Below are 72089 nucleotides of genomic sequence, written 5' to 3' on the forward strand. Positions count from 1 at the left end.
AGCATCCACAGTCATTTATGGGTTATATTCTCTTCTAAATGTTTCTTTCTGGTATTATTATTGCTTGCATGTGACATATGTTGTCAGAGTGCTGGTATTTAGCTGTTGATATGCTTGTGTCTTGAACTCTGTCGCAGTCATATTTTTGGATGTGAAATAATGTATTCTTTTCGGCTTTAGTTCTTGGTAGGACCTTGTATAACTCGGTTTTTCTTTTCTTTTTCTTTTCTTGGTGTGGTAGTGGTGTTGGTGCTGGTCCGTGGGATGTGATCAAGGAAAGTAATTATGGAACTGTTATTCTGCCTAGTGCTCTAGTTTCTCAAGATCAATGAGATTGCAACATTTTACCTTTTGATCTGCTCATTTCATTATAATCTGTTTACTTTCCAGTGGTTCTCTGTAAATTTTGTATTCTCATGAATGCAGCCTTTTGGGGAAGGGTTACAGATGAGTATGCTGTTCAGTTGAATTTTCCTTTTCCTGAAACCACTAATTTTAGCATTTGTAATAATGTTGGGTATACTTTCTACTTTCCAGTTGCAAAGATGTGGGCAAAGAGGACTCCTGTGGGGAAGGAGGATGTCGCAAAACTTGTAGATGATAAACATAGGTCTGTGTTCAAATTTATGATATTTTTTTACTGAAGATTTAGATGGAAACATTTATAATGGGATTAGTTCAGGATTTTTTTTTTAATTATACAGTTCTGTGTTTACATTTATGATTCATTCATATTGAAGATCTGGATGAAAACATTTATAACAGGATTAGTTGTTTTCTCTTCCTTTCCTTTTGTGAAAAAGGATTGACCTACTATTTAGATGATTCTGGCTAATTGGATCCAGTATGTCTGATCATTCTATGCTTTGATTTTCTTTATATTCTCTCACTAAAGTTTATTTATTGTCCTCGGGAAGATGCAGGTTTCTGGGGCCACTGAATTGGCTTCAAAGGGACAGGGTGTGTCAGACAGCAGTAATGTTAAAATTAAAGGAGAAGCAAATGATTCCTTCCAAACTGATATTAAAGTTCGTTGTCCTTGTGGAAGCTCATTGGAGACTGACAACATTATCAGGGTAATGATGATGAGCTTATTAATGTTCTTTTCATAATGAGCGTATTGTTGTAAATGATATGGATATGACAACTATGTGTTTGAAATGTTGGGTGACCAATTATCTAACATCAATTCTCTGCCTTATCAAATTGGGATTCACTTTACTTGATTCAAAATAATTACTTATTTTTTGCTTTCTGTTATTGCCATATTGACAGTGCGAGGATCCAAGATGTCATGTATGACAACATTTTGGTTGTGTTATAATTCCAGAGAAGCTTATGGAAGGAAATCCGGCAGTTCCTGATTTCTTTTATTGTGAGATTTGTCGACTGAGCCGAGCTGATCCGTATGTCTCTCCTCTGTTTGTATGTGTGTATGTTTGCATGTGTGCACATCCAAAATGTATGATTTCTTCAAAATTGATGGTCAAATTTTTACTGATTGCAGTTTGGTTATTGCCTGAAGTTCAATGTCATGGTATTGAAATATGCTAATTATTTCTTATATTTCACATGCAAAATGTGTTCACTTTAGTTCGGTTGGGTGAAGGATAATTACTTGGTGTACCTCTTTGATAGTGAGCATTTGCATTGTAAACACAAACTTTTGTGTCTTCCACAATCTATGCAGAGGAAAGGGAAAAAAAAGGGAAGTATGAGAAAACTTGTGAACTTTTTCATAGTGCATGTAAAATCAGTGATGCATAGGCGTGCACCTAGTTGTGCCTGCACATTTCGTCTTAGTGTTGGACAACAAAAGAACCTTAGACAACTTGCAAAATACTGTTATTTGTAGCTGTGATGCGGCATTGATGTTCAAAAGGTTAATACCGAATTATCTTTGATACCGAAGAAACATGCTATTTCTCAAGAACTTGGTGCTTGCTGCACTATATATTTGTTTTTGGCTTAATGTAAAATTAAGTGCCTAAACTATACTCAAATTTAACTTTTGGTGCCTAAAGAATTTTTCATTAAAAATAGGTGCCTACCATTAAAAAAGTGTGACACATGTCACGTTTAGATTTAAAAATAAATAAATAAACATGACGTGTCACTTAACAGGTTTTCTTAACGGTAGCCACCTAAAAGCGTAACGGAGCAAATGTTAGGCACCTAACTTCAACGAAAAATTCTTTAGGCACCAAAAGTGAATTTTGGGTATAGTTGGGCACTTATTTTTTCATTAATCCTTTGTTTTTCTGCTGTAAACATTGCTTCTAGCATTTGAATCGTATATGCTTGTATCTATCGAGGATGCATCAAGATTATCCTTTTTCCTAGGCATACCATTAGTGAGTTATGAAATATTGTTCAATTTGTTTAACCTTAATTTTATGTTACACTCTTTTAACTCATGATGTGATTCTGAATATGCAGTTTTTGGCTTACTATTGCACATCCTTTGTATCCAGTGAAGTTGGCTGTTACGAATGTCCCTACTGATGGGTGAGTGCACTATATGAGAAATGTTAATGCACCCACCCCCTGAACACATACACAAACAAAGTGAACTTTCAGGTTGTTTAGGTATGAGTGTCATTATATTTATTCTTTCTTTGTAATGCTTTGTGACCTTGCTCATATCACTTTGTTTGTTTAGTGATTAATATTCTATATTTTGCAGTACAAATCCAATGCAAAGTGTGGAGAAAACATTTCAAATCACCAGAGCAGACAAGCTGACAAAACAAGAGTATGATGTCCAGGTTGGATAGTGTAAAAAAAGTGTACTGTTTGGGATTTTCTTTTTTGTTATTTATACTGATATTTTTGTTTTTCGTCTTGTCAAATAGGTAGGGTGCTTGCTTCTGAATGACAAAGTCTCTTTCAGGATGCAGTGGCCTCAATATGCAGATTTGCAAGTCAATGGTATGATTGCAACCTTGTTCTCCTTTCTGGCATCAAAATATTTTTTATGCATTTTTCTATTTCAATATTTATCAGTAACTGTATGTTTTAAAACAGGTGTTCCTGTTCGTGCTATTAACAGACCTGGCTCCCAATTGCTGGGGGCTAATGGCCGTGATGATGGTCCAATTGTGAGTTTTGTTCTTCTCTGAAAGAGTGTTTCTTTTTTACTCTGCCGCCCTTCTCCATAATGTATACATAACCATATGCTCATTAGAATTTACCTTTACATTTTTGTGCATGTGATTGGAATGGATGGGGAAGCCGGCATGCAGGTTATTGCATGTGCTTTATAAAACTTGTTAATTCTAGTTAGCTATGCAAGAAACATCCATGGGTTGAATTCTGATTGCTTGTATGTTGTGTATTTTATGATCAGATAACTCCTTGTACTAAAGATGGAACTAATAAGATAACTTTGACTGGGTGTGATGCTCGTGTGTTCTGTTTTGGAGTTAGGCTCGTGAAAAGGCGATCTCTTCAACAGGTATTCAAAAAATTCAAATCTGGATTGTTCATTCACTGAAATTATAGGATTGATTTCTGATAGATATTTGTTGTAATAAATTATGTATGCTTCTTTTTGCAAAACAAAGAGCGCTGCATACAACGTTTTTATCCAATGCTTGCTAGTTCTTTGATTGATTTTGGCAATGCTGATCAGTTTATTAACAACGCAAAATGGAATTCAAATATATTTAGTGCTGTCATAATTGACCATGTTATTTTCATACTACTGAATTCAATATATATTTCATGTTTCTCACCCAAATCACTACAAATTATACATTTGACCACCTAATAGTTATTTTCTTGCATGTTGGGTGAGGTGCCTATGCCAACATTACATCGAAATGGATATGGGATCCAAGTGAAACTAGAAAGCCTTTTTGTTCTTGTTCCTCCCTTTGCCTTCTTCAATTATTTTAAAAATCTTGATACTATATAACGAACAACACTTTATTATCAATGGAGGAAACTGAGAAAAAGAATGAAGAACAAACAACAACACTTTATCATGGCTGTAGTCTTAAAGACTAAGAAAGAGGGTGGAGCTGGCAAAATTTGAGAGATTACAATGGAGGATTGATCTAGAAATAAAGAAGAGATCAGAGGGAAATAAATTAGATCAAAGTTGGGGCTTGTTTTTAAACTTGGCCATGCGAAGGGTTCTCTTCACATTTTCAACAGGGCCAACTTTGTTTCGTCAGCTTGTTTGTTATGCCTGTTGGTTTACTTAATATGGACCCATTTCTATCGAATAGCTGAGAATGAAAGAAGTAATGAAATTCCTACCTGAACTGAGCTGGGAATGAGGTTTGGATGCTTTTATGATAACATTAAATTTTAGCTTGGGATTATTGATTTTGACCTACTAACAGCAATATTAAGCTCCTTTTTTTTCAGTTGCATAGTATTAATTATGTTAGTAGTTAGTACTATAATTTAAACTACGAACCCCTACATGGGTATGCAACTGAAATTTGCTCTTATTATATTGATGGCCTAGATACTCAACATGATTCCCAAGGAGAATGATGGTGAATGTTTGGAAGATGCTCTCTCTCGTGTTCGTCGTTGTGTTGGTGGTGGAAATGCAACAGACAATGGTGATAGCGACAGTGACCTAGAAGTTGTTGCAGAGTTTTTTGGAGTCAACCTACGGTGCCCTGTGAGTTATATAGTTTTATAAAATGCTAGCAATTTCTTGGCTTTGTTTTTTTGCGTATGTGCACGATTTATGCTAGAAATATTACATGTAATTTGATTGGGCATCTTTTTCAAGTTTTTAACTAATTTATTTTGTGAAACATGTCTAGGATGGATGGTTATTGTGCCTTGCAAAATTCGTGGTCTCAGTTCTTGATGTATCACTTGTCAGCATAGTTGCTGTAAAATGTCAAATATCTGAGGCATCTAGCTTTGTTGTGTATGTATTTCGGTGTGTAGTATTAATGTTGGTTGAGGCCATCATGCATTGTAACACCCCAACCCGTATCCGACCCGGATACGAATCTAAGGTGTCACATTGACTTTTTAAAACTTTGACTCATTGAAAACTTGTTGAAATTTAAAACTTTTCTTTATATTAAGTATTGAAATCCTTATATCAAAGTTAATATTGAAATTGCAAACTCATATTGGAAATAAATACTTAATAATTTACATAATTGCAATACTGTATGTTTACAAAACGGATCAGAGCATTACAATTTAAAAATTTGTAATACATGCCAACAAAATCACCAAAATAAAAACAAGAACCTACATTTCAAATTGTTATGATCTGATCTTCTACATGAGTATGTTGTCATCTCCTAGCTTTAATCCTTGTCTTTCTTTGAACCTACGTGTGAAACATTCACATGTTAAGTCGTTGACTTAGTAAGGCAATAATAAGTATAAATGAACATTTAAAAACAATTTCTCATTCATTTCGTAATAAACATTTCATACTAAAGTCGAGATTCATTTTATGAAATAACATCCAAGGTTACTCTTTATTCAATTTATATTATTTTATTATTTTAGCCCAATGCATAATATTGAGAACTAAAAGTATCTAAATACACTGAGGTTGTACAATAATGCAGCCACCACTGCTTATATAATTTGCACCGAAGTCACGTAAAATTTGTCCCGAAGGACCGCGTAGGATTACGTAGAAATGTCCCGAAGGACCACATAGATTTGTCCCGAAGGATCGCATAAAACCCTCGACTCTTGGCATGCTAACTATACCTCTAATTTTCATACATGTACCTTGGGCTTTAACCATATAATTATGTCTTATTTCATTATTTAAAGTACGTCTTATTCTCATAGAGTACATTCTCATCAAGTACTTTCACATAGATCGCATTCGCAGAGCACATAGATCGTTTCACTTATAGCACAATCATATACATATAGAATCAAAACAATATTTTTAAAATACACTTTATCTAAAGCATAATAAAAATAATTGCATAAAATAAATAAACCTTTTTTCGATCGAAAACTTCGAGGTTGGCTTATCGCAAGCTGTCCTCATATTTAATGTTAAACAATTGAGTTGCACTCACCTTTGCCTAAGTCCTAAACCAATCCTTTTAACTTTCGTTAGTCTCTTTGCTATATCACTTCGATCAGTACGCTTTTGATTCAAATCTACACAACAATATGTCCAAAAATCAATACAAGCTTTCGATTAACGAATAATTACTTGGTATTTACATCAACGAAAAGAAACACTTAATTCAATATTTCATACTGAATAGTATCGATACTCTCCTACAGTACCGATACTTCTCTTCTAGGGTACCAATACCCACTTCAGTATCGATACCATTTCAGTATTCTAGAATTCCATTTTCGATTACGATATCAGTACTTTACTTTTGGTATCGATACCTCCACATAAGTATCGATACTCTTTAAATCAGTATCGATACTGATTACCCGATCCATCCATTTTCCACCAATTTACTCTTATAGTATTGGTATTGTTCTTCTAGTACCGATACTCTTACCTAGATTTCATAGATTCCATTTCGAATTTTACTCAAAACTCACCTAAATCTTTTACCGTTAGCTCTATTCAAGTCCTTAAGCTCCATAACACTTATCCCACACAACTTATGTCCATTTATCCTCTTATAACATCTAAATTTCTCCTTATAACACTTTGAACTAAAAATCACACTAATTATTCAATCATGTTTTTAATCATTTCTAATACTTCTAACTTCTTAATTAGACCTTTGCAAGTCAAATTTATCCTTAGAAATTCAAATACTAAACCATATCATCAAATCCCTTAAAAACCCATTTTACTAATCCATTAATATTTCACTAATCTCTTATTTTTATTAAACCTTAAGCTTCCATATCACTTAAGTCTTCAAAACCAAACCAAAAATTTGAAGAACAACCAGCTTGAATTCAACTTACCTTAACAATGGAGTCACGAGATTAAATGGAGAAGAAACCAAGCTTCCAAATATTTCTTTCTTATCTCTATTCCCCACGTCTTAAATCCTATAAATTGAAATTTAATTTAATTTCCTATAAAAAGACCTCTTTGCCCTTCCACTCTTCCATATTTGAAATCAAGTCCTAAACAAAATTTCCAAAATTAGTCCTTGAATTTTTCAACTTATTCCAATTAAACTACTAAATTTTAAATTCTTACATTTTTTTGTCACTGACCCGATGTTTAGGGTATTACAATTCTCCCCCTCAAGAAAATTCGTCCTTGAATTTTCATTGTACAAAGAGATGAGAAAGCTGTCTGTCTCATATCTTCTTCACGTTCCCCATGTTGTCTCTTCTACCTTGTGATTTCTCCAGAGAACCTTAACTAATGGAATCATCTTGTTTCTTAGTTGTTTGGCTTCAAATGCTAAAATTTGCACTGGTTCTTCCTCGTAAGTCAGGTCAGGTTGAATTTCTATTTCTTCAGGTGCTATAATGTGCGAAGGATCTAATCGATATATCCTGAGCATAGACACATGAAAAATATTATGGATCTTTTCCATTTCCGATGGAAATGCTAACTGATATGCCACTGGTCCAACTCTTTTTAAGATTTCATAAGGTCTAATGAACCTAGGACTGAGCTTTCCTTTACGTACAAATCGAAGAATCTTCTTCCAAGGTGATACTTTGAGAAACACTTTGTCACCTACTTGGAACTCAATTTCCTTTCTTTTGAGATCCGCGTAGGACTTTTTAATATCTGATACCACTTTAAGGTTATGCTGAATCACCTGAACTTTTTCTACTTCTTTAATTAGATCAGGACCATGAATATCTCGATCTTTTAATTCATACCAATTAAGTGGCGTTCTGTACTTCCATATAACGCTTCTACGTGGCCATTTTAATGCTTGATTGATAGTTGTCATTATACGCAAATTCTGCAAGGGGAAGATATTTCTCCCACTTACCATGAAACTTGATCATACATGCTCTTAACATATCTTCCAAAGCCTGAATTGTCTGCTCCGATTGACCATCAGACTGTGGATAAGAAACTGTGCTAAAATTCAACCGAGTACCCAAAGCTCCATGTAAAGACTTCCAAAACCTCGAAGTGAACCTTGGATCTTTATCAAATACTATTGAAACTGGTAATCCATGCAATCAAACTATTTCCTTGATGTATAGATCCACATACTTATCCATTGAGTAATATGTTCGAATAGGAATGAAGTGTGTTGTCTCAGTCAATCGGTTCACAATAACCCAAATTGAATCTTTTTTGTTCGATGTCAAAGGTAATCCCGTTTCGAAATGTATTGTATTTCTTTCCCACTTCCACCGAGGAATGTAGATCGGTTGTAAAAGTCCTGAAAGCACCTGATGTTTAGCTTTCACTTGTTGACAAGTTAGGCATTTTGAAACAAACTTTGTAATAGCTATTTTCATGCCTGACCACTAATATCTCCCTTTTAAATCTTGGTACATCTTGTTTCCTCCTGGATGCATAGTTAATGGACTACAATGTGCTTTAAAAGTATATCTCTTTTCAAATCTTCATCATTTGGAACACAAACTCGATCTCTGTAGTATAAGCATCCATTTGACTTTACTTCAAAGTCCTTAATTTCACATTTTTCTACTTGCTCTATCCTTGATAAACACTTATCATCCCTTATTTGTGATTGCTTTATCCGCTCCAATAATAACGGTCTTAGCTTCAATTCGGCCATCAAAGCACCATTTTCTTTAAACGCCAGTCGAGCATTTAACATACATAGAGCTGCAAAAGTCTTTCAGCTAAGAGCATTAACCACCATGTTAGCCTTCCTTAGATAATAATCTATGATTGCATCGTAGTCTTTAAGTAGCTCGATCCATCTCCTTTGTCTCAGGTTTAGCTCTTTTTGAGTTTGCAAATACTTTAAACTTTTGTGATTTGTGTAAATGTAACAACGTTCACCATATAAATAGTGGCGTCAAATTTTCAGTGTAAACACTACCCCTGCTAACTCAAGATCATGCGTTGGATAATTCTTCTCATGGGACTTAAGTTGTCTCGAAGCATAGGCTACTACTTTTCCATCTTGCATTAATACACATCCCAACCCATTATGGGAAGCGTCACTAAAAACCGTGTAGTCCTTGCCCGATTCTAGTTGTACTAACACTGGAGCTTCCTTTAGTACCTTATTTAACAATTCAAAACTTTCTTGACATTTGTCCATCCAAATGAAGGGCACATCTTTCTTCAACAACTTGGTCAAAGGAGAGAAAATCATCGAAAAGTCCTTTACGAACCTTCGATAATATCTAGCCAGACCCAAAAAACATCGCACTTCAGAAATATTTCTTGGGACTTCCCAATCTAGTATAGCTTTAATCTTTCGAGGATCCACTCGAATCCCCTCTGCGAAAACCACATGTCCCAGAAAGGCAACTTCGGATAACCAAAATTCACACTTAGTGTAAAGATTCTTGTCTCGAAGTGTTTGAAGAACCACTCTATGGTGTGCATCATGATCTTCATTTGTCTTTGAATACACTAAGATATCGTCAATTAAGCCGACCATAAATTGATCGAGGTACGATTGAAATACTATATTCATGAGGTCTATAAAAGCTGCAGGTGTATTTGTTAACCCGAACGGCATTATTGCGAATTCATAATGGCCATACCGAGTCCTAAAAGCAGTTTTTGGAACATCTCTTTCTTGAATTTTCAACTGGTCATAACCAGAACACAAATCAATCTTGGAAAACTTCGAAGCTCTCTTGAGTTGGTCAAACATATCGTCGATTCTTGGGAGATGATACTTGTTCTTTATGGTCACCTTATTAAACTGTCGATAATCAATGCAGAGACGCATCGAACTATCTTTATTCTTTACAAATAATACTGGTGCACCACAAGGTGACACATTAGGTCTGATGAATCCTTTATACGATAGCTCTTGTAGTTGAGCCTTTAACTCACTCAGTTCCTTTAGGGTCATTCTGTAAGGAGCCATCAAAATTGGTGCCGTTCTAGGCATTACCTTAATTTGAAACTCAACCTCTCGATTGGGAGATAATCTCGACAACTCAGCTGGGAATTCTCTGACTGTTGGAATGTCCTCCAATCCTCATTCCTTGACTCGAGTATCAATCACATTAGCAATGAAAGTTTGACATCCTTGTAACATTAACTTCTTAGCCGACATAACCGATATCACATTAGCTAAAGGATTGAGTCTCGCGCTATCCACACTTCTGATCCATCATAACTTTTCAACACTACTCGCTTCAATCGATAATCAACATTGGCATGGTAACGATACAACCAATCCATTTCCAAAATGATCTCAAACTCGTCGAATGGTAATTCCATTAGATTAGCAGGGAATTCAATTCCCTGAAGCCTTATACGACACCCTCGACAGATCTGCTTTACCCGAGCAATATGCCCTAATGGATTAGTCACAATCAGCTCACTACTAATAGATTCTAACTGAATTTTCAAATATTTCACCAGTTTTCTACTAACATAAGAATATGTTGATCCCTGATCAATCAAAACCAAAACAGATTTATCAAACAACTGAAAAGTACCTGCAATGATCTCAGGATCATCACGATCTTCATTAGTCCTAATATTGCAGACCCGAGCAGTGGAGCGCACTTCAGGTTGAGTGGACGACTCAGATTGATTCCTTCCTCGGCCTCGACCTTGGTCTCTACCTCTCTGAGGTATAGCAGCAGATCTCTCTGACCGTTTTGGCTCTCTGGTCATTAATGGATAATCCCGGATAAAATATCTAGTGTCCCTGCATTTGAAACTTGCTCCGGAGACCATCCGATATATACGACTATGATTTTTGTCACAATGCTGACATTGATTTGACTTTCCCACTCTCGATTCAACTGATTGAGTTTGCTTAACTTTCACAGGATTTGATCTTCTACCCGAGGATGCAGCTGACTCCGATCTAGACTGAGGTTGAAAACCCAAACCTTTGCTTCTCTTTGATTATGATGCACTCAACGAAGCACCATCTTTCTTGTTCCAATGGGTCTTTTGCTCCCTAAATATTTCATTCTAAGTTCGCTTCAAGGCTTTAGCTCTGTTTGCCACTTCTTGGAATATGGAAAGATTCAATGCTAATAATAGCTCCTTCAATCTGGGGCGTAAACCTTCTACGAACCAGTCACAGGAATCTTTTTCCGTGGGAACTAACTCCGCTGCAAATCTGCTCAATTTGTTGAACTCACACTTGTACTCATACACAATGTGATTTCCTTGTTTCAAACTTATAAATTCATGTTTTGGTTACCTGATGAATTGGTCCCCAATATACTTGTTCTTGAACTCTTCAAGAAAGAACGAACATGTCACCTGGTCCCTAGTAGCTCTCATTATCACGTTAGTCCATCATATCCGTGCTGGTCCTCTTAAAAATGAGATTACTTCATCCAACTTCTCCATTTCATAACAATGGAGACCTTCTAGCCTTATCTTCACATCGTTTAACCAAAGGTACGTAGAAACAGAACTTTCCTCAGCTTCTCCTCTAAATTTCGGTGCTCCTCGGCTCTTAAGCTCTTTCGCCACATTCATCTTAGGTGCTGAGGGAGTAGACAGTTAGAAACGTGTCGATATCTTGTCCAACGTCCTGAAAAATATCCTTTGATCTTGCACAGGCACTCCTGATGTGCTTGCTCGTCAACATGCCTAACTTAGGCAGGTGAATTACTACTTCCCTCATGTCTATCTCTTGCTTCACTCCGGGAGCCCTCTTCGTCAGACATTAGCTAAAGGATTGAGTCTCTCGCTATCCACACTTTTGATCCATCAGAACTTTTCAACACTACTCGCTTCAATCGACAATCAACATTGGCATGGTAACGATACAACCAATCCATTCCCAAAATGATCTCAAACTCGTTAAAGGGTAAATCCATTTGATTAGCAGGGAATTCAATTCCCTGAAACCTTGTAGGACACCCTCGACATATTTGCTTTAGCCAAGCACTATGCCCTAATGGATTAGTCACAATCACCTCACTACTAATAGATTCTAACTGAATTTTCAAATCTTTCACCAGTTTGCTACTAACATAAGAATATGTTGATCCCTGATCAATCAAAACCAAAACAGATTTATCAAACAACTGAAAAGTACCTGCGATGATCTCAGGATCATCACGATCTTCATTAGTCCTAATGTTGTAGACCCGAGCAGTGGAGCACACTTCAGGTTGAGTGGACGACTCAACCTGATTCCTTCATCGGCCTCGGCCTCGACCTATCTGAGGTATAATAGCAGATCTCTCTGACCGTGCCGGCTCTTCGGTCATTAATGGACAATCCCTGATAAAATGTCTAGTGTCTCTGCATCTGAAACATGCTCCGGAGACCATCCGACATATACCACTATGATTTTTGTCACAATGCTGACATCGATTTGACTTTCCCGCTCTCGATTCAACTGATTAAGTTTGCTTAACTTTCACAGGATTTGATCCTATACCCGAGGATGCAACTGACTCCGATCTAGACTGAGGTTGAAAACCTGAACCTTTGTTTCTCTTTGATTGTGATGTACTCGACGAAGCACCAGCTCTTTTGTTCCAATGGGTCTTTTACTCCCCAAATCTTTCATTCTAAGCTCGCTTCAAGGCTTTAGCTCTGTTTACCATTTCTTGGAATGTGGAAAGATTCAATACTAATAATAGCTCATTCAATCTGGGGCATAAACCATCTACGAACCAGTCACAAGAATCTTTTTCCGTGGGAACTAACTCTGCTGCAAATCTGCTCAATTTGTTAAACTCGCGCTTGTACTCATACACAGTGCAATTCCCTTGTTTCAAACTCATAAATTCTTGTTTTAGTTGTCTGATGAATTGGTCCCCAATATACCTGTTCTTGAACTCTTCAAGAAAGAACGACCATGTCATTTGTCCCTAGTAGCTCTCATTTTCACGTTAGTCCATCATATCCGTGCTTGTCCTCGTAACAATGAGATTACTCTCCAACTTCTCCATTTCAGAACAATAAAGACCTTCTAGCATTATCTTCACATTGTTTAACCAAAGGTCCGTAGAAACAAGACCTTCCTCAGCTTCTCCTCTAAATTTCGGTGCTCCTAAGCCCCTTTGCCACATTCATCTTAGGAGCTGAGGGAGTAGACGATTGGAAACGCGTCAGAATCTCGGCCAAAATGTCCAGAAAAATATCCCTTGATCTTGCACAGGCACTCCCTGATATGCCTGCTCTTCACTATGCCTAACTTAGGCAGGTGAATTACTACTTCCCTCATGTCTCTCCTGCTGCACTCTGGGATCCCTCTTCGTCAGACATCTATTAAGATAAAATCACTATTCTATCAGTAAGGACATCATACTAATTAACTTATCAGATCAGAGATTTTTAACTTTTAGTTGGCATGTACAATTTTTAAATAAAAAACTGCTTCATTTTGAACTTAAAATCAGTTAAATCTTAGTTCGGATACTAATAAATGTAACACCTCAACCTGTATCCGACCCAGATACGTATCCGAGTTGTCACATTGACTTTTTAAAACTTTGACTCATTGAAAGCTTGTTGAAATTTAAAACTTTTCTTTATATTAAAGTAGTGGAACCCTTATATCAAAGTTAATATTGAAATTGCAAACTCATATTAGAAATAAATACTTAATAATTTACATAATTGCAACATCGTATTTTTCAAAACAGATCAGAGCATTATAATTTAAAAATTTGTAATACATGCCAACAAAATCAGCAAAATAAAAACAAGAACCTACATTTCAAATTGTTATGATCTGATTTTCTACCTGAGTATGTTGTTCTCTCCTAGCTTTAATCATTGTCTTTCTTTGAACCTACGTGTGAAACATTCACACGTTAAGTAGTTACTTAGTGAGGCAATAATGAGTATAAATGAAAACATTTTAAAACAATTTCTCATTCATTCCATATAAAACGTTTCATGCTGATGTCAAGATACATTTTATGAAATAACATCTAAGGTTACTCTTTATTCAATTTATATTATTTTATTATTTTATCCCAATGCATAATACTGAGAACTAAATGTATCCGAGTACATTGAGGTTGTATACTAATGCAATCACCACTGCTCATATGATTTGAACCGAAGTGTAACGTAGAATTTGTCCTGAAGGACCGCATATAATTTGTCCCGAAGGACCACATAGAAATGTCTCCAAGGACCACATAGATTTGTCCTGAAGGATCATATAAAACCCTCGACTCTTGGCATGCCAACTATACCTCTAATTCTCATACATATACATTGGGCTTTAACCATATAATTATGTCTTATTTCATTATTCAAATTGTGTCTTATTCTCATAGAGTACATTCTCATCAGGTACTTTCACATAGCACATAGATCGTTTTCACTTATAGCACAATCATATACATATAGAATCAAAACAATATTTTTAAGATACACTTTATCTAAAGCATAATAAAAATAATTGCATAAAATAAATAAACCGTTTTTGATCAAAAACTTCGAGGTTGGCTTATCGCAAGCTGTACTCATATCTAATGTAAAACAATTGAGTTGCACTCACCTTTGCTTCACGTAAGTCCTAAACCAATCCTTTTAACTTTCGTTCAGTCTCTTTGCTAGATCACTTCGATCAATACGCTTTTGATCTAAATCTACACATCAATATGTCCAAAAATCAATACAAGCTTTCCATTAATTATTAATCACTTAGTACTTACATCAACGAAAAGAAACAATTTAATATTTCAGGATGAATAGTACCAATACTCCTCCTATAGTACCGATACTTCTCTTCTAGGGTACCGATACCCACTTCAGTATCGATACCATTTAAGCTTTATGGAATTTCATTTTCGATTACGGTATCAGTACTTTACTTTTGGTATCGATACTCTTTAAATCAATTTTTTTATAAGAGTTGAAGGCCTCGTTAAAATCCCCCTTCAGGATTAATGGAGCTCCTTAATCTTAATCAGCGGAAGGAGGAAAAAAAGTACCTTGAATTTTTTTTTGATAGAATAGGGAGACCTCATTAAAAAACCCTTCATACTCAACGAAATATGAAAGTTTCGTCGAGCATTGGAAGGAGGAAAAGAGTGTCTCATAAATTTTATTGAACCTTTAAAAATTACAACTTAGATTACATCAGAAATATACAACCACGAAAACCAAACACAACAAAACCCCCTAACTACAGCATATGACCTACACACAACCCCTCTCAACCAATGCCTTCTTTTGCCAACTTATCCGCCTCCCAATTTTCCCCTCTAAGAATATGCCTGAACGTCACATCTTTATCCCTAATAAACTCTAAAATTCCATTCAACAACAAATATAGTTGATTCGGACAACCCCTAAATTCTTAATCCAATTAACCACAACAAGATTATCACACTCAACAATAAGTCTTCCCTTACCATCCCATTGGGAATCAAAGAAAAGATTCAAACCCTTAATAATGGCCAATATTTCAACAACTGTAGGAGACCCTTTACCAACAGCCTCAGAGAATGAAGCCAACGTAGAACCCCTTGAATCTTTAATAATCCCTCCTATACCACATTTCATCCAATCATCCATGACATCACCATCCACATTTAATTTGTAGAAACCTCCAGGAGGCGGAACCTACCGAACCCGATTGACCACTCTATTCCCCTGACTTCTATATCTATCCGCAACCTAAGGATCCCTCATAAGACAATCGAATAACCCCGAAAACTCTTTGTATTTTACAGTGTACCATGCCACCAGTCTATATATAGCTAGGAAAAATAGATTGATTTGATCCACCGACCCACCTTTAAACACTATTCTGTTCCTGTACTTCCAAATAGACCACAAAACAACCCCATGAATAACTTTCCAAATATCAGAGTTCAAAACCAATCCCCACCAAACTTGCAGGAAAGAATCAGGGCCAAAATGTAAACATGATTGAACATTCCAAATTCTTAAGAATCTACACCACAACACCCAGGAAACATTACATGTAAAAAATAGATGTGATATTGTTTCAAGAAGCAACCCACAAAACGGGCACAACAAATCAACTAAACCTAGGACCTTTCTCTTCACTAACTCGCATTTCACAGCCAATTTTTTGTTTAAAACCTGCCATAGGAAAGATTCTACCCTCGGAGGAACCAAGCCACTCCACACCATCAAACTCCAAACTTGTTCAACCCCTACTAACTCGAACCTACTCTTCAAACATGACCTTACCGAATATACCCATCTCCATAACCTTTCCATAATAAACAATCCATACGACTATTATCAACATTAACAGAATCCAATAGCGTCATAAAATCAATCCATATATCCACTTTCCAATCTGCCAAATTCCTCCTCCATTTTATATCCCAACTCCACTTTTCAGAGCAAAAGGAACCAAAATCTGATATTTCCCCCCCTTTATTCACTGATAACACATACAATCTAGGAAACCTAACCTTAAGCGACACCCTATCAATCTAAACATCATGCCAAAATGAAAAAGATTTCCCATCTCCTATATTCAAAACCAATTTATTTCGAGCTGCCTCACCAAACACATCCATAACCATCCAACTTTGGGCAACATTCTTCCATAACCAAGAAGCTTGGGTTGGAACCACCTTCAACAACAAATCATTACAGTCCAATTTATATTTACAGCAGATCAACTGTTTTCATCTAGAATCCTTTTCAGCAGAAAATTTCCAAATCCATTTGCTTAATAGAGCTCTATTAACAAGCTGTAGATTCGGGATCCCCAGCCCACCTCAATTCTTAGGCAAACACACCAAAGACCACTTCACCCAATGTAACTTTTTCCTCTCACTCGACCCTCCCCACAAAATCTAGCCATAATAGAATTTAAAATTCTCAAAACCGAGGCAGGAATTTTAAAGATGGACAAAAAATAAATATGCAGAGAGCTCAACACCAACTTAACAAGCATGGTTCTGCTAGCCAACGAAAGCGACGAAGCTTTCCACCTGGATAATTTAGATTTGAATCTCCTCACCACTGGTTCCCACAATGATGTTGAATTTCTCTTAGCACCTAGAGGAATACCCAGATAATTGGATGGGAAAGAACCTACTGAACAACCAATAGAATCATTCCATTCCTTTAACACCCCCTCATCCACATTAATCCCAAAAATCTTACTTTTCACCAAATTTATCTCGATATTCAATAATAATTCAAAAATCAACAATACCCTTATAACATTCTTCAATTGATCGATCGAAGCTCCATAAAATATCAAAAAATCATCAGCAAATTGTAAATGGGAAAGATTAAAAGCTTGCCCATGATTTCCTATGGTAAAACCAGTAAACAATCCCAAGTTAACCGCTTTTGACAACATACGGCTAAGAAGGTATCCCACCAAGTTAAAAAGCAGGGGTCATAAGGAACACCCTTGACGAAGACCTTTGGATATTTTAAATTCCTCCGTGGGTGAGCCATTTACAAGAACAGAAACCGAAGTCGTTGAGATACACATCCGAATCCATGAAATTCACTTTTCACCACACCTTATTAGCTCCATTACCTTTATAAGCACAAAGTAGTCAACCGAATCATATGCTTTCCTAAAACCAACTTTGAATGCAACATTGGCTAACCCATTTTTCCTCCAATAATCAATACCCTCATTAGCCATGAAAGAACAATCCAGAATTTGTCTTCCCGGGATAAACGCGAACTGTGAGGACCCTATTAAATACTCCATGCACCCTTTAAGTCTTCTAGCTAACGTCTTCGATAATATTTTATAAAGACCCCCAACGAGACTAATGGGACAAAAATCATCAATGCTTTCAAGACCCACTTTCTTAAACGAATGATTAATTCCTCTCTCCCATTGTTCTCTAGCGAAACATCTCTACAAAATCTCATTACCTCCTTAATTCAAGTCTAATTTTTTTTAAAGAACCCAAAATTCATCCCATCAGGCCCTAAGGCTTTATTCGGATCCGCCTCAGACACAATGCCCCATATTTCCTCCACTGTAAATTCTACTTCCAGCCTCTGAGCCATATCTGGACAAATCTTAACATAGTCCATATTAATCTCCACTGCCTCTAATGTTTTCCTTGAATTATAAGCCTCTAATGTCTTCAGGATTGGAACATTCCGCCCCATTAATCTTTAAGGAAAGAATAGAATTTACACTACCCCTGTTTGCTGCACATTGATGGAAGAAACGAGAATTATGATCCCCTTCCAAAAACTATTTACACCACAATTTCTGATGTCATATTCGTTCATCTTTTTGGTAATGCTTCCATAATTCCTTCTTTTCTATAACAATCCGATCGAAATCCACCGATTTTGCACTCTTCTGCCTCGCCAAATCCATCTCATGTATTGAATTTTCCAATTCTGTTATTCCTTTTGAGAGTCCAAAATGCCGACTTCCAGACCATTCTTTAACAGCAGCCTTAATCTGTTTCAGTAACAAAAAAATTCCTCTGCGCCTCTTTCTCCTCTTCAACTCCCCAAGTTTAACTTTTATCATCTCCTGGAAGCTAATGTCCTCCTATAAATAATTAAATAGCTTAAAAGACCGAGGACCCCAATCAAACGAAACATTATCCAACAAAATAGGATTATGGTCAGAAATAGAACGTGGCAGTAATATTTGAGATATTCTCGGAAACAAATTTAAGAACACCGAATACACCAGAAACCTATCCAACCTCACCACTGATTGTTCCTCTCTATTATTTCCCCAAGTAAACGTACCCCCACTCATAGGAAGATCAATCAAACCCGACATTTGTATAAAATCCGAAAAACCTTCATTGAATGAAAATTTTGATTCATACCTAGTTTCTCTTCAGGAATCAAATAAGAGTTGAAATCACCTCCTACACAAATAGGTCCAACAGATGTTCAACAAACAACAACAACTCAGTAAAAAACCTTCCTTTTTTGCTTCAATTGTAGGACCATATACATCAACAAACCAGTATTTAACACCTGACTCACTAAATTTTCCTAAAACCGCAACAAATCTCCTATTCACAACCTGATCCACAACATCAATTTTCTCTTCATTCCACAGAATAAATAAACCCCCTGCAGTCCCCACTGAAGGAGCAACCACACTACCTTTTAAGAAACTCCCTCCCACTCTCCTCAACAACGATTGATTCAACAATTGCAATTTAGTTTCCTACAGGAATACCACTAACGGCTTCTTTTCGCCTTTCTCCTAATCGCCCTCACCATCTCCTTCCTCCCTAATCCTCACACATTACATGACAAACAAGGAAATTTTAACATTAATACAATACCACCCCTTTCGGATGAAGCAAAGTCTACCGACCTTCCTTCTCCCCACTCCTTTTACTCATTTTAGCTAATTTTTCAACCACTGCTTTCCCCCTGAAAGATATACCTAAAAGATTTCCCACTTCTCATATAACATTAATTTTTTCATCCTATTCTACAACTATAAAAGACCTATCCCTTACATCAGATTGGCATTTGTCTTTAACTCCCCTGGTTCTCCTATAAACTCTCTCATATCTCCTATCTTTACTGCTGTTCCTTACAATATCTCTATCTGAACCATTGCACTTAGAACTTGAAGTTGCCTTCAATAATTTTCCTCCCAAATGCTCATGTGCAGAAACTAATGCTGCATATTTTTTCCCTGCTCCACTCCCTTTATCTGTCGAATAACAAGTAATACCAACTTTTTCTAATTCCTTAACTCCATTAACTCCCACCTTATCCAAACTATCCAACACACTTCTAAAATCCTCACTACCAGCCATATACTCCCCAAAGCCCATACTCTGTAAATTAACAATAGGGCCTATAAGGAATTATTTTCCTTATAGGAGAGGTGGGCTCACTAGTTTTATAGGAGTGGGCTTGACCATTACCCCCAAAATTCAAATTATCCCTCAGACCAATCCCCTCTACAGTCCCCTCTACAGTCCCCTCTACAGTCCTTAAAAATTTCATTAATAACTAAAAAAGATACATAACGATTATAACACCTAGAATGACCCCTTACAAAATAACTTGAAACCCAAAAATAATAGCCCTAACATCAACACAGAACTCAACCTATTCCAGCCTTAGCTAAGGCATCCGCCTCTAAGTTAGTTGTAACACCCTCAAAATCTTTAATCCATCAACGATGTCTTTTACAATAAAAGCATACACATCTGGACATAATTCAACATTCTTAATCTAATCCATTGTCACCTTACTATCACTTTCAATTATCAATCGACCCTTGACAAACCATCGAAAAGAGAAAAAGAAAAATAAACCCTTTTGAATAGCTTTAAGCTCCATCAAGGTTGGAGGACCCGGACCAGAAGGCTCCTGGAAAGAACCTAAGATTGAGCCAATATCAACTCTTAAAATGCCACCTAAACCACTTCTCTTCCAGTCACTGCTAGAAGCAACATCTATATTCATTTTAATGAAGCCATTAGGAGGAGGAGACCAAGTAATCTTAGAGACAATCAATTTATTGAAAGAAGAACATGAATCCCCTAGGGAAGGATCACTGATAAGAGAATCCTTAGGAATATAAATCTCATTATCCTTGGCTAGGAACCAAGAAGCAAGCCTAAATCTTGCTAAGAAAAATAATTCGGTCTGGTCTAACTTCTCCCCTTCGAACACAATGGCATTCCTGACTTTCCAAATGGTCCAGAGAACAACCCCTAGAATAAATGACCAGATAGCATAATTGATCTTCAATTCTTCCCAGACTAGGAGAAATCTCTTAGCATTTGCATGAAAAACATAATTGAGCCTCCAAAACTTCATAAATTTATTCTATAATGTCCATGCAATTGAACAAGTAAAAAATAAATGTAAGGAAGACTCCTCCAACTTGCAAAGTGGGCATAAAACATCTTCAATGCCCAGAACCCCTCTTTTAATCAGTTCTGACTTTACTACCAGCTTCTGAAGAACAACTTGCCACGCGAAAGACTCCACTCATGGAGGCAGCAGACCCCTCCAAATGATGTTCTTCCAAAAATAAACCTCCTCCGAACCCGATGAACACATCTTAATACAAGAACTAACAGAATACACACTATCCCCATTACCTTTCCATATCAGATCATCATTGAATTCTTTAGATAGGTTGAAATTCGAAATGATTGACATCATATTAGACCATTGTTCAAATTCTTAATCATTCTAATTTATTTTCATCTAAACATTCCAAAACCAACCCATAGATTGGTACTCACCAAAATCAATTAATTTGCCAATCTTGTTTGAGGAAATGGAAAACAGTCTAGGAAAAATAACCAAAAGTGGATAATCCATTGCCCAAAGATCTTGCCAAAACCGAATGATCTCTCCATTATTGATTTGAAAACTACACATGCTTTGAAACTTAGAATCAAAAGAGTCTTCTTTGATATGGTTATTCACCACCATTTCCAAATACAAGAAGCTTGAGCTGGAACCTTGTTGTCAGACAATAATAAGGATGAATCAATATTGTATTTGCTGTAAATCATCTTCCTCCAAACAGAGTTTCTATCATTAGCAAACCTCCAAGACCATTTTCCTAAAAGAGCACTGTTAATATTGTTAAGATTCAACACACCCAAGCCTCCCTCATTCTTTGGTTTACACACAGTGGTCCAATTATCTCAATGTATCTTGTTTTTACCAATACCCCCTCCCCATACGAAGTTAGACATAATTGAATTAAGGATTTTATTAACCGAGGCTGGAATCTTAAACAACGACAAATAATAATTTGGAAGCGAGCATATGACTGACTTAACCAATACCAATCTCCCTGCTAATGAAAGAGTAGAAGTGTTGAAAACATTTTTGTGTTTCGATATAACAAATTAAGTTTAAATGAATTTTAAGATTTTACAAATGATTTTATAAGTATATTCGACACAATTATTTGAATATCAAATCAATTACTCCAAGTCTTTTCAAGATCAAATTCAAACCTTACTAAATGTGTAAAATTGTGTTTTATACTTCATATATTTTTGAAACAATTTTCACAAAGTATTTTGAACCAAAATCAAGCCTAAAATCAATTTTTCAGAGTAATGCACCGATGCACCAATCCATGCATCGATGCACCATGAAATAAATTGAACATCGAATGTTTTTGATGCATCGATGCACCAGCCATGCATCGATGCACTTTGACTATTTTGAAACATCGAATGCACTTGATGCATTGATGCACTCTTAGTGCACCAAGGGTCCAACGGTCAAAATATTTGAATTTTACACTGATGCACCATGGGTATGCATCGATGCACTGACTCTCCCAACTGAATTTATTAATTGTTTCAACACTTAAACAACTATATTGACTCCACTAAGCATCCCCAACGTTCAGAATCATTTGAAGGTGTATTTAAACAAGCTTAGAAGTCATTGATCAACAACAAGAAACAACAATCAACAAGAATCAAGAGAGAATCAAAGAGAAAGCATCAAACCTCAAGTTTGAGCATTTCAAGCCTATTTTTCATTCAATATTCATTTTGCTTTCAAGAACACTACTTGTACTCAATTGTATTCATTTTTGAGTGTTCTTTTCTTTGTTCTAGAATTGTGCAAACAATCTACCTTGTAAGGATTTCCTTGTAAGTTTGTAAATTTGTAATCTTCTCTTTGAGAAAGAGTGTTATCAAGAATTGGGGTATATTATTGAGAGAGTTGTAAGGTTATCTCTTTGGCCTCAAAAGAAAGAACAAATTAGTGAATTTGTTGGAAAATCCTTAGTGTGGATAGCTAAGGTAGTGGACGTAGACTTTGATTGAGAAAGTCGAACCACTCTAAATCGATGTGCAATTACTTTCAATTTTCTGCAAAAGCTTCCACCAAAATTTTAATTGCCAATTCACCCCCTCTTAGCCGATTCCGTCGATTGATTAACTCAACAATTGTTATCAGAGCCTCACTCATTTGAAGGTTTAATTTCCTCTTGAGTCGATTCGGGAAGAGTTACATCGATTGTCAAGTCATCAATGGCCTCTATTTCAAATGTCGACTCCGGTCTCGATTCGAAGCCCGTCAACACGCCTCTTTTCTTCAATGGAGCTAACTATGCCTATTGGAAGAATAGGATGATGTATTTCATTTAAGCAAGTGACATGGGAGCATGAAATGTTGTAGAAGACGGATATATCAAGCCTCTCACTCATCCAAGATTGTGGAGTGAATGAGAGACAAGAATGTTCCAGCTTAACTCCAAAGCAATCCATATCATATTTTGTACTCTTGGACCAGATGAATATGGATGAGTTTCATCTTGTACAATCGCCAAAGAAATATGGGATAAACTACAAGTCACTCATGAAGGCACCGACGAGGTAAAAGAATCTAAAATTAGTCTTCTAACACATAGCTATAACAATTTCAAGATGAAACCAAATGAAGATATCAAAGCTATGACGGATAGATTCTCAACGATTTTCAATGGTCTCCAATCATATGGAGAGATCATTCCAAACGAAAAGCTTGTGAGGAAGTTAGTTTACTCGCTTCCAAAATCATGGCAATCCAAGAAGACTGTAATCATCGAGGCTAAGAACCTAAAGTCTTTAACTCTTGAAGAGCTAATCATTCCCTTCTTACTCATGAAATGATGCTTGAAGATGAGGTAGACCTCGATAAGATTGACGAGACACCAAAGGAGAAAGAGGAGAAGAAAAACATTGGAGTTGCTCTCAAATCCACAAAAGATGAGAGTGATTCGGATGAAGATGACGAGAAAATGGCATTGTTTTCCAAACGGTTCAGAAAAATGATGAGACCTTACCGAGGAAAAAAATTCAAACGAAATGAAGGCCTAAAAAATGAACCAAAAGAGAAGGACCCTATCATTTGTTATGAATGCAAAAAGTAGGGCATGCCAAATATGATTGCCCACAATTGAAAAGAAAGAGTCAATCAAAAAATAAGCACAAGGCTCATGTGGCTACATGGAGCGATGAAGAGGGTTCCGATGAAGAGGAACAAGAAGTAGCAAACTTGTGCTTGATGGCATCCGAGAAAGATTCTAAAGTAACCTCTAACTCATCTGAATTTGATGATTTATCTTATGATGAGCTATTAGAGGAATATAATGGGTTGGCTTCGGATTATGAGAAATTATTTTTAAAATATAAAAATGATGTTTCAAAATTGAAAATTGAAAATAAACTCATATCCAAAACTAACAACGATCTTGAAAGTAAAATCAAAGATTTGCAAATCAAACTAGAAGAGTTTGAAAATAAAATTTTGGATTTGCAAAATTTACTTTCAAAGGTAAATGACGATTATCAAAAGAAAATTGATGATCTTAAAACTTCTTTTGATAAAGATGAGACAAAACATTTTGAAAATGGAGAAAATTCAAAATCCAACTTTGTTAGAAAAAGTTTTAAAAACTACAATCATAGAGGTCCCCGAAGAACCTCTAATGGAAAAATCGTTAGAAGTATATGGGTTCCTAAAGGACTCATTGCTACTAAAGATAAAGATATCCTACACAAATGGATACCTAAGGGGACTAGGATTTTGGAAACTAATGAATATGGACCCAAAAGAATTTGGGTACCAAAAATTAGAAATTAATCTATTTTGTAGGAAAAGGAGCATTGGTACAATGCAAAGGAAACAAATTCAAACTCATGGTACCTTGATAGTGGATGCTCAAGACACATGACCGATGACAAAAACTGGTTCATAGAGCTTAACGCCAAAAATGGAGGAGAAGTGACTTTTGGTGATAATTCAAAAGGTCACATCGAAGGTATAGGTACTATATGTAATACATCTTCCATACAAATTAAAAATGTTTTATATGTGAATGGATTAAAGCATAATCTCTTAAGTATTAGTCAATTATGTGATAAAGGATTCAATGTCATGTTTGAAACTAATGGTTGTAAAGTTATTGACATTGCATCTAATCGAATTATGTTTGAAACATATACATGTTTGAAACTAATGGTTGTAAAGTATGAGTGTTTTGCAACGGCTAATTCAAGGAAATTTAGTTCGAGGGTTGCCTAAGCTTAAATTTGATAATGATAAAATCGGTGATGCTTGTGCTAAAGGAAAACAAAAGAGAATTTCTTTTAAATCCATTAATGATGTATCAACTAGTAGAGTATTACAATTGATCCATATAGATCTTTTTGGGCCAACTAGGACTACTAGCTTGGGTGGAAAACAATATGCATTTGTCTTGGTAGATGACTATTCTAGATATACTTGGGTTCTATTCTTAATTACTAAAGATGAAGCATTAGAAACATTCATCACATTTTTAAAAATAATCCAAAACGAAAAAGGTTACTCTATAACTAGTGTTAGGAGTGATCATGGAACTGAATTTAAAAATCTTGGATTTACTGATTTTTTTAATTCTAATGGTATTAGCCATAATTTTTCAGCACCTAGAACCCCTTAACAAAATGGAGTTGTTGAGAGGAAAAATTGAACTTTAGAAGAAATGGCTAGAACCATGCTTTGTGAAAACAATTTGCCAAAATATTTTTGGGCGGAAGCCACAAATACCGCTTGTTATGTTGTAAATCGAGTAATGATTATGCCAATCTTAAAGAAAATTCCATATGAAATTTTCAAAAATAAAAAAGCCTAACATTAGTTATTTTTATCCTTCTGGATGTAAATGTTTTGTTTTAAACAACGGTAAAGACAATCATGACAACTTTGATGCTAAAAGTGATGAAGGAATTTTTCTGGGTTATTCCTTAAATTCTAAAGCTTATCGAGTATTTAATAAAATAACTTTAGTTGTAGAAGAGTCTATACATGTTTTCGATGATAATCCCCTTTTGAGGAAGGATTCTTGTTTGAATGATGATGTAGGTATTATAAATATAAATGACGTTGGAGAACCATCATCAAAGGAAGAAATGAAAGATGAGGAAACTCAAGATCCTCTCGAGAATCCAACCATTGAAGAAAGGGAAGTATATTACCCAAGAGAGTAGAACTATGTCAAGGATGGTGAGATTATAGGTGATCCATCAAAAGGGGTAACAACTCGATCTTCTCTTAGAAATATTTGTAATTATGTTGGATTTATCTCATGCCTAGAGCCTAAGAATATTAAAGAAGCATTAAAAGATGAACATTGAATTATGGCTATTCAAGAAGAGTTAAATCAATTTGAGAGAAGTAAAGTATGGACATTAGTTGAAAGGCCTAGTAATAAATCTACTGTAGGTATACTAGATGGGTGTTTAGGAATAAGCTTGATGAAAGTGGTAATATAGTGAGAAACAAGGCTAGACTTGTTGCTCAAGGCTATACTCAAGAAGAGGGCATAAATTATGATGAAACATACGCTCCCATAGCTAGGATGGAAGCAATTAGAATGTTATTAGCATTTGCATGTTTTCATGAATTTAAATTATATCAAATGGATGTTAAAAGTACATTTTTAAATGGTTTTATAAAGGAAGAAGTGTATGTAGAACAACCTCCAGGTTTTGAAGATTTAAAATTTCCAAATCATGTTCTTAAATTGACAAAAGCACTTTATGGTTTAAAACAAGCTCCTAGAGCTTGGTATGAAAGATTGTCAAACTTTTTAATTGAAAAAGGTTTTTCAAAAGGGAAGGTTGACAGTACATTGTTTTTAAAGAATAAAGGTAAAAATTTATTAGTAGTTCAAATTTATGTTGATGATATAATATTTGGTTCTACTAATGATGTTATTTGCCAAGAATTTTTTAAGCTAATGGAAAGTGAATTCGAGATGAGCATGATGGGGGAGCTCTCATTTTTCATGGGACTCCAAATCAAGCAAAGAAAAGATGACATCTTCATCAATCAAGCTAAGTACGTCAAAGATATGCTCAAGAAGTTTGGACTGGAAAATGAGAAGCCACATAACACTCCAATGAGCTCATCGACAAAGCTTGACATAGATGAAGGAGGTAAATGAGTGGATGTTAAATTATATAGGTCAATGATTGGTTCTTTGCTTTATCTAACTGCAAGTAGACCGGCCATTATGTTTAATGTTTACTTATGTGCTAGATTTCAATCATGCCCTAAGGAATCACATTTACTAGCCGTTAAGAGGATCTTTAGATACCTTAAGGACACTCCTATTTAGGACTTTGGTATCCTAGAGACTCTAGCTTTAGCTTGCATGCCTTCTCTGATGCGGATTATGGAGGATGCAAATTAGATAGGAAAAGCACCTCCGGTACTTGCCAATTCCTTGGAAATATGTTGATTTCTTGGTTTTCAAAGAAACAAAATTGTGTCGCATTATCTACCACTGAAGCGGAATATATTTCAGTCGGTAGTTGTTGTGCACAAGTTTTATGGATGAAACAATAACTTTTTGATTATGGAATTGAAGTATGTATCATTCCTATCAAGTGTGACAATACTAGTGCTATTTGTCTCACTAAAAATCCCATCCAACACTATAGAACTAAGCATATTGAAATTAGACATCACTTCATTAAAGACCATGTCGCTAAGGAAGATGTTGTTCTAGAATTTGTTGATACTTTGCACCAATTAGCGGATATCTTTACAAAACCTTTAGACAAAGAAATATTTTGGACACTTAGAAGAGAATTAGGTTTAATTGACCTATCTTCACTTAATGTTTAAAATAATTTTAGCACTTTTTAAGTATAAATAAAAAATGCTTATAATAATAATTTTTGATTGCATTCTTTGCTATTAGTTAGGGGGAGTTTATGTTGCTTGATGAAAATTAATTTTATGTTCAAAAGTAGTTTAAAGGATTAATTTGATTGATTGAACATGATTAATTTTCAATATATGAGTTACCAATACCACTAGAGCCAATTAATTTAGCATTTTGAGTGTTTAAAACAGATTTTTGACATTTTTGTGCTTCATGCATCGATACACCTAACAGTGCATCGATGCATCCTTGAATGTGCATCGATACACCATGAAGGTGCACCGATGCACGCCTTGAATGTGCATCGATGCACAGGGTCATGCATTGATGCATCCGTCGGGTTTTGGGGTTTATAAGGCTTATTTTCTCATTTATTTTCAAACCCTAAAACTAAACTCTCTTAGCCGTACGCCTCCTCTCCCTCTCCTACTCTCAAAATTGCTCTAAATCCTTCGGTTTTGATCAGAAATCTTTCATATTTAATCTCTATATCCTGCTACTATCATTAAATCATGCAATACAACATCTCATTCCTCTCAAATCCGAAATTTTCAAGGTATTTTTCTAAAAACCTCTATTTTATCATATTCTAATCTTAGGACTAGTTTTAATTAGTTAGAGGATGAACATTATACCGGGCATTGAGTATTTGATGATTTCAAACTAGATTTTACAACCAATTTCATCAAAAACTTACAAATTTTCATTTTTTTTGAAATTAAAAAAATGTGTATTTCGAAATTCTGAATTTAATTTTTAAATTTGATGTTTTTGATTTAATTATGTTGTTTTCATATACATATTATGATTTTTCAAAAATTATTTTCAAAACCTTGCCCATTAGGATTTAATTTAGAGAACCTTGAATTATTGAGGACTCAATTGAGTTTTGGGATTAATTAAATTGCATACATGTGTTTCAATATGCATGTTATATTATTATTTTTAATTCCTAAACTATGTCTAATCCCAAACGCCCTAGAACTTCATCGAGTAGTTCTCGTTCAAACCAACCTCCTAATCCCGTTCCTCCTCCACCTTCATCTCTATTAGGATCTTGTTTTAACATGCTTGAGAGTCGTAGAGACGAATTGTACTCTAGGTACATAAATTCTTTTCAAACTTATAGAATCCGGGAAGAGCGTATTCCTTCTCTTCAAGCTATGATAGATATTGACTTTGAGTACCTTCTGATTCTTAAAGCTTGGAAGTTTGATAAAATGTTTCAGCTCAAACCTATCGTTTATCAACAGTTAGTCCGCATTTTCTATTCCAATGCGGTATGTATTCAAAACGAAACTCATTGTGGGACTATAGCCATTAGATCCTATCTTTTAGGCCAATATATTAATATTGACCCCGAGACTATAGCTTTCCATTTTGGGTTAGATGATGATGGGTCATATAATGAGACTGAAAATGTGGAATATCCCTATGTTCCAAATTCTAGTGTTAGTACTCTACGATCTCATCATGATCGTTTTCTTCATTTGATGATCTCTTGGTGGTTTAAACCATCCGGAGGTAGGTACTTCACTCTTCGTGATAGGGATTTATGGTGGATGCACTGTATTAAAAATAAGAGAAAAATAAATCTGCCCCACATTATTTTTAGTCAACTAGTGGACATCATAAACATTGTTCCTTCAAAACATGTCGAAACATTGATTTTTGGATGTCTTCTGAGTAACCTCTTTATCAAACTCGGTCTAGACTCTCTCTCGACAATTCTATTCCACTCCAAAACCAAATCAATCTTACTTCCTTGAAGAAAGCGGATTGGAAACAAGACGAGGAAATCAATCTTTGGGTATTTTGACCCAGTAAACAAACCCCGGGAGCTAGCTCTTCACGAGCTGCTCCTAGCTCTTCTCGTGCTCCTCCTCCTCCGGCACCGACTGCTGACGATGATCTTGAGTTTCAACAACTTATGCAAGATATCGACGATCACGTTCCAGACGATGAGCCTGCACCGGAACCGGCACGACAAGAAGATCAAATGCCACCATATTTTCGATCCTTCTTGGAGTCGTTTGATCTAAGTTTTTCCTCCATGGTGTCTCAGATTACTGAGTTTCAGCGGGAGATGTGTGAACGTATGGATGTGCTCACTCTTTAAGTTCGAGCTCATTATCCTCCTTGTCCCGACCCTCCGATGGAGTGAATTTGTTTCCTTATGTTTTCTTGGATTTTCAAACTTGGATTGATTTTGATGTTTTTGGATGTTTAAATTTGATGGTTGTTGGATGTTTTGAACTTATTTGTTGTTTTATGGATTTTTGAACATAATATTTATATATATTTGGTTTGAATTTTCATTATGAGCTTAATTTTATTTTTGCATCATTTACATACTAGTTTCATTATGACCATTTATACCATTTCACATTTGTTTATGAATATTGGTTTTGAAACTAATGGCTAATCTCTCTTTTGATTGTGATCTTAGCAGCTTAAGCTATATATATATTTAATCAATTGGCTATGTTATTTCAAAACCTTGTTTAAATTGATTTTTAAGTCTTTTTGATTTAACAAAAAGGGAGAGAAATGTTAAGTGTTAAAATGTTTTAAAAGGGAGAAGTGTTATAGTAAGGGGGAGTAATTTTTTAAAATTGATTTCAAATTTTTAAAAAATCTTAAAATAACACAAATGTTTTGTTATATCAAAAAAAGGGGAGATTGTTGAAAATATTGTTGTGTTTCGATATAACAAATTAAGTTTAAATGAATTTTAAGATTTTACAAATGATTTTATAAGTATATTCAACACAATTATTTGAATATCAAATCAATTACTCCAAGTCTTTTCAAGATCAAATTCAAACCTTACTAAATGTGTAAAATTGTGTTTTATACTTCATATATTTTTGAAACAATTTCCACAAAGTATTTTGAACCAAAGCCTAAAATCAATTTTTCAGAGTGATGCACCGATGCACCAATCCATGCATCGATGCACCATGAATTAAATTGAACATCGAATGCATTTGATGCATCGATGCACTCTGGCTATTTTGAAACATCAAATGCACTTGATGCATAGATGCACTCTTAGTGCACCGATGCACTAAGTGTCCAACGGTCAAAATATTTGAATTTTACACTGATGCACCATGGGTATGCATCGATGCACTGATGCTCCCAACTGAATTTATTAATTGTTTTCACACTTAAATGGCTATATTGACTCCACTAAGCATCCCCAACGTTCATAATCATTTGAAGGTGTATTTAAACAAGCTTAGAAGCCATTGATCAACAACAAGAAACAACAATCAACAAGAATCAAGAGAGAATCAAAGAGAAAGCATCAAACCTCAAGTTTGAGCATTTCAAACCTATTTTTCATTCAATATTCATTATGCTTTCAAGAACACTACTTGTACTCAATTATATTCATTTTTTAGTGTTCTTTTCTTTGTTCTAGAATTGTGCAAACAATCTACCTTGTGAGGATTTTCTTGTAAGTTTGGAAATTTGTAATCTTCTCTTTGAGAAAGAGTGTTCTCAAGAATTGGGGTATATTCTTGAGAGAGTTGTAAGGTTATCTCTTTGGCCTCAAAAGAAAGAACAAATTAGTGAATTTGTTGGAAAGTCCTTAGTGTTGATAGCTAAGGTAGTGGACGTAGACTTTGATTGAAAAAGTCGAACCACTCTAAATTACTGTGCAATTACTTTCAATTTTCTGCAAAAGCTTCCACCAAAATTTTAATTGCCAATTCACCCCCCTCTTGGCCGATCCCGTCGATCGATTAACTTAACAAGAAGCCTTCCAACCAGCAAGTTTCTTGTAGAAATTTTGAACCTCCGGATCCCAAAGAGTTTATGAATTCCTATTACCACTAAGAGGAAGTCCTAGGTAATCTGAAGGAAAGCACCCAACTGAACAACCAATAGTCCTTGCCCACTCCTCAACTTCCTCTTGAGTCGAATTAATTCCAAACAATATGCTTTTCTTTATATTCAGCTGAAGTCTAGAAATAACTTCAAATACTCTAAGAACCCTCTTGACATTTAATAACTGCATTAGGGATTCAAATTATGGTCGCGGCCGCGTTGTAATTATCGCGGTCGCGGACGTAACGGATGCTATCGCGGTCACTGCGAGTATCGCGGACGTGAATTTTTTTAAATTCACACAACTTATTATAAAATATAGGAATTATAATTAAAATTATAGAAAATCACTTCTAATGATTTTTAGAGTATTTTGTAATACTTATAGACATTTATTAATACATAAACACAATTTTTACCATTATTAATTATTTTTGTATTTATTTATAAATTTTTAAGAATATTATATTAACTCATAACAAATAAAAAAATAGAAAATATTGAGTTCAACATAGAGTAAGGCTGTAGAAAGTTAATTTTATGGGATAAATTCATAAGGTCATAACAATAACCCAAATACTCTATTCTATTTAATTTTATATGGTTCTTTTGGGTCCAAACTTCAAACCCAAAATTCTTAAAAATTAAAAGTAAAATAATAATAATAAGGTGAAGAAATAAAACATAAAACAAATATCCTCCTTCTACCGTGAAAATAGAAGGGTGGAGGGAGAACACAAAAACAACAAAGATTTTTTTTTCTTTAAATGCATCCATTTTCTTTTCTTTTTTACATTTCTTAAAGTTTTCTTGTTATTTCTACCAAAAATATCCAATAAACTATAAAAATGGATAGATTTGTGAAGATTTTCTTTCAAAAATTTTCCATACCTATGTTAGTTGCTGCATGTACAAGAAGCAAGAAGGAAGAACTTAAAACAATAAGGTATTTTACTTGCTTGAAATTGTGAGATTCTCTTCAAAGTGAAGATTTTTTTTCTTCTGATTTTTCTTTGATTTTGACCTTGGGGCAGTGAACTTTGAGAGGATTTTTGAAGCTGCAAGCAAGAAATTTTAGATTTTAATTTGGGTTAGCTTTTTGTTTTTGTATTTTGTACCGATTCTGAAATTGTGATTACTTTTTTTCTATTTTGATGCAAAGTAAACTGATTTTTACAGGTTTTACAGAGAATATATTATTTCATTTTTACTTTTGCTAGTTTTTATATATGAATTGCTATTTTTTTTGAAGTAACTGTGTTGTTGGTGATGTTTGGTGTTGTAACGGGGATTAACGGGAAAAACAGTCTATTATAGCCGCAATCGATCGTTACCCGTCAAATTACGACCGTTATCGACCGTTATGGGTGTGATTTCGTTTCACACCGTGATTTCGGTTGATATCAGTAACGGGGGCCGTCGATACCGCTATATAACGACCGTTATACCATTACATGGCCATTTTTTGAATCCCTGATCTGCATCTTCGAAGCACCACAGAAAATAATGAGATCGTAAGCAAATTGCAAATTAGATAAGTTAAAAGATCCCTCCTCCCTATCTATTACCAATCCAGAAAACAACCCCTCAGAAACGACCTTGATAAGTAATAAATTAAGAACTTCCCCTACTAAATTGAACAATAGTGGAGACAGAGAAAAACCCTGACAGAGATCCTTTGCCATTGGGAATTCCTCAGAAGGAACCCCATTGACCAATACTGACACGGAGGCTGCTGTTACACATTTCCTTATCTAACCACTCCATTTGGATCCAAAGCCCATCTTCTCTATCACTTTAAACAAAATAGGCCAATCTACTGTATCATAGTATCATAGGCCTTCTTGAAGTCCACCTTAAAATCACAACCCTTGAGTCATTTTTTCCTCCAAAAGTCAATTCCCTCATTAGCAATAAGAGAACAGTCCAGGATTTGTCGACCAAGGATAAAAGAAAATTGTGTCGAACTGACGATGTCTCTGATGCAACTTCTTAACCTCCTCAAAAGGCACTTAGATATGATCTTATATAACCCTCCTACTAAACTTATAGGTCTATAATCATCTAGACCACCAATGTTGGAACCCTTCGGAATGAGAGTAATGAAAGTGTGATTAATATCATGTTCCCAATTAGTATTGATACTGATTATCCGATCCATCCATTTTCTAGAAATTTACCCTTAGTATCGGTACTGTTCTTCTAGTATCGATACTCTTACCTAGATTTCATAGATTCCATTTCGAATTTTACTCAAAACTCACCTAAATCTTTTACCCTTAGCTCTATTCAAGTCCTTAAACTCCATAACACTTATCCCACACAGCTTATGTCCATTTATCCTCTTATACATCTAATTTTTTTCTTAGAACACTTAGAACTAAAAATCACACTAATTATTCAAACATGTTCTTAATCATTTCTAATACTTCCAATTTCTTAATTAGACCTTTGACAAGCCAAATTTATCCTTAGAAATTCAAATATTAAACCATATCATCAAATCCCTTAAAAACCCATTTTACTAATCCATTAATATTTCACTAATCTCTTAGTTTTATTAAACCTTAAGCTTCCATATCACTTAAGTCTTTAAAACCAAACCAAAAACTTGAAGAACAACCAGCTTGAATTCAACTTACCTTAACAATAGAGTCATGGGAAGAGAAGGAGAAGAAACCAAGCTTCTGAATATTTCTTTCTTATCTCTATTTCCCACGTCTTAAATCCTGTAAATTGAAATTTAAATTCATTTCCTATAAAAAGACCTCTTTTTTCCTTCCATTCTTTCATCTTTGAAATCAAGTCCTAAGCAAAATTTCCAAAATTAGACCTTGAACTTTTCAACTTATTCCAATTAAACCACTAAATTTTAAATTCTTACATTTTTATCACTGACCCGATGTTTGGGTATTACATGCATGGTCACTAAGATGTACTTAATTATAAAAAATGGTACTACTTGCTATATCAATGTGCTTATACATGGTCATTAATGAGTTAAAGCTAGACTGAATTCAAATTGTGACATCTCTAGTTTAACCTGTTGAACTGGTTGTTCAATTAAAAAAATTAACATTAAATGTATGCTTTTGATATTAAATAAATATCAAGTTATAGGTTGATAAAATTTTGAATTTGGCTTAATTTGTAATCCCAATCTCGTCTCTTATAAAAAGTAGTAGTAGTAACAATAAAAATAAAATTTTTTTTTACTGGTTTTGTCAATTTATTTTTAATTTTTTCTTTTTGCAAGTGGATATGGTTAACTACTTTGTTCATATATGTACCAACCTAGTTGCCCTGGTTATTGGTTGAACTTGTCCAATCGATTTGTTAAATATTTTTATGAACACTGCTTTCGCTCATTCATTGTGTTCTTTTGCTTTAAATGTCATCTATATGTGGAATATGTAATTCATTCTAAATCATTTTAAGAAGTGATGATTCTCCGGCCTCTCCTGCCCTACTAATGTTCAGTGCCAATGGATTTGAATGGACTACTTTACTGTGTTCTCCTTGTGCAGCTACTCTAGTTGTTTGTGATATTCATTTTTATGTGCTTATCTTGTGACAAATGAGTGGCTTTAGAATGAAGGTGGCTGGAAGGTTTAAGCCCTGTGTTCACATGGGTTGTTTTGATCTTGAAGTTTTTGTGGAGCTTAACCAACGTTCTAGGAAGGCAAGCAACAATATTAGCATGTTTGTTATCATTTGTAATTCTTTCAGGCTTTTGACAGCATTTGTATGATTGCAGTGGCAGTGCCCAATTTGCCTGAAGAACTACTCAATGGAGAATGTTATAATTGATCCTTATTTTAATCGCATCACATCCAAGGTGTGTACCCTCCTGTTCTATATTTATCTTCATGATGTTAGTGTGTGGGATAATGAATATGATCAAACTGTCCTCCAGATGAGAAATTGTGGAGAAGATATTGCAGAGATTGAGGTCAAGCCTGATGGTTCTTGGCGTGCAAAGGCTAAAAGTGAAAATGAGCGTAGAAAGCTTGGTGATCTTGCACGGTGGCATTCTCCTGATGGTACCCTATATGAATCTGGCAGTTTGGAGGATAAGCCAAAAGCTAAAACTTTGAAACAGATCAAACTTGAAGGTAGTACGGAAGGGCATACAGGTTTGAAACTTGGAACCCAGAAGAATCGCAATGGGTACTGGCATGTTAGCAAGCCTGAAGATGTAAACACCTCATCTGCTAGTAGATTACATGAAAGGCTTGAACATCTTTACTAGAATCTTATCCCAACAAGTAGCAGTGCTACAGGAAGTGGTAAGGATGGTGAGGATCCCAGTGTAAATCAGGATGCTGGTGGAACTTATGATTTTACAAGCAATAGAATTGAACTTGATTGAACATTGATTTAGGATATGAATTTGCTAACCGAGATCAATATGCACAAGCAGAAAATGCAGATGTTATTGTTCTTAGTGATTCAAATAATGATAATGAAATATTAATATCTCCTCCTAATATCTGTAAGGATAATCAAAATGACTCTGTGGGACTTAGTTTTCCAGTTGCCCCTCCCGAAATTTCTCAACCATAATCAGAAGATCCATCTCTCGGGCCTGCTGGTAATTTGGGGCTTTTTGCTCCCAATGATGAGTTCGATATGCCTCTTTGGTCATTACCTCTGGGAAATCAAGATGGCTCAGGGTTTCAACTATTTAGCACAGATACAGATGTCTCAGATACGTTAGTTGATCTGTAATGTAATTCTCTCAATTGCTCTTCTACAATGAATGGTTATACATTGGCTCCTCGGACAGCAATAGGATCTGCAACCCTAGACCCTGGTTCTTCCATTGGTCAGGCAGATACAAATGTACATGATGGCTTGGTTGACAATACCTTCTTTGGTGGAGAAGATCCCTCGCTTCAGATATTTCTTCCAACCTGTCTTTCGGGTGCATCAGCACAGTCTGATTTGAGAGATGAAGCTGATGAATCAAATGGTATTCGTACTGACGACTGGATCTCACTTAGGCTTGGAGGCAGTGCAACTGGCAGCCATAGGGACTCAGCAGCGACCAATGGATTGAATTCAAGGCAGCAAATACATTCCAAAGAGCGTGCCATAGACTCTGGTTAGTTTCCTTGCTCTTTTATCGTTGCCAACAAAATAGATCATCGGTCTCATAGTTCACTGCATTAGTATTTCCTACCTCCTCTCTTTTCCTTTCTTATCAAGTTTCAAGCATTTCCTTTGCAGCTTATCTGTTGCTTGGTATGAATGACAGTAGACATGGGAAGTCAAGTAGGCAAATAATAAAGCCCTTTCTCATTTCCTCGGCAAAAAAGGTCGGTTCGACCGAGATTATGTTATGATTTAGGATAGAAGAATTTTCTAGGGATTTAAGAAATAGAAGAAATAGGTACAGAAAATGTGCTCATTCATTCATTAGATAATCCTTAAGGGGGTGTTTGGTTCAAGGATTGTGGGATTCCCATGGGATGGGAATCTCACATTCCCATGTTTGGTTGGTCAGGAATCTCATTTCCGGTAATGTTTTATTACCAATAGTAGATTTTTTGGGGTATATTACCGGAAATGTCATTACCTCCATTCCCTTAGGTATTGTAACATTACCGGCATTTTGGACTAAAATGCCCTTAAATTTTTATTATTTTTCAAATATATCCTTCTTCTGTCATTGAATAATAAAAATTCTACGAATGTTAAATTACAAATTTATCCTTAAATTATTTTAGATTTACAAAAAAAAGTCTATAATTAAAATTTTATATGAAGTTCAAGGGTTAAAACAAAATTTTACCCTTTCATTAAACCTTTTTTATATTTTTAATTTTGTAAAAAAAATTATAAAAATAATATGAATTTAATTTTTTAAAGAAAATATATAAACATTTTACAATTTGTAATATTATACAAATATATAATAAGGACAATTTGGTCAAATATACATTCCAATAATATTTTATTCCTTTAACCAAACACGGTAATCTTACATTCTTGCTAAACCAACCAAACACAAAATACAACATTCCCAGTAATCCTATTCCCTGATAATCTTTTATTCCCACTGGTAATCTTACATTCCGTGAACCAAACGCACCCTAAAAGATTCAATATAGTTTTATATATTAACAGGTACCCTACAACTGGCAACACAACCAAATAACAAAATAACTAACTCCCTGATGACTCACCCATCTCAGCCCTTCCAACCCTCTGATTAATATTAGATTTGTAATACCCCAAATCCCACATGTGCCTATAATATTAATTAATTTGGGTTTATATCCAGTGAAGCCCAACTACACCTTTTACCTAAATAGACCCTGGCCCATTTCTCCTCACCACGCGACCCCCCTTTCATCTCTACTTCAGCCCCAATCTCTTCAGGTAACTTCTCAATCCCTAATCTCTTTTCAATCCCTAATTTATTTCCATCCTCCCCCAATTATTGCTGCTTCACTCCCAATTATCTTCTTCGATATTTCCCCGAATCAATTTCTTTAAACCCTAACTCACCTTCCATCATGACAATACCCCCCATCAGACGATCCTTGTCCCCAAGGATCAAAATCAGGAAATTGGTTCTGAAGAACCGAAGCATCTTCCTAAGTTGCGTCGTTTAATCCCATATTTGTCCACTGAACCAGCACCTGAGGAATAGATTGATTCTGTCATTTCACTATTCTTCTCTTCAAAACAGACGCTGGATAGATTTTTAATTGACCATACGAAGCGACTTCTGGAGGATTTATTGAGATAAGTCCCTGCTTCCCCAATCTTTTCTTCAATAAACTAATGTGAAACACCAGATGTAGTTTAGAATCTGGTGGTAATTCCAATTGATAGGCAACCTGACAGACCCTTTTTTGTATTTTATAGGGACCAAAGTATCGAGCAACAAGTTTTAGATTTCTCCTTAATGCGAGGGATGTTTGGCGATATGGCTGAAGCTTCAGGTAAACTTCATCCCCTACCTGAAATTCTCTGGCTATTCTATGTTGATCTGAAATCTGCTTCATTCTATTACTGGCTTTGAGTAACTGCTCCTTTAGCAATGAATTTAATTGCTCTCTCTGTTGCATGACATCCTGTACTGCATCCACTCCAGAATCTGCTGACCATGTTATATTAGGGGCTTGATAACCATATAAGGCTTCAAATGGTGTCATTCGAAGGGCAGTGTGGTAATTAGTATTGTACCACCACTCTGCTTGAGCTAACCATTTTGACCAAGTCATTGGCTCAAAAAACCACATGCACCTCAAATATTGTTCAAGATATTGATTGAGCCTCTCAGTTTGGCCATCTGTCTCAGGGTGATAGGCAATACTGAATAATGTAGTAGTCCCCAACTGCTTCATTAATTCCTGCCAAAATAAACTAGTAAAAGATTTGTCTTTGTCACAAATAGCTACCTTAGGAGGACCATGTAATTTATAGACTTGATCAAGGTACACCCTAGCAACTTCCACCACTGTATAAGGATGAGCTAATGGCATAAAATGACCATACTTGGTGAATTTATCAATCACTACCAAAATGCAATTGAACTTTGGTGAGGGTGGTAAACCCTTAATGAAGTCCATTATAATCACTTCCCAAGCTTTATTAGGAATAGGAATAGGCTGTAACAATCCTGGCTTAAGAATATGCTCTATTTTGGTCCTCTGACAAACTTCACACTGTTGAATATGGTCTTGAATTAAAGTCTTCATTCTTGGCCAAAAAAATAAGACTTAATTCTTTGATAAGTAGCCTGAATAACTGAATCCCCTCCTTGTGATGAATCATGTAGAGCCACAATAATATTCTGGTCTCAACTCCCCTTTGCTACCCACATAAATCTTGTTCTTGAAATACAACACCCCTTTTACTAACTTCCAATCTTGTATGTTGTCTGGTTGAATAACTAGAATAGGAATTTTTTTCTTGAGATATAACATCATCTTCATAACTCTTTTCAATATCATTTATCAAAGTAGGAGTTATAATTGTGACTCCCATCTGTAAAAATTCACCAGAATCTGTCTGCTGTCTAGAGAGTGCATCTGCTACCTTATTAGACTTACCCTTCATGTACTGAATGGTATAATCCAACCCAAGCAACTTTGTAAGTCCTTTCTTCTGTATAGTTGTAGTTAACTTCTGTTCTAGAAGATGTTTTAAAGGTTCATGGTCTGTCTTGATTACAAAAGAGCCACTCTCCAAATAATGTCTCCAATGTGAAACTGCCATCAAAATAGCCAAATATTCCTTCTCATAAATAGAAAGATATGTATGCTTAGGACCCAAAGCCCTACTCAAATAAGCTATAGGTTTGCCTGCTTGAGATAGAACAACCCTAATTCCTTTAGAAATAGCATCAGTTTCTAAAAAAAATTTCTGATCAAAATTTGGTAAAGCCAACACTGGAGCTTCACACATAACTCTTTTTAATTTTTCAAAAGCCATTTTAGCCTCTGGGGACCAATGAAACCCTTCATTCTTCAACATATTAGTCAAGGGTTTACTCAATTCTCCATACCCGTTAATAAATTTTCTGTAATACCCTGTTAAACCTAAAAATCCTCTCAAAGCTTTCAAATTTGTAGGTAAAGGAAACAGTTGCATAGCCTTTATTTTAGTAGGGTCAGTTGATACTCCTTTAGCAGAAATTAAGTGCCCCAAATACTCCACCTGCTGCTGTCCAAAAAACATTTACTCTTTTTTGCATATAATCTATTCTTCAGCAGAATTTCCAACACCACTCTTATATGCTTCTTATGCTCTGCCATACTAGGACTGTAAATTAGAATATCATAAAAAAATACAAGAACAAATTTCCTTAAATATGCTCCAAACAGATCATTCATCAAAGCTTGAAAAGTAGCTGGAGCATTAGTAAGGCCAAAAGGCATAACTTTAAATTCATAATGCCCTTGATGAGTCCTAAAAGCAGTTTTATGAATATCCTCTTCTTTAATTCTAATTTGCCAATAACCAGATCTCAAATCAATCTTTGAAAAGCAATTAGCCCCATGTAACTCATCCAATAAATCTTCCACTATAGCAATAGGAAATTTATTCTTAAGTGTAGCAGAGTTAAGTTGCCTATAGTCCACACAAAACCTCCAAGTACCATCCTTCTTTCTAATAAGTAAACAGGGAGAAGCAAAAGGACTTTTAATTGTATGATAGAAGAGGATAACATTTGAGCAATTTGCTTTTCAACTTCAGTTTTATGATGATGAGCAAACCTATAGGGTCTTAAATTAACTGGTGGTGTCCCCTGTTTAAGAATAATGGCATGGTCATGTTTTCTTCTAGAAGGCATTCCTTGTGACTCCTCAAATACTTCTTGAAATTCCTATAATAAGTCTTGTAAAAATAGAGGAATCATACTATCCTCAGCTTCAGCACTCAACAAATAAATTTCCCCACTCACTTCAGAATCTTTTTTAACTAATTTCTGAAACTTATCACCTGTAATAAGTCTTAGTACTGGTAACTTCTGAGTACCTTTTATCACCACAGTCTCCCCCTCCTTCTCAAAACTAATGGTCTTTGCCTTAAAGTCCATTAGTATAGGGCTAAATTCTTCCATCCAGTCCACCCCCAATACCATATCACTGCCTCCCAAAGATAATACTCGGAAATCATGCTGAAATTCATAACCTTGCATCTTCCAACTCATCATATTACTTTTTGCAGTACTAAAAAGTTTTTCACCATTAACTACTGTTATAGCTAAGGGTTGAGTCTGAACCACTTTCACCCCTTCTTTGGCCCATTTAGGTGTCACAAAACTGTGGGTGCTACCACTATCAATCAACACATTAATAGGTTTACCTCTGAGAAAACCTTGAATCCTCAAGGTAGTATGCCCCACATTTCCTGTAATGGCATTAATAGAAATTTCCAATGCTTCTTTTGCTATTTCATCCCCCTCCTTTTGTTCACCTTCTATCATTTCCTGTTCAGCAGAGTCCTCTTCTTTTCCAATGCAGTTCAACTGCCTGACTTTACATTGATGTCCTGGAACAAATGTTTCTCCACATTTAAAACACAAGTTATTGGCTCTTCTGTATTCCAATAAACTCTGTTTGGTATTAGTAGTAGGAGGAGTTGTCTTAGGCAAAAATCCCTTATTCCCACTGCTCTGTTATATATTTGAGGGATTATAAGAAAAAAATTTGTTAGCAGATTTGTACTTCTTCCCTTCAATTTCATTAGCCAATTCATAAAGTTTTGCTTGCCTGTAAGCTTCAGATAAATTCTTGGGCTCTAACACCTTTACCTTATGCTTTAATTCCTCCTTGAGACCACTAATGAAACTGGAAACAAAATAAGCCTCCCTCAGATGCATGTTTTGTTGTAATAAATAGGGTCTTAGCTCTTCAAATTTTTCTTGATATTCCTCTACACTCCCCTTCTGCATCAACTTATTGAATTCTTCAATAATATCAGAATAATTTCTCACAGAATCTGTGACACAAATCAGCCTCAAATTTATGCCATGTCACTCTATACTTCTGCATAATGTAACCATCAAACCAGGTCTTAGCCATCCCCACTAAATACATAGCAGCTATTTCCAGTTTCTGCTCCTCTGATATTCCAAACAAATTAAATTTTTTTTGACATTTCCTAATCCAACCCCTAGGATTGTTACCATCAAACATTGGCAGCTCCAATTTTGGTCTAGGTAGTACAGAACTTGTGTTCCCAAAAGAATTCTTAAAATAGTTTCTATTGTGCACATGTTCATCTCCTCCCCCCTTAATCTCACTAGAACTATCCGATTTTCTTCTTGTAACCTTGGATTAACAGTTTGATGATCAGTAAATGCCACAGGTTTAGAGGCTAATATCCCTGGTTCATTAGGTTGAAAAGTATACTTTTCATGCTCACTAAGAACCGTAATCAAACATGGATGTTTACCTCCATTTTTGTCCTCCCACTCTACTTTCTGCTCAACCCACCAAGCTGGTAAGGTTTCTTCCTTCACTTCTACTTCTTGTTCCGGTGCCTCAATGGCTCCCTTCTTTTGCATCTTTCTTGTCTTTCCCAGCATGAAAAATGGATTTTTGGATCACAAAACTTAGCTTTGATTACCAATTGTTATGATTTAGGATAGAAGAATTTTCTAGGGATTTAAGAAATAGAAGAAATAGGTACAGAAAATGTGCTCATTCATTCATTAGAATAATCCTCAAAAGATTCGGTACAATTTTATATATTAACAGGTACCCTACAGCTGGCAGCACAGCCAAATAACAAAATAACTAACTCCCTGATGACTCACCCATCTCAGCCCTTCCAACCCTCTGATTACTATTAAATTCATAATACCCCAAATCCCACATGTGCCTATAATATTAATTAATTTGGGTTTATATCCAGTGGAGCCCAACTACACCCTTTACCCAAATAGACCCTGGCTCGTTTCTCCTCACCACGTGACCCCCCTTTCATCTCTACTTCAGCCCCAATCTCTTCAGGTAACTTCTCAATCCCTAATCTCTTCTCAATCCCTAATTCCTTTCCATCCTCCCCCAATTGATGTTGCTTCACTCCCAATTTTCTTCTTCGATATTTCTCCAAATTGATTTCTTCAAACCCTAACTCACCTTCTATCGTGACAGATTATTTCTATAGACTCAGACACCGATTAATTGTATTTGCTTAAATTTATGGATAAATATGGTGCTCACGCATGCTGGTTTAAAATTAAAATTTTTGGAAAGAAGGCACTGCCAGTGGAGCTGTGTTAACAACAGTACCGAGGTCAGGGCCGAGCTTTGAGGCCTTCATACCTGTGAATGTTGAAAGCTCAGCTTATAATTCTAGTTGTAGGCAAGCAGGTTTTTTACCCTAGAGTTAAAACACACATGAGGAGGTGGTTTTGGTTTTGATTGAGAAGTTGTACAGTTGAATTGGAATTGGGAAATAGGCAGTTGGGGGAGAACAACCCACTCTTAAGTGAACACAAAAGAATCCGACCCATGTGCCCTTTTTTTGTTGGATTTGTAAATTCATAGATCTCCTCCCCCTTTTTTAATTAATTTTATCATTAATTTTATTTCTCTTACTGCTCCAGCATTAGCATCACAAGTGCCAGCAAAGAGAAAAGTAAAACCTAAAATTTTTTATTCGAGTTGGGGATCTGCTATTTCAAAACCTAAAAAGTAAAACTTGACTCAACTCGTCTTTAACCCGAATTTTTGAAGGAAAAAAAAAGACTTGGGTCGAAATATGTTGAGAATTATGATGAGTTTGGATTATTTTCAATTAGCTTAGTATCCTAATTTTTACGGTTGCTACTATTCACATGATCATAAAATAATGTTTATATATCAAAACAGTGTTCACATGCGACTCGTGTATGAAAAACAAACAAGCAACTCTCCTGCTTTTGGAAGACTTGTTTTTCCACTTTATCATTCCATATACTTCAATTGGTTAAAATGTTTTATGCATTATGTTTAAGATACGTATTAATTTGATTTACTTACGGTAGTGATGTATCAAATCATACATATTTACGAATTATTAGGCTATTAGCTAGTATATACATTACGTTTATCATATAATATATTATTTTATGATTCTTTGATTTAATTTAATTTGAATTTTGAGTTTGTAAATATTTTGCAATGCTGTTTTACATTTAATTTTTTAATTTGAAAATGTTAATTAATCATTTTTATCTTTTGAACAGTTTTTTTATGAAATAAAGAATTTTTTTTTATGTAAAATAAAGATAAAAGATAATAAAACTAATAAAATTGATTCGTCATAGCAATGGACTCTCGTATGATGAAAATACAATATAAAAACGAGATTTAATAATAATAATAATAATGATGATGATGATAATTATAACATTCATGAGATTGACCTTTGATTTTATTATAACAGTGCAAAAAATGCAATAACTGTGGCTTTGATCACAAAACAACTAACTTTTTTTTCCACGGTGAAGCTCACGTCTTCGGATTTATCAGATGTGGAATCATCACTTGAGTTATCGACCACATCTTCTTTCTTCTTCTTTGGCTTGGACGGTGCCGGCGTCGGAGGACTGGGATCAAATATTTGGAGAGGCTGAAGAACCTTATCGATTTGATAAACGGCAAGCTGACCGTCGGTTAATATTGTGCCGGAAACACTGGTGTTGGTCAGCCCATAGGTAACATTGGCGGTGTTTCCGACGGTGGTGATATTGAGTGGAACTTGTCGTCGCCGTTGTTCCCGGCTTGCGTTCTCGAAGGGTTGCTAATGGTCTGAAACCGGGAGGAAGATAGGTACGTTTGGATGATATGGAACTGGACCAGCTCCACTTTCTTCTCATCGGAGAGGGTGTTCAAAGTGCCGGATTTCAAGATGGAGAATGCATCGTCGGTGGGTGTGAAGATGGTGATGCCATTGTTGGTGTTGTTGAGCTGGCCTAGGAGCTGGTTCGAGACTTGGCTCGCTTTCATTAGTCGGATGAAGATGGTGAACTGGCCGGCTTTTTCGAGGATTTTGGTGACGTTTGTTTGACTGGAAGAAATAAAGAAAAAACAATAGGCTAAGATTAGTAAAATAATAAAGGCATAAGGATACAGTGGAAAAAATGCATAAAACTAACCTAGAAGGATCTAAACACAATTATTTATTTTTAATCATAGCAACTAACAAAAAATAAGAGGGAAAACAACATATTTAGTACTTTGATTCGAAAGTAACAAACATCTAGAATATCAATGACTAAATCGAACTGAAAACTAAATTTATATGCAAAAATTGAATTAATTAAAGAAAGCACTAAGCAACCTAAGTGTAAAAACACGGATATTTTATATGGTCCTAAAGGGAATTTCTCCTATTTTTTTAAAGCTAACATAAAATTGGAAAATCATGCAAATAGGGTATGTCAATATAAAATAATTCACAAACTTAAAGATATTAAGGATTGGTTTGTAAAAATTAAACTTTAATGACATTAAACGAATTAACCCTAATCAACCTATATAAATATATAATTATAGTTAACCTAATCTAACTTTGTAACACCCAAGGCCTGTACGACACATAGTCGACCGATGTAGGATGCCACACAGAACTACCGAAGTGGCTAACTAACTTTAAACTTACTTTCTCCTGGTTTAAAACGACCATAAAATAAACTGAAAATATAATAAAACTATTTTCTAAAGGGGAGCTCCAAAATAAAATATTTACACTTCAAAAATATTACAGACCAACTTGATTGAATCTACGACTGAACTGGACAATAATGTTTACAAATATACATGCCCGATAAAAACGCTGAGACGTACATCTGGTCTACACTGGACATGTCTGAAACTTGGTTTATCTACGGCTTCCCAATTGATTGATCTAATAACCTACCCATGAAAACATCCGAAGGCTAAGCTAACTAGCTCAACACCACACTAATGGCTAAAACATACTAACTGCATCACTGAAAAGCTCAAGCTATCAAGTCTACTAGTATAAGGTCTACTGTTATCTATTCTACTATATGTTATGTTCTACTAGCCCACTCCTTGAGTGTTGAACCTTGCCCCTAAGCTATGTATGCTTTAAAACTGCTTTAGTGAGTATTCGAGAATACTCACTCTCTACGCTATGGTAGACATCATGGTGCGACTGAGAGTTCTACATCTCGGAGATCATACACCCCTATAGTCTACCCTGGATATAACCCCCGAAATTCTCTATATCGAAAACCATACCCTTGACTAACCCACCCTTTATTTTAAAGAGTGTTAAGGCCTCAGTAAACTTAGTTAGTTAGAAGGGCCTAAGGATATCCGAACCGAATCTATACTGTTGACTATGTTATCTTTTATAAAGAAACTCGGGTGTCCTAGTCGTTTTCCCGAGCATTCAAACAAAGCTAGTCTTATTTCACCTTACCTTATTCTCGTTTCTACGTTTGAAATTAACATTAATAAATGTTTTCATCGTCTTATTTGAGAGGAATTATAAGCTTTTGGAAACCTCATTTACCTCTATACTTTCTTTAGACTTAAATCCCAATTCTCAACCTTGGTATCGATACTGGCCTAACCATGTCAATACCCTCTCTACAATATCGATACCCCTACAACTATTTCATCCATTTTAGCCTAATTTTAACTCCTTAGCAGTTATTCTAATGTTTTACACTTACTCGATCACATTTATTGTCATACTATGGGTCTAGGGCCTCTCGGGCAACGTTTTGACCAAAACAGACTGAAAGTATCAATACTAGCCTAAGAGTATCGATACTCCTAAAAAAGTTTCGATACTTTTAAACATTTTGTTCTGCCTAGTTTCGAAACTTTGAAACTTTCTAGGAGTTTCGAAACTATGACCCAAAGTTTTTGGAAACTTTTAAACATCTTGCTTAGAAGACTTACAGATAACTCAGAGGATTTAATCATCATGCTTGGAAGACTTATTGATGGCCGTAGGACTTACTAGTTTTTGGAAATATTTTACTGGGTTAGAAACTTTGTAAATCACTTTCTTACTTTTCAAAATTCCATTTTCTGAAAATCAAATAATAAACTTTGAAAATCACTTTCTTATTTTTCACGAATATAATATGAAAACATCATGCCCGGAGGTCTTATAGATGGCACGAGAGACTTATCATCTTACTCAAAAGACTTACTAATGTCCAAGAGACTTACTTAAGCAAGAAAACTTTGAAAATCAATTTTAACTTCATTTGAAAACATCATATCTGTAATACCCCAAACACGGGGTTGGTGACAAAAGTGTAAGAATTTAAAATTTAGTGGTTTAATTGGAATAAGTTAAAAAGTCAATGATTAATTTTGGAAATTTGTGTTTAAGACTTATTAGCAAAGATGGAAGAATGGAATGGAAAAGAGGTCTTTTAGCAGAATATTAATTTAAAATTCGTTTTAAAAGATATTTTAAGCCTAGGAAGTTGAGAAAAAATATGTATCTGGTAGCTTGGTTCATTTTTCTTCTTCATCTTCTCTTCTCGTGACTCTATTGATAAGGTGAGTGTGTCTCAAGTTGGTTTTTCTTTTCATTTTTGGTTTGGTTTTGAGGCATTGAGTGATATATAAGCTTTAAGGAAAACCTTAAGGTTGATTAAAACTAAGAAATTAGTGATTTAGCAATGGATTAGTAAAATGGATTTGTAAGGGATTTGCTGATATGGTTTAGTATTTGGATTTGTAATGAAAAATTTGACTTGTCAAGGGTCTAATTAAGAAGTTAGAAGTATTAGAAAGGATTAAGAACATGTTTGAATATTTGATATGATTTTTAGTTCCAAGTGTTCTAAGGAGAAATTTAGATGTTATAAGAGGATTAATGGACCTAAGTTGTGTGGTGTAATTTATAAAGAGTTTAAGGGTTTACTTGGAATTAAAGGTATGAGATTTAGGTGAAATTTTGGAAAAATGCGAAGTGAAAAAAATGAATTCTAGGTAAGAATATCGGTACTTGAAGAATAATGCCGATACTATAAGGGTATTACTGGAAAAAAGGATGAATATTATGATTAGTATCGAAACTGATTGAAGAGTATTGATACTGATGTGGAGGTATCAATACCAAGAGGAAGTTATTGATACTGTAATAAAAAATGGAATTCTAGAATACCAAAATGGTATCGATACTGAAGAGAGTATCGATACCATAGAAGAGAAGTATTGCTACTGTAGGAGGGCTACCGATACTATTAAGCTTGAAATGCTAAATTAAGTGTTTTATTTCGTTTATGTAAATGCTAATGGGTTATTCAATTATGGAAAATTGGTATTGATATTGGACATATTGATATGTAGATTTATATCGAACGAGTAGCGAAAGATTTGGTATAGTACAAGATTGATCGAAAGTTAAAAGGATTGGTTTAGGACATACGTGAGGCAAATGTGAGTGAAACTCATTTGTTTATATTTGATTTGAGGACGGCCTGAGATAAGCCAACCTCAAAGTTTTCGATCAAAAATTGTTTTTATTTCTTTTTTATGCCATATTTTTATAATGTTTTATTTAAGTTATATTTCTAATGCTATGTTTTGATTGTTTTATGTACATGATTATGAACATCTGATATATGAATATGCTTATACAAAAATAATATATATGAAAATAATCTATGTGCTAAGCCAAAAGTGATATACTTGAAAGTGAACCATATGTGAATGTACTTTATTAGAATAAGACATACTCTAAATAGTGAAATTAAAAATAATGATAAAGCTCAAGCCCAAGGTATATATATGAGAATTAGAGGTATAATTGGCATCCCAAGAGTCGAGGGTTCTATGTGGTCAAAAAAATGCCGCAAATGTACAATTTTGTTGTAGTGCTATGTGGTCCTTCGGGACAAAACTATGTGGTCCTTTGGGACAAATATGTGGCACTTCGATGAAAATTATGTGAGCAGTGGTGACTGCATTAGTCACAACCTCAACGTACTCAAATACCTAGAATTCTTATTAGTATGCATTAGGCTATTAAAAACAAAGTAATATAAACCAAACACTATATAAAGTATACATTCTTGTCATGAATGGTAAATCGAACTTCTTATGAAATGATTTCTTTGAGATGAGTAAGAAAAGATTTTACCATGTTTTATTATACTCGTACTTGCCTCACTAAGTCAACGACTTAGCGTGTGATTGTTTCACACGTAGGTTTGAAGAAGGCAGAGGGTTAAAGCTAAGCATGGACAACATACTCCCGCAAAAGATCATATCATAACAAATTAAATCGTAGGTTTTTTGTTATTTTATAAATTGTTATAATGTATGACATGTTTTGAAATGTAATGCTCTGATCTGTTTTGTAATCATACACTTTTATATTTATGTAAATTATCGAATGATGTATTTTTATTTTAAATTTTTAATAGAAATTTTATTATAAGGGTTTCACCACTAAAATATAATTTAGAGTTTTAATTTTATATGCACTTGTCAAGAGTAAATGTTTTGAAAAGTTGATGTGACACTCGAATTCGTATTCAGGTCAGGTTTGTGTTAGGGGTGTTACATTTATTGGTATCAGAGCTATGATTTAATTGATTTTAAGTTCAAAATGAAACAAATTTTGTTTTAAAAAGTTGACATGCAACTAAAAGTTAAATATCTATAATATGATAAGGTAATTAGTATGTTGTCCTTACTAGTAGAATAGTGATTTGATCTTAATAGATGTCAGACTATGAGGGCTCCCGAAGTGAAGTGGGGGATAAAAATAAGGGTAGCAGTAATTCACCTGCCCAAAGAAGGCAAGGTGAAGAACAAACGCCTCAGGGCGTGCCTATACAAGATCAAGGGACATTTTTTCAGACGTTGGACGCGATTCTAATGCTTTTCCAGCCATATGCTACCTCATCTCCTAAGATGAATGTGGCTAAGGTGCTAAGAAGTTTAGGAGCACCTGAATTTAGAGGAGAATCTAAGGAAAATCCTGTTGCTACGAATTTATGGTTAAATAGCCTTAAGATTATGCTTGAGGGTCTTAATTGTTCCGAAATAGAGAAATTAGATGGTGTAGTCTCATTGCTGCGAGGACAAGCACGAATATGGTGTACCAATGTGACAATGAGATCCTCTCGAGATCAAGTGGCTTGGTTGTTCTTTTTGGAATAATTCAAGAATAAGTATATAGGCGACCAGTTTATTCGTCAAATGAAACAAGAATTTATGAGTTTGAAGCAAGAGAATTGCATTGTGTATGAGTACGAGTGAGAGTTCAACAAGATGAGCAGATTTACAGCGGAGTTGGTCCTTATTGAAGAGGATTCTTGTGACTGGTTTGTAGAGGGTTTACGCCATAGATTGAAGTAGTTATTGGTATCATTGAATCTTTCTACATTTCAAGAAGTGGTGAATCGAGCTAAAGCCTTGGAGCGGGATCAAAATGAGAGATTTGGGGAGCAAAAGACCCAGTGGAACAAGATAGATGGTGCCTCGTCAAGTGCATCATAATCCAAGAAAAGTTAAGGTTCAGGTTTTCAACCTCATACTAGATCAGAGTCAGTTGCATCCTCAGGTAGTGGATCTAATATTGTGAGACCTAGATAGACTCAATCAATTGAATTAGGAGCAGAAAAGTCAACACAATGTCAGCATTGTGGTAAACAACATAGTGACATATGTCGAAGGGTCTCCGGAGCATGTTTTAAAAATGGAGAGACAAGACATTTTATCCAGGATTACACATTGATGACTGGAGAGCCTACACAAACAGAGAGATCTGCTACTGTATCTCATAAAGGTAAAGAACAAGGTTGAGGAATGAATCAGTCTGAGTCAACCACCCATCTTAAAGTGAGCTCAACTGTTTGAGTATACAACATTAAGACTAATGAAGATCGTGATGATCTTGAAATCATTTCAGGTACTTTTCAGTTAGTTGAAAAACCTGTTTTAGTTTTGATTGACTCGTGATCAACTTACTCTTATGTTAGTAGTAAACTAGTGAAAGATTTGAGAATTTAGTTAAAACCTATTAGTAGTTGATAACTCCGTAAAAGGTCACATTTTGGGACCTTTTAACTTAAGTTATTGAATGTCTAAAGGCTCATTTAGAACCGTATAGAGGTATTTAGAAGCATTTAGTTACATGTGGTGGATTTCGTTTTTTCGTGGGATTTTATTTTTACAGCGATACTGCTTTATGGAAAAGGTACTTGTCTGATGATGTGCAGGTAATGAGAGCAAGGAAAAGAGGAAAGAAAATGCCGTGACATAAGGAGATTGTTGAGCAAACTGAATTTGTCAAGTTTAACCGGTATTTCAAAAGTGCGAGAAGATATGCTTTGAAGCCATCTGTATCCAACTGTACAAGAGCTCTGCCCGAGAAATCCACCTCGAAGATCCGCCTGGAGGGACCGGCACTGCAACCACCGGTTCTGCTGATGATGCCGCCTGACCCTGCAGATTTTGTCTATCCTTGGGCGCCTACAACGGGATTATGACGGTCACTCATGCCAGCTACCCAGGCTGTATCATCACTTGTCTTGCCCGACTCCCAAGCAAGTTAACCATAGTTTGGGAAAGTCAACTATTAGTTCAAGGGTTAATTTTCCCCTATAAATAGAGGATGAAGCCACAATGTTAGAGACTTTAGTTCCACCCAGATTTGAGCTTAAAAAGTTATAGAGATAAGGTCTCATCTTTCTCTGTCAATCCTACTTGCCGTGGCATTTCTCTGTGACAAGCTTGAGGGAGTGGCGTTCTAGACATCCGAGAGGAGCTAGTTCGTTGGGGGCAGTTTGTGATGGCCGAGGAAATCTCTGGAAGTGCACGTCGAAGGCTTTTTCTCCTTCCCTTAGTCCTTTGCTTTCGTATTTTGTTATTGGGTTGTAAGGAACGAATGAAACTTGCTTTGTGCTTGTTTATTTTGAACCCCACCATGAACTAATCCTATTTTGTGGGAGTTTGCTTGGATATTTAAGTTTCATTTCAATGAATGGTTGTTTTTATATGCTTTAATTTTTTTTGTTTATGAAACTTAATGCCTTAAGGTTGTAGGAGCTATGAGAGTTATCTTTCCTTAGGAGGTTCTTAGGGTTCGAGAGAATGCCTTGGCAAAATATCTTTAGTCTTCGAGAGAAGCTAGGGAGGAACTACATAAACAAGGGGTTCTAGGTAGTAACTAGGCCTAATCCACCTTAGATATAAGGATAGGATTGCATTTGACTAAAAGGAGTAGAGCATAACCGATAGGTTAGATATTAATGTTGCCGCATAAAGGTATTGCCGAGACATATCCTGTTATCTGGACCAATAGGATTATTGTAGGGGTTTACGCCAATTGGTTTTGCCAGGGCATCTTTAATCTGTCGAGTCCCTTACTAGAGATAGCATAGGGCACCTTAGTAGACTCTGTCGGGCAGGCTAGGCATAGAAGAAATACCATTCAAAGAAATAGACTTAAATTTTCTTAGTGACTCCTACCACTCATTCCCATAGCTTCTTGTCGTGTGAGAAAGCTAAAGTCCTATATATTAAATCCAGTAATTGCATTTTATTTTGCCTTGACATTTCTAATTGTTTGTACTTATCACAATTGAATTTGCCACGACATTTCCATCCACTTTGCCGCGATATATCCATTTGCTACCATACCACTATTCCATTTCCACAACATTCATCTCATTTTGCCACAACATTATCATTTGTACATATCATCACTAACTTTACTTAGGTGACAAAGTAAAGTGCCTTGACAAACCTATTTGATTTCCCCAATTCCCTGTGGAGACGATACTCTACTTATCACTTTATTACTTGTTCGATTGTGTATACTTGCACACATATCCGCACTCATTTTATAGTACCCACAAGAGCGGACAAGTTTTTGGCGCCGTTGCCAGGGAGTTGGCAACTGGAATATCCAAAATCATTTTATAGTACCCACAAGAGAGGACAAGTTTTTAGCACCGTTTCCGGGGAGTTGGCAACTAGAAGTTAAATTGATTTTTCATAGCATTTTTATTTTATTTGTTCATATTTTCTTTTTAGTTAGCTTTACTTGTTACTTTCCTTAATTTTTCTTCATTTATTTTTCTAGGTACATGACCTGAAGCAACCCTGAAGAGCCATTAGAACCGATTGATCCTGAAATCAAGAGGTTTTTTAGACAAAGAAGTCGCGCTCAACGTGTGTGAACATGTACCAAATAAGAAATCAAGGTATTGGTCATGAGGAGGATCAGAATGTCGGGGAAAATTTAAATGCTGGGAATACAACCATACCTCGTGCCATTCGTGATCACTTAAACTCAATCTTAGATGACTTAAATCTTGGAATAGTGACACCAGAGATTCATGCAGCCCACTTCGAACTCAAACCTGTCTTGTTCAATATGTTGAACTTTATAGGACAATTTGGGGGGCATGCCAAATGAAGATGCCAGGCAGCATATTCGTAACTTCTTGGAGGTATGCGATTCTTTCCACCAATAAGGGGTGCACGAAGATGTTATGAAATTAAAGTTGTTTCCGTATTCCCTACGTGACTGAGCAAGGGCATGGTTGAGTGTCGTTCCAGCGGGTTCAATGGAGTCGTGGACTGATTTGTGTAAAACAATTTGTTGCGGTATAATCCTCCGAATATGAACACCCAACTGAGGAACGACATTGCTTCCTTTCGTCAGGCTGATGACGAGTCGATGTATGAATGTTGGGATCGATACAAGGCATTGCTTCGCAAGTGCTCAAACCATGGTTTTCAAGATTGGACACAAGTGGTGATGTTCTATAATAGAGTTAACGCGATCACGAGGATGATGCTAGTTGCCTCGGTAAATGGGACGCTGCTTGAAAAATCACCAGTAGAGGCATTTGACATTCTGGATAAGATTGCCACTAATGATTATCAGTTTCCATCCACACGGCTTGGAGCTGGGTGCAAGTCACACGGATCTTTCGAGCTAGATTCTAATGATAACGTGTCGGCCCAACTTACTGCTATCACCAACATGCTGAAGAATTTGCAAAGGCCAAGTGAGGTGAGAGAAGTAAAGGCACCCATTCAGCTTGTTTATTATGCCACGACAATCACAAAGGGATTGACTGCCCGACCAATCAAGAATCCATCAACTTCGTAGGCAACTTTAATCGAGGTAACAATAACCTCTATTCCAACACGTAGAATCCTGGATGGCGTCAACATCCAAACTTTTCATGGGGAAATCAAGGATCCAACAATGCACATCAACCAGCTCGGCATCAGAATTACAATAACTCCCAGGGTTATCAATCGAATATGCCATGGCATAATTCTAACAAGGGAGGGCTATCTTCATCAAACACTAGTTCTTTGGAAGCCACAATGCAAGAGTTTATTGCAACAACAAAAACAATGTTGTAAGACCATGCAACCTCCATAAAAAATCAAGGAGCCCTGCTTCAAAGCCATAGTTCATCGCTAAGGGCGTTGGAGAGTTAAATTGGTCAAATTGCCGCAGCGTTACAAGAACGCAAACCAAGACATTTTCCGAGTGACACTGAAGTCACCAAACCTCACGGAAAGGACAGCTGCAGTGTGCAAACTCTTCGAAGTGGTACATAAATTAATGTTGAAGACAATTTTAAGGGAAGACCGAAGGATGATTCACCCCCTATAACTATGCGAGCTGATCAAGTAGTGGTGGAAAAGCACCAATAGAAGAGGATAAGGATGAGGGTTCGTCAAGAAAAGAAACTGAGGGGGCAAATAAAAATGCCAATGCAACTTCTGTTCGCACCCCGTCAATATAGGAAGCCAGACCCCCACCTCCTTTTCTGCAAAGAATGAAGAAGCATAATGAAGATATCCAGTTTAAAATGTTTGTTGACATTCTAAGTCAACTACAAATCAATGTTCCTTTTTTAGAGGTGATGGAAAAAATGCCCACATATGCCAAGTTTCTTAAGGAAATTGTTACCAAGAAGAGAAAGGTTGAGCAGTATAAAATAATTGCCACTGCAAAAGAATTTTGCTCTTCCTTAAGTAAGCTGCCACCAAAGAGACATGATTCGGGCAGCTTTATCATCCCATGTTCAATAGAAGACAAATTTTTTCGAAAGACATTATGTGACCTTGGCTCAAGTGTGAACTTGATGCCTAAGTCAATATTCGTAAAGCTTGGGATAGGACATGCGAGACCCACCTCGGTCATCTTGTAATTAACCGATCGTTCACACATTCGACTAGAGGGACGAATTGAAGATGTCATCGTCCGGGTCGACAAGTTCATTTTTCCTATCGATTTTTTGATTCTGGACAGTGAGGTCGACACCACAACGCCCATCATCTTGGGGAGACCATTTCTAGCTACCAATCGTATTCTCATCGACTGTGAGAGGGGCAAGCTGACCATACGAGTGGCCGATCAACAAGTCACTGTGAATGTCTTTCGATCTCTCAAGTACATGGATGATTTTGAAGAATGCCAGAGCATTTTAGAAGTGGATACAGTAATAACAAAAGAAGCATATCAATTTTGCCAGGATAATTTCTTTCAGCTGGGACTTGATGAGGGGCTATTGGAAGACTTAAAGGTTAGAGTGCCTAATGATTTTTCATTCGAGGAACAGCATGTTAGCTTCCTTAAATCTAGCCTAGGTACACGTTTTGAACCTTTAAAGTTTAAAGAATTTTTTCCTCCCAAACCCTCATTACAATATGCTCCTACCCTAGAACTTAAGAATTTGCCACAACATCTTAAATATGCTTGTCTGGGTAGTGATAAAACTTTTCCTGTGATTATTTCCTCAGCCCTCACTCCTAACCAAGAATATAGTTTGCTAAGTGTTTTGTCACGGCATAAGAAAGCGTTAAGATGGACGACAGCAGATCTGAAGGGAATAAGTCCAACAATCTGCATGCACAAAATCCTGCTGGAAGAATGCCACGGAAAATCTATAGAGCCACAATGAAGATTGAACCCAATCATGAAGCAAGTTGTGATGAAGGAGATTCTCAAATGGCTTGATGCTGGAGTAATTTACCCCATTTCGGATAGTTCGTGGGTGAGTCCAATTCAATGCGTGCCCAAGAAGGGAGGCATGACCGTGGTGACGAGTGAAGATAACGAATGGATACCTACTCACACGGTCACCGGGTGGCGAATCTGCATGGACTACCGCAAGCTTAACAAGGCCACCAAGAAGGATCATTTCCCTTTGCTGTTCATCGATCAAATGATGGATCAACTTACTGGCAAGGCATTTTATTGTTTCTTGGACGGTTACTCGAGGTATAACCAGATTGCCATCGCACCAGAAGACCAAGAGAAGACCACATTCACGTGCCCCTATGGCACTTATGCTTTTCGAAGAATGTCTTTTGGACTTTGTAATGCCCCGACAACTTTTCAACGCTGCATGCAAGCCATATTCTCTGACATGGTTGAGGATTATCTTGAAATTTTCATGGATGATTTTTCTGTTTCTGGGGATAACTTTCAAAAATGCCTCAACAATTTGGCAAAGGTACTGAAGCGATGTGAGGAGGCTGACCTCGTGCTGAATTGGGAAAATGCCACTTCATGGTAACAGAAGGCATTGTTCTAGGCCATAAGATTTCTGCAAAGGGCATTGAGGTAGATAAGGCCAAGATCGAGGTGATCGAGAAGCCTCCCCACCAAATTCTGTCAAGGGCATTCGGAGTTTCTTTGGACATGCTGGATTTTATTGAAGATTCATCAAGGACTTCTCCATAATATCCAAGCCCTTGTGCACCCTTCTTAAACAGAACCAACCATTCATGTTTGACCAGAAATGCCATGGCACATTCAAAGAGCTGAAGTAAAGACTTATCTCTGCACCGATCGTAGTTCCTCTAGATTGGACAGCCCCGTTCGAATTAATGTGCGATGCAAGTGATTTTATCGTGGGAGCTGTGCTTGGGCAACGTAGAGGTAAAATTTTTCATGTAATTTATTATGCTAGTCATACCTTAAATGATGCACAGTTGAATTACACGACCACTGAGAAAGAATAACTTGCCGTGGTATTTTCATTTGACAAGTTTAGGCCATACTTGATAGGCACCAAATTTATAGTTCACACTGATCATTCATCTATAAAATATTTAGTGAACAAGAAATATGCCAAGCCTAGACTGATTAGATGGATATTACTCTTGCAAGAATTTGAATTAGAGGTAATTGATAGGAAGGGTACTGAAAATCAGCTGACAGACCACTTATCTAGGCTAGAGAGCATTTCAGAATGCCATGACATTTTTGATATTAAAGAAGAATTCCCTGACGAAAAAATTTTATATGCCACGACAATTCCGTGGTACGCTGACCTTGTTAATTTTCTTGTTAGTTGTGTTTTTCCTTATGAACTAAATAGCCAGGGCAAAAATAGGTTTCTACATGATGCCAAGTTCTATTTTTGGGATGAGCCGTACTTGTTCAAGCAATATGCTGATCAAATGATCTGACGGTGCGTCCCCGAAGAAGAGCAAAGTAATATCTTACACCATTGCCATACAGTAACCTGTGGAGGGCATTTTGGAGGCTCGAGGACTGTTGTAAAGGTCCTCTAATTGGGCTTCTATTGGCCATCGTTATTTAAAGATGCCCACGAATTTTGCAAGGCGTACGATAGATGCCAGCGAACTGGAAACATTTCCAGACAACAAGAAATGTCGTTGCAAAATATTCTGGAGATAAAACTTTTCGATGTTTGAGGCATTGATTTCATGGGACCATTCTCATCTTTCTTTGGAGACTTATACATTTTTCTTGCGGTGGATTACGTCTCGAAGTGGGTTGAAGCAATGGCTACACCGAGGAACGACTCGAAGACGGTACTCAAGTTCCTTCACAAGAACATATTCACTCGATTTGGAGTACCGAGAGCCATCATCAGCGATGAGGGCACCCACTTCGATAACAGATTAATTGCCAAGGCATTATATAAATATGGAGTGCGACATAAGATTGTCATGTCATATCACCCGTAGACAAATGAGCAAGCTGAAGTGTCCAATCGAGAAGTCAAGCAAATCCTTGAGAATGTGGTGAACCCTCGAAGGAAAGACTGGTCCCCCAAGCTCGATGAAGCATTGTGGGCCTATAGGACGGCATTCAAAATGCCTCTGGGAATGTCGCCTTTCACGATGGTATATGGAAAAGCCCGTCACCTCCCAGTTGAGTTAGAACACAAGGCATACTGGGCAATCAAGAAATTAAATTTCGACGCACAACTTGCTGGGGAGAAACGATTGCTCGATTTGAATGAAATGGAGGAGTTTCGAGTACAAGCATATGAAAATGCCAAGCTCTACAAGGAAAAGACTAAGAAGTGGCATGACAAAAATCTTTTGCCACGAAATTTTCATGTGGGCCAGAAAGTGTTGCTTTTCAACTCACGGATCAAACTCTTCCCTGGTAAACTAAAGTCACGTTGGTCAGGACCGTTTGAAGTTCACCATGTTTACCCCTATGGTGCTGTTGATATCAAGAACATGGACAATGGATCCATCTTTAAAGTCAATGGCCAGCGCTTAAAGGCCTACCAGGGAATTCCACATGTGCGTGACAAGTCAACGCTGCTCTTGCATGACGTCGACACTGGTCCGACATCTTAAGGATGCGCTGACATTTTAAATTTACTCATGTGCATAAATAATTTTTATTTTACTATTATTTTAGTCTTTATTATTTTTAATTAATTATGTTTTTTTTATTTTTGTTGCAAGGGACTTCCCACATGATTAGTACGTGCAGAGTATGGAGCAAGCTTGTGAAATTTGGGCGGCAAAAGTGAATAGTAAAAGGAGGGAAATTTTTAACTTTTTGACTTTTGTCATGGGGGTTAGTTTTTTATTTACTTTCATTTTGTTTCTTTCTCGCCTAGACCCCACCTTTTTATTTAACATTTCCCCAAAAATCTTCATTTTGTTTGTATCTTCATTTCACTTTTTACATTAACTTTCTTTCATCTTCTTCCTTCCTTTTGACCGAACCTCCATAGCCGACCAAACCAAGTTTTCTTCTTAGTTCATTTGTGTGTTCTCATCATGGTATGATCACGTCCCCCTGCATCATCTTCACCACCAAAGTTTGTGGATGATTTCGCCCGTGAACGATTCCAAACAATTAAAAACCACCGTGTCTTTATCGAGTTGGGGTTTGTCTTCTCTGAGGAGAAAGATGCTGCCTTAGAGAGTGAGGTTCTTGATGTTGTCACAAAGCATAAGTGGTAGGAATTTTCCAAGCATCATGCCACCGTCAACGCCACTTTAGTGAAGGAGTTTTACTCCAACATCACTGATCTAAACAAGCATGCCGTGACAGTTCGCGACATTTCTATTTGTTTTACTCCTTCTGCCATTAATCGTTATTTTAAACTGCAGGTTACTGAAGACCACCATGCTCGTTTCGCTCAAGAAGCTGACAACGAAACATAACAAGGCATCTTGGAAGACCTATGTCTTCCTGACACGCAATGGAATGGTCAACAAATGAGCCGCAAGACCGTGGACCGAGAGAGGCTACTTCCACATGTGAAGTCGTGGAATCATTTCATGAAGCACAAACTTTTGGCCACTTCCCACAACATTACCATGTCCTTCCAGCGAATGCTTTTGCTTCACTCGATCATATTTGGGTGAGCCATTGATGTAGGGAAGATTATAGTGGAACATGCTCATTTGTGCCTAAATCGAGCTGCAAGTTCCCTGGTATTTCCAAATCTCATCACCGCCTTGTGCCGTAAAAAGAAGGTCCCTGAATAAATATTTGATGAGATTTTACCGGGTATTGCTGGAGTCACCAAAGCAAAAATCCCTCTGTTGTTAGGTTACAAGGAAGCCAAAGGGAAGGAAAAAGAGGTAACCACATCTCGCGCTACACCATTTCCATATGCCAGGGCAACTTCAAATGCCCTGGAACAGGCAGTCCAGCACACTCAAGAGCATATCGGGCAGTTGTCTGACAAACTGATGACATATTTCGCCTATGACAAACGACGAGATAAATTTCTCACAAGCGCCTTGATGGAATTCATCCCACACACAAACTTCACCATTCCTGTCTTCCCTGACATACTCGTGCCACCAAATGAGGATGCCGAGGTATCTGCAAAAATGCCTCATCTTGACAAAACGGATGCCCCTCAATCGCATGGTGCAGAGAGTCCCCAGCCTGCTGAAGCCGAAGAGCCCGAGGACCCTGATCACGTCCATGTAATATCACCCGATGCCGATCAAGAAGCCAACCTCCAACTTGTTCATCGTCCAGAATCTCCCCATCATGTTGAACCCTTGGCGGCAGAACACCCTGATATACCGCAACCTGCTGCACCAATGGAAAAAGAACACCCTGATGTACCACAGCCCACAGAGTCAACAGAGGAGGCACAATTCGAGATGCCACGGTAAGCTCCTTTGCGTAGAAGCCGACGTCGCCTTAGGAAGGCATCTCAGTATCAGGAGCCCCCACTCCCAACCATTCCAGAAGGACCTAGCACTCCTCCAGCCACACCCACGTTTGACTTCGAACATTCCAGCCCTGCCAAGTTGAGAAAGCGCACTCGCCGCGCAGCCGCTGCACCACCACCCGCTTAAGCCAAGGTACCTTGCATTTGCATTGCATTCATAGCATGTAGTTTTATTTTCCTTAGTTTTAGTAAGCATTAGGGACAATGCTTCTCTCAAGTTTGGGGAAAGTAGGGTTCTCGCATCAGTGTACAATAGTAGTAGTAAATTAAAAATGGCATGACATTAGTAATTGCTTGAATAGTTTTCTGGAATTAGTTAAGGATGCCCGATGATGATTAATTTGATGGCTAGGATAGAATATACATGACTGGTTGAGGATGATAGAACCAACTCTAGGACTTGCTTCTTTGAAACCCTTGATTACACGATTGTATGTTTTCCATGCTTGAGAAACTTAGAAATTTTTTATAAGAGAATTCTTAAAATGTCGTGGCATAAAACTTTGAATGTTGAACGCCCCATTTATATGCTTAAATTTTTTTTGAAGTTATGAATAAATGCCTCGGTATATCTGTAGAGGGACACTCCGCTATGCCATGGCATATGAGTGAATGAAAGATGTCACGGGATGACTCTACCTGACTAGCTCAGGGGTGGAAGGTATGCTCCCTTTCACCTAGAGTGTGGGATGATAGAGTGATGGCCTGACTCCCCTCGTAGCAGAACTAATAAAAGAAAAGAAAGGCAAGGCGGGAGTATATTTTGAAAATGTCATGGCAAAGTAAGAAAGCTTGCTTAGAAAATTTTTAAGTTTACTAAGCATGGACTGGATACAAAAACGCACACACACACACACAAAAAGAATCTTGCCTTAGGGGACAATACTAGATTTCTCGACCTAGTCTAGCATGTTGAAGCCATATGTGCTGAGGGATGAAATTTTATTCCATGAAACTATTTGGTTTCTGAACTTGCCATGGTATTTTTGTTTTGCTTATTACTATCCATTACTTTAGGACAAGCAATAGCTTAAGTTTGGGGGTTTGATAACTCCGTAAAAGGCCACATTTTGGGACCTTTTAACTTAAGTTATTGAATGTCTAAAGGCTCATTTAGGACCATATAGATGCATTTAGAAGCATTTAGTTGCATGTGGTGGATTTCGGTTTACCGTGGCATTTTATTTTTACAGCGGTGCTACTTTATGGGAAAAGTACTTGTCTGATGATGTGCAGGTATTGAGAGGAAGCAAAAGAGGAAAGAAAATGCCGTGACATAAGGAGATTGCTGAGAAAAATGAATTTGCCAAGTTCAACCGGCATTTTGAAAGTGCTCAAAGTGCGAGAAGATATTTTTTTGAAGCCAGCTGTATCCAACTGTCCAAGAGCTCTGCCCGAGAAATCCACCTCGAAGATTCGCCTGGAGGGACCGGCACTGCAACCGTCGGTTCTGCTGATGACGCTGCCTGACCCTGCAGATATTGGATGTCCTTGGGCGCCTGCAACGAGATTATGACGGTCACTCATGCCAGCTACCCAGGTTGTATCATCACTTGTCTTGCCCGACTCCCAAGCAAGTTAACCATAGTTTGGGAAAGTCAACTCTTAGTTCAAGGGTTAATTTTCCCCTATAAATAGAGGATAAAACCACAATGTTAGAGACTTTAGTTTCACCCAGATTTGAGCTTAAAAAGTTAGAGAGATAAGGTCTCATATTTCTCTGTCAATCCTACTTGCCATGGCATTTCTCCGTGACAAGCTTGAGGGAGTGGCGTTCTAGACATCTGAGAGGAGCTAGTTCGCTGGGGGCAGTTTGTGGTGGCCGAGGGAAGCTTTGAAAGTGCACGTCAAAGGCTTTTTCTCCTTCCCTTAGTTATTTGCTTTCATATTTTGTTATTGGGTTGTAAGGAACGAATGAAACTTACTTTGTGCTTATTTATTTCGAACCCCACCATGAACTAATCCTATTTTATGGGAGTTTGCTTGGATATTTAAGTTTTATTTCAATGAATGGTTGTCTTTATAAGCTTTAATTTGTTTTGTTTATGAAACTTAATGCCTTAAGGTTGTATGAGCTATGAGAGTAGCCTTTCCTTAGGAAGTTCTTAGGGTTCGAGAGAATGCCTTGGCAAAATATCTTTAGTCTTCGAGAGAAGCTAGGGAGGAACTACATAAACAAGGGGTTCTAGGTAGTAACTAGGTCTAATCCACCTTAAAGAAAATGATAGGATTTCATTTGACTAAAAGAAGTGGAGCATAACCGATAGGTTAGATGTTAATGCTACCGTAAAAAGGTATTACCGAGACATATCCTATTATCTGGACCAATAGAATCACTGCAGGGGTTTACGCCAATCGGTTTTGCCAAGGCATCTTTAATCTGTCGAGTCCCTTACTAGAGATAGCATAGGGCACCTTAGTAGACTCTATCAGGCAGGCTAGGCATAGAAGAAATACCATTCAAAGAAATAGACTTAGATTTTCTTAGTGACTCCTACCAGTCATTCCCATAACTGCTTGTCGTGTGGGAAAGCTAAAGTCTTATATATTAAATCCAGAAATTGTATTTTATTTTGCCTTGACATTTCTAATTATTTGAACTTATCACAATTGAATTTGCCACGACATTTTCATCCACTTTGTCCGATATATCCATTTGCTACCATACCACCATTCCATTTCCACAACATCTATCTCATTTTGCCACAGCATTATCATTTGTACATACCATCGCTAACTTTACTTAGGTGACAAAGTAAAGTGCCTTGACAAACCTATTTAATTTCCCCAATTCCCTGTGGATACGATACTCTACTTATCACTTTATTACTTGTTCGATTGTGTATACTTACACACATATCCGCACTTATTTTATAGTACCCACAAGAGCGGACAGTAGTAAGGTGATTGTGACTAACCTATTAGGGCATAGTGCATGGGTAAATCATTTATGTCGAGGGTGTCACATAAGGATTCAGGGAATTGGTTTCCCTGCTAATCTAATGGAATTACCCTTTGACGAGTTCGAGGTTATCTTGGGAATAGATTGGCTATATCATTACCATGCCAATGTTGATTATCAATTAAAGCGAGAAGTGCTAGAAAGTTTTGATGGATAAAAAGTAAGTGTGGACAGTGAGAGACTCAATCATTTAGCTAATGTGATATATGTAATGTCAGCTAAGAAGCTCATATTACAAGGGTGTCAAGCTTTCATTGCTAATGTGATCGATACTCGAGCTAAAGAGAGAAGATTGGAAGAAATTTCGATTGTTCAAGAGTTTCCAGAAGTGTTTCATGAGGAATTACTAGGATTACCTCTAGATAGGGAGGTTGAGTTTCAAATTGAGATTATGCATGGAACAACACCAATTTTGATGGCTCCTAACTGAATGGCCCCGAAAGAACTGAGTGAGCTAAAGACTTATCTTCAAGAGCTATTGGATAAAGGATTTATCAAACCCATTGTATCGTCGTGGGGTGCACCAGTATTATTTATAAAGAAGAAAAATGGTTCGATGCGTCTCTGCATTTATTATCGGCATCTCAATAAGGTGACCATAAAGAATAAGTATACTCTCCCAAGAATTGATGATTTGTTTGATCAACTAAAACGAGCTTCGGTATTTTCTAAGATTGATTTACGTTCTAGTTATCACCAGTTGAAGATTCAAGAGAATGACATTTCAAAAAAAGCTTTTAGGACTCGGTATGTCCATTATGAATTCGTTGTTATGCCATTTTGTTTAACCAATGCACCAGCTGCATTTATAGATCTTATGAATAGAGTGTTTCAACTCTATCTCAATCAGTTTGTGGTAATTTTCATTAACGATATTTTAGTTTATTGAAAGACAAATGAGGAGCATGACGCCCATATGCAGGTGATTCTTCAAACACTTCTAGACAAGAAGCTTTACACTAAGCTGTCTAAATGTGAGTTTTGGATATCAAAAGTAATGTTTTTTGGACATGTGGTTTCTGCAGAAGAGATTCGGGTAGATCCTCAAAAAATTCAAGCTATATTATATTGGGAAGTTCCAAGAAATGTTTCGAAAGTACGGCGTTTCTTGGGTTTGGCTGGATATTATCAAAGGTTCGTAAAGGACTTTTCGATGATTTCCTCCCCTTTGACCAAGTTGTTAAAAAATGTTCCTTTTACATGGATGGATAAATGTGAAATGAGTTTCAAATCTTTAAAGAAAGTTCTCATAGAGGCTCCAGTGTTAGTATAATCATAATCGGACAAGGATTATATAATTTTTAGCAATGCTTCCCATAATGGTCTGGGATGTGTCTTAATGCAAGATGGAAAAGTAGTAGCTTATGCTTCAAGACAACTTAAGTCACACGAGAATAATTATTCGACGTACGATCTTGAGTTAGCAGCGGTGGTATTTGCACTGAAAATTTGGCACCATTATTTATATGGTAAGCGTTGTTATATCTTCACAGATAAAAAAACGTTTAAAGTACTTGTTGATTCAAAAGGAGATAAACTTAAGACAAAGGAGATGGATCGAGCTACTTAAAGACTATGATGCAATCATAGATTATTATCCCAGAAAAGTCAACGTGGTAGCTGATGCTCTTACCCGAAAGACTTTTGCAGCTTACGCGTGGTAGATGCCCGACTTGCGTTAAAGAAAAATGGTGCTTTAATGGCTAAATTGAAGATAAATCCTTTACTCTTGGATTGGATAAAGAAATTTCAAAGGAAAGATGATAAATGTTTAATAAAAATAGAACAAGTGGAAAAAGGTGGAATCAATAACTTTTAAGTAAAATCAAATAGATGTTTATATTACAAAGGCAAGATTTGTATTCCAAATGATGAATAGTTGAAGAGAGATATTCTTTATGAAGCACATTATAGTCCTTTTACTATACATCCAAGAGGGAACAAGATGTATCAAGATCTGAATGGGCGTTTCTGGTGGTCAGGCATGAAAAGAGAAATATTAAAGTTTGTTGCAAAGTGTCTCACCTGCAAATAAGTGAAAGCTGAACATCAAGTGCCTTTAGGACTTTTACAACCGATCGTTATTCCTCAATGGAAATGGGAAAGAATTACGATGTATTTCGTAACTGGGTTACCTTTAACACCAAACAAAAAGGATTCAATTTGGGTTATTGTGGATCTATTGACAAAGACCGTGCATTTCATTCATGTTCAAATTGATTTTTCAATGGTTATGTATGTTGAATTATACATCAAGAAGATAGTTTAATTGCATGGAGTTCCACTTTCAATAGTATCTGATAGAGGTCCAAGGTTCACTTCGAGGTTTTAGAAGTCTTTACATGGAGCTTTGGGTACTCGGTTGAATTTTAGCACAACTTTTCATCCATAATCTGATGGTCAATCAGAGCAAATGATTCACGTTTTAGAGGATATGTTAAGAGCATCTGTGATCGAATTCCATGGTTCGTGGGAGAAATATCTGCCCCTTGCACAATTTGCATACAATAACAGCTATCAATCAAGCATTAAAATGGCCCCCTATGAAGCGTTATATGGAAGGAAATGTAGCACACCACTTAATTGGTATGAATTAAAAGATTGAGATATTCATGGTCCTAATCTAAATAAAGAAGTATAAGAAAAGGTTAAAGTGATCCATTATAACCTTAAAGTGGTATCAAACAGACAAAAATCCTACGTATATTTGAAAAAAAAGGAAATTGAATTCCAAGTAGGTGACAAAATGTTTCTCAAAGTATCACCTTAGAAGAAGATTCTCCGATTTGGACGTAGAGGAAAGGTCAGTCCTAGGTTCATTGGACCCTATGAGATATTAAAACGAGTTGGACCTGTGGCATATCAGTTAGCTTTTCCACCATAAATGTAAAAGATCCACAATGTTTTTCACGTGTCTATGCTTAGGATCAGATCCTTCGCATGTCATAACATCGGAAGAAAAAGAAGTTTAACCTGATCTGACTTACGAGGAAGAACCAGTACATATTTTGGCATATTAATTTAAACAGTTGAGGAACAAGACGATCCCATTAGTTAAGGTTCTCTGGAGAAATCACAAGGTAGAAGAGGTAACATGGGAACGTGAAGAGGACATGAGACGATAATTTCCTCATCTCTTTGTACAGTGAAAATTTGAGGATGAATTTTCTTAAGGGGGAACTGTAATACCCCAAACATCGGGTCAGTAACAAAAATGTAAGAATTTAAAATTTAGTGATTTAATTGGAATATGTTAAAAAATCAAGGATTAATTTTAGAAATTTGTATTTAGGACTTATTAGCAAAGATGGAAGAATAGAAGGGTGAAGAGGTCTTTTAGTAGAATATGAATTTAAAATTCATTTTAAAAGATTTTTTAAGCCTAGGAAGTTGAGAAAAGAAGATGTACCCGGAAGCTTGGTTCATTTTTCTTTTTCCTCTTCTCTTATCGTGACTCTATTGATAAGGTGAGTGTATCTCAAGTTAGTTTTTTTTCATTTTTGGTTTGGTTTGGTTTTGACTCTATTGATATATAACTAAGAAATTAGTGATTTAACAATGGATTAGTAAAATGGGTTTGTAAGAGATTTGATGATATGGTTTAGTATTTGGATTTCTAATGATAAATTTTACTTGTCAATGGTATAATTAAGAAGTTCGAAGTATTAGAAATGATCAAGAACATGTTTGAATATTTGGTGTGATTTTTAGTTCTAAGTGTTCTAAGGATAAATTTATATGTTATAAGAAGATTAATGGACCTAAGTTTTTGTATAATTTCTAAAGAGTTGAAGGGTTTACTTGGAATTAAAGGAATGATATTTAGGTGAAATTTTGGAAAATTCGAAGTGAAAAATATGAATTATGGATAAGAGTATCGGTACTAGAAGAACAATACCGATACTATAAGGGTAAATTACTGGAAAAAGGGATGAATTGTATGATTAGCATCTACATTGATTGAAGAGTATCGATACTGATATGGAGGTATTGATACCAAGAGGAAGGTATTGATACCGTAATCAAAAATGGAATTCCATAATGCAAAATGGTATCGACACTGAAGATAGTATCAGTACCATAGAAGAGAAGTATTGGTAATGTAGGAGGGGTACTGATACTTTTAAGGTTGAAATGCTAAATTAGGTGTTTCATTTCGTTTATGTAAATGCTAATGGGTTATTCAATTGTGGAAAGTTGGTATTGATATTGGACATATTGATATGTAGATTTGGATCGAACGAGTAACGAAAGATTTGGTATAGTACGAGATTGATCAAAAGTTAAAAGGATTGGTTTAGGAATTACGTGAGGCAAAGGTGAGTGCAACTTATTTGTTTTATATATTAGATTTGAGAACGACTTGCGATAAGCCAACCTCAGAGTTTTCGATCGAAAACTGTTTTATTTCTTTTATGCCATATATTTATAATGCTTTATTTATGTTATATTTCTAAAGTTATGTTTTGATTGTTATATGTACATGATTGTGAACATTTGATATATGAATATACTTATATAAAAATGTTCTATATGAAAATAATCTATGTGCTCAGCCAAAAGTGATATACATGAAAGTTAACCATATGTGAATATACTTTATGAGAATAAAACACAATCTAAATAGTGAAATGAAAAAATAATGATAAATCTAAAGCCTAAGATATAGATATGAGAATTAGAGGTATAGCTGGCATGTCAAGAGCCGAGGGTTCTATGTGGTCCTTCGGGACAAAACTATGTAGTCCTACGGGACAAATATGTGGCACTTTAGTGCATATTATGTGAGTTGTAGTGACTGCATTAGTGCACAATCTCAATGTACTCAAATACCTAGAATTCTTAATAGTATGCATTGGGATATTAAAAACAAAGTAATATACACCAAACACTATATAAAGTATACATTCTTGTCATGAATGGTAAATTGAACTTCTTATGAAATGATTTCTTTGAGACGAGTAAGAAAAGCTTTTACCATATTTTATTATACTCATACTTGCCACATTAAGTCACGGATTTAGCGTGTGATTGTTTCACACGTAGGTTCGAAGAAGACAGAGGGTTAAAGCTTACTGTGGACAACATACTCCCTCAAAAGATCATATCATAACAAATTAAATCGTAGGTTTCTTGTTATTTATTAAATTGTTGACATGTATTACAAATTTTGAAATGTAATGCTCTGATTTGTTTTGTAATCATACACTTTTATATTTATGTAAATTATCGAATGATGTATTTTCATTTAGAATTTTTAATAGAAATTTTATTATATGGGTTTTACCACTAAAATATAATTTAGAGTTTCAATTTGATATGCACTTTTCAAGAGTAAATGTTTTGAAAAGTTGATGTGACACCTTAGATTCGTATCCGGGTCGGGTAGGGGTGTTACAATATCGGTCGGGTAACATGCCCCTACTTCAAAGTAATGATTCTTCGGTTGATTGGGCTCCTTGATTCTTTAAGGCTTAGCCACTCTACACTTGACTTCCTCAATTTAAGGTTTGGATTATGATTTTCTCTTATTTCCTTGGAAGATCTTTAAGAATTATGCATCTATGTATGAAAATATGAATGTAATTAAATGCATCTAAATGTAATGCATGACGTTCTCATATGTAAAAATGTTGATCATCAATCTTTTTATGGCTTCAAAGTATAGAACTCAGTCTTCTTTCACTTGATCATTGAATAGAGCCTACCCCAATACCAGTGTGGCAACTTGTCAGTTCAGGCTTGCATCTTCTGGAGAGCAATCTAATCATATTGTGCAACCATGTCCTTTTTATCTCTTGTCTTGCTTCTTGATTAAAATCCTAGAAGAAGTGTTTTTTCCTTAAATCCTTGTTGTGATCAAGTATATGGTCTTGATTCCCTTTCTATCCTTGATTCGATTGCTCAATTAGTGGTGTTTCTTATGACCCTTATATCAAATGAAGTATGAATGGTTTATTTATCAAAGTAAGTTATCTTCATCTTCTGCTCCTATTATTTCAACCGTTGAAGCTCATCTTCAATATGATATAGGTCTATAGCAATGTACAAATGGGTATTTTATGACCAATCTTTATTGCCAAAAACTTGACTTCGAACGGTTTTATCTTTGCGTAATTTATCAATAACTCATACCTTTAACTTGGGTCAATGGAACTGTCACCATATGTCTTCCTTCATTTATATTCTAATAGCTGAAGGGTTTTTCTTGTGACGTATCATAATCAGATAGACACTCAAAAAGTGATAAAAAAATTATAAAAAAATGCCTTGGATCTTTGCTACGAGTTGATATACTAGGAAATCTCCAAAATGTATCATGACCCATCTTATTCAGGCGATCGTTTGTTTTCTGATTGACTATTTATGTCGATAAGAACATAAATAAGTGTGATAAATTTATTCTAGAGTCTTCTAATTTTTCAGGTTTCATTGATAAAAAATCAAGTCTTCATAGTTTATATTCTTGCTTTGACTTTTATTTGATGTATCACTACTTCATTTAAGGCAAAATGATCCTCACCAACTTCAAGGACCTCCTTCGTTCTCTAGAGATTATCCTGTTTGGAAATGTTTTTTCTCCTTTCTTCTATTTTTTTTTAGAATTCATAAGAATAAAAGAATTTTATAAAACAAAATGATGCCCCTTACTTCATTCTCACAATTGAAACAAATCAACAGTTCAATATACATCAAGTAAATCAAAAAATTTATTTTTAAAAATTATAGCCTTTTGACAAGTGCCAAGATCAATGGGTTGGTTTGAGATTGGCTTCTTATTTTTCTAAGGTTTCAACCATCGAGATGTCCTTCATTCATCGATCCTTGCAAACATCATGAAATGCCCCTTTATCTAGATTTAGTATTTCAAATGGATGTGAACAAAATGGAACAACTAGCATATTCAATTGCTAGACCTTTTAGAACATTTCTATTCAGTTCTCTAAAATTTTCCATTTATTCAAGCTTTATAGATTCCTTAGCAAAGGTAGTGCAAAAATGTCGTTCTAAAAACCAAATTCTTGAGTGCTAGTGTGAAGTTGACTATAAAAAGTGTAACACCTCCAACCCGTATCTAACCCCAATACGAATATGAGGTGTCAATTGACTTTTCAAATTGTTTACATTTAAAAGATAGTTGAAAATATAAACTTTTATTAGGTAAAAATGGTAACACCCTTAATCAAAAGTAAATAAAGAAAATTCAAACTCAATTTGAAATTATAAACTCAATAATTTACATAAATACAATAAAGTTTGTTTACAAAACTGATCAGAGCATATATGATTTAAACATCTATGTACATGCCAAAAAAATTTCATACACAAAATAGCATACTGTTACAACATTTCTGATATGATCTTCAGTTGAGATATGTTGTTTTGACTGATCCTAGCTCTTTTTTTCCTACTTCTTTATACCTACGTGTGAAACACTCTCATGCTAAGTCGTTAAATTAGTGAGGCATATAAAGTGTGTAATAAAACATTGAAACACTTATCATATTCTAAGCATTTCATCAAATTATATAAAGAAACCTTAGAACACATCATAGAACAAAAGTATACATGCATATATATATATATATATATATCATCATCATCATAATGCACTGTATATTTATATTATTCTTTTAATAGCCATTTCTCATCAATTCACTCAAAAAACTCATTTTATTTAATCACCCAGAACTTGTAAATCTTTTAGTTTCTACTTCTCTTTAAGCTTTCTTAAGCTTTCATAACATCCAAAGACCAAACACTATCTTAAAATCTCAAGAAATAGCTAAGTCAAAGATCTCTTACCTTAGATATGAAGATACGATAGAGAGGATGAAGAAAGGATGAAGAAAAAGGGAGAAAATTATGGATTCCTCTAATTATTCTCGACGTGTATATATAATACCCCATTAAGGAATTTTAAATTCATTATTTTCCAAAAGACTAGTATGCCCCTTTCTCTTTCAATCGTTTCTAAACAACCTTACACAAATATTCCAATTAAATCCCTAAACTTTTTAATTTATCTAAATTGACCACAAAATCTTAAAATATTACACTTTGGTCACTAGCCCATTTTTTGTGATGTTACAAATCTTCCCCTTAAGAAAATTCATCCTCAAATTTTCACTACACAAAGAGATAGGGGAAAATTTCTACGCATATCATCCTCCCAAATTTTTCTTGGTACTACATTCCAAAAGTAAAAAGCTTACCCTTAACAACTTAATCAGAAGGAATATAGTCATTCGACTATATCTCAAGCTTCCTTAATATATATAAATCCTTATCTCTTTGACTACGTCTATATGACCAAGAAACACAATCTTAAACAAATCCGCGTCACACTTGATTAATTTAGCCTTACATTTTCTTCCGATCTTTTAAACTCTATTACACTCACTTTTACATAACCTTTTTAAAACCTGAATAATCTGAATAACCATCTGTCTATGAATGGATAGAATTCCTACAGTTAAGTCGAATTCCTGAGACCTTCAAAGATTTCTAAAACTTTGAGGTAACCTTAAATCTTCAACAGATATAATTGAGACATATAGTTCATAAAATCAAACAAACGTTTCATATAACCACACATACACATCCATAGAATATTCACCTTGTCCACATTTAGTATCCAAATAAATGTTGATATAAAATTCATAACAATTCTTCTTCATTGCCACTGAGAATTGAAAATTGCTTAATTCCATACTAAACTTATAAT

The 72089-nt window shown here is 35.9% G+C and overlaps 1 protein-coding gene and 1 pseudogene across 2 annotated transcripts; one reads left to right on the top strand and one right to left on the bottom strand.

The window, feature by feature from the left end:
- The first annotated feature begins 933 nt into the window (after positions 1-933).
- LOC120199282 (E3 SUMO-protein ligase SIZ1-like) lies at positions 934-35798 on the top strand. Of its 2 annotated transcripts, XM_039200411.1 has the most exons (11): positions 934-1076; positions 1276-1406; positions 2440-2508; positions 2687-2768; positions 2856-2931; positions 3028-3101; positions 3350-3457; positions 4481-4642; positions 35050-35154; positions 35230-35310; positions 35389-35798. In XM_039200411.1, the coding sequence occupies exons 2-11, from the start codon at positions 1339-1341 to the stop codon at positions 35722-35724; spliced, it is 1161 nt and encodes a 386-aa protein (XP_039056342.1). In that variant the 5' UTR covers positions 934-1076; positions 1276-1338; the 3' UTR covers positions 35725-35798. The 2 variants fall into 2 exon arrangements, with proteins under 2 accessions (XP_039056342.1, XP_039056343.1); XM_039200412.1 differs by lacking the exon at positions 934-1076 and having other exon boundaries at positions 1376-1406; positions 2440-2589.
- Positions 35799-44363: 8565 nt separating this feature from the next.
- LOC120199203 lies at positions 44364-45795 on the bottom strand (annotated as a pseudogene).
- Positions 45796-72089: the final 26294 nt, after the last annotated feature.

This window comes from Hibiscus syriacus, unplaced genomic scaffold (genome assembly GCF_006381635.1).
Source record: "Hibiscus syriacus cultivar Baekdansim isolate YM2019G1 unplaced genomic scaffold, ASM638163v2 tig00005406_pilon, whole genome shotgun sequence".
NCBI lineage: Eukaryota > Viridiplantae > Streptophyta > Magnoliopsida > Malvales > Malvaceae > Hibiscus > Hibiscus syriacus.

Bases quoted from the DNA above. Each gene is read 5' to 3' on its own strand.
- LOC120199282 (XM_039200411.1), top strand. From the start codon at position 1,339: ATGGAAGGAAATCCGGCAGTTCCTGATTTCTTTTATTGTGAGATTTGT. The intron at 2,769-2,855 runs GTTGGATAGTGT...CTTGTCAAATAG, and splicing joins AACAAGAGTATGATGTCCAG to GTAGGGTGCTTGCTTCTGAA. The intron at 35,155-35,229 runs GCAAGCAACAAT...GTATGATTGCAG, and splicing joins TTAACCAACGTTCTAGGAAG to TGGCAGTGCCCAATTTGCCT.